Here is a 72,089-nt window from a genome sequence, read left to right as displayed (position 1 = left end):
ACCAGAACATGCGAACAGGCAAAAAATTTGTTCGAACACATGAACACCGTTAAAGTCTATGGGACACGAACATGAATAATCAAAAGTGCTCATTTTAAAGGCTTATAGGCAAGTTATTGTCATAAAAAGTATTTGGGGACCTGCGTCCTGCCCCAGGGGACATGGATCAATGCAAAAAAGTTTTAAAAACGGCCGTTTTTTCGGGAGCAGTGATTTTAATAATGCTTAAAGTGAAACAATAAAAGTGTAATATTCCCTTAAATTTTGTACCTGGGGGTGTCTATAGTATGCCTGTAAAGGGGCGCATGTTTCCCGTGTTTAGAACAGTCTGACTGCAAAATGACATTTCAAAGGAAAAAAAGTCGTTCAAAACTACTCACGGCTATTAACTAATTGCCGGTCCGACAATACACATAAAAGTCATTGCTAAAAACGGCATGGGAATTCCCCACAGGGGAACCCCAAACCAAAATGTTTAAAAAAATGGCGTGGGGGTCCCCCTAAATTCCATACCAGGCCCTTCAGGTCTGGTATGGATTTTAAGGGGAACCCTGTGCCAAAATTTTTTTTAAAAAATGGCGTGGGGTCCCCCCAAAAATCCATACCAGACCCTTATCTGAGCACGCAACCTGGCAGGCTGCAGGAAAAAGGGGGGCGAGAGAGCGGCCCCCCTCCTGAACCGTACCAGGCCACATGCCCTCAACATTGGGAGGGTGCTTTGGGGTAGCCCCCCCAAAGCACCTTGTCCCCATGTTGATGGGGACAAGGGCCTCATCCCCACAACCCTTGCCCGGTGGTTGTGGGGGTCTGCGGGCGGGGGGCTTATCGGAAGCTGGAAGACCCCTTTAACAAGGGGACCCCCAGATCCCGGCCCCCCCTGTGTGAAATGGTAAGGGGGTACAAAAGTACCCCTACCATTTCACAAAAAAGTGTCAAAAAATGTTAAAAATAACAAGAGATTTTGACAGTTTTGACAATTCCTTTATTTAAATGCTTATTCTTTCTTCTATCTTCTATCTTCCTTCGGTTTCTTCCTCCATCTTCTTCTTCTTCTGGTTCTTCTGGTTCTTCCTCCGGTGTTCTCTTCAGGCATCTTCCTCCGCTGCATCTTCTTCCCTTCTTCTTCTCCGGCCACTCCGCATCCATGATGGGAGGCTCCCGCTATGTGACGCTTCTCATCTTCTGACGGTTCTTAAATAATGGAGGGCGGGGCCACCCAGTGCCCCCGCCCCCTCTGATGCACGGGGACTTGACGGGGACTTCCCTGTGGCATTCCCCGTGACATCAGAGGAGGGCGGGGTCACCCATTACGTAAGGAGACGAGAAGCGTCACACAGCGGGAGCCTCCCATCATGGATGCGGAGCGGCCCGAGAAGAAGAAGGGAAGAAGAAGCCGCGGATCAAGATGCTGGACGAGAACACCGGAGGAAGAACCAGAAGAACGAGAAGAAGAAGAAGATGGAGGAAGAAACCGAAGAAAGATAGAAGATAGAAGAAAGACGATCCCCACAACCACCGGGCAAGGGTTGTGGGGATGAGGCCCTTGTCCCCATCAACATGCTACCCCAAAGCACCCTCCCAATGTTGAGGGCATGTGGCCTGGTACGGTTCAGGAGGGGGGCCGCTCTCTCGTCCCCCCCTTTTCCTGCGGCCTGCCAGGTTGCATGCTCAGATAAGGGTCTGGTATGGATTTTTGGGGGGACCCCACGCCATTTTTTTAAAAAATTTTGGCCGGGGATCTCCTTAATATCCATACCAGACCTGAAGGGCCTGGTATGGAATTTAGGGGGACCGCCCAAGCCATTTTTTTTTTAATTTTGGTTCGGGGTTCCCCTGTGGGGAATTCCCATGCCGTTTTTATCAATGACTTTTATGTGTATTGTCGGACCGGCAATTAGTTAATAGCCGTGAGTAGTCTTGAATGACTTTTTTCCTTTGAAATGTCATTTTGCTGTCAGACTGTTCTAAACAAGGGAAACATGCGCCCCTTTACAGGCATACTATAGACACCCCCCAGGTACGAAATTTAAAGGAATATTACACTTTTATTGTTTCACTTTAAGCATTATTAAAATCACTGCTCCCAAAAAACGTCCGTTTTTAAAACTTTTTCTTGCATTGATCCATGTCCCCTGGGGCAGGACGCAGGTCTCCAAACACTTTTTATGAAAATACCATGCATATAAGCCTTTAAAATTAGCACTTTTGATTTCTCCCATAGACTTTTAAAGGGTGTTCCGCGGCTTTCGAATTTGTCGCAAAAACCCCAAATTGTTCGCTGTTCGGCAAACTGGCAAACAGCCGATGTTCGAGTCGAACATGAGTTTGGCTCGAACTCGAAGCTCATCCCTAGTGAGAAGTACTGTGGGTCAGGATGTGGATCCGGGCACAAAGTTTAATTAAACACTCGACATGTTGAGGGTACAGGGACACTTCTTCAGGAGCATACAAATCTATTTATGTAGAAAAACAGCAAATGAATATACAGTATTGTTAACATAATAGAAAATCGCTTTAATAATGAAACCATAATACAAAGAAAATTCATTTTCTGCTCTGACGAGGTCAATTGACGAACGAGGAACCTCCGCAAAGTGGGTTGGCCACGTGGAGGCAAGTAGCAAAGCCACCCAGCTGGGACATATAGTTGTAGAATAAAGTAATAATTTATTTACAATGGGTAGGAATTTTATTATCACAAAAGAGGACCCGAAGTTTATAAGCTAAGCTAGTCTGGCACTAGTTGGATATATATACCAAATTAAGCAGGTTTGTTAGACCATAAAATAAATTAAGTATAAATCTTAAACGCAATCAGTTATGTTCCACAAATAAGATAATTAATTTAGGTATAAGTAACATTGAGTTGGTTTAAAAGAGAGAGAGACCATTGGGTCTCAAGAGGGAGATATACAGTGGGGACGGAGAGTATTCAGACCCCCTTTAATTTTTCACTCTTTGATATATTGCAGCCATTTGCTAAAACCATTTAAGATCATTTTTTTCCTCATGAAAGTACACACAACACCCCATATTGAAATAAAAACACAGAATTGTTGATATTTTTACAGATTTATTAAAAAAGAAAAACTGAAATATCACATGGTCCTAAGTATTCAGACCCTTCGCTCAGTATTAGTAGAAGCACCCTTTTGATCTAATACAGAAAGATGCAACAAGTTTTTCACAACTGGATTTGGGGATCCTCTGCCATTCCTCCTTGCAGATCCTCTCCAGTTCTGTCAGGTTGGATGGTAAACGTTGGTGGACAGCTATTTTTAGGTCTCTCCAGAGATGCTCAATTGGGTTTAAGTCAAGGCTCTGGCTGGGCCATTCAAGAACAGTCATGGAGTTGTTGTGAAGCCACTCCTTCGTTATTTTAGTTGTGTGCTTAGGGTCATTGTCTTGTTGGAAGGTAAACTTTCGGCCCAGTCTGAGGTCCTGAGCACTCTGGAGAAGGTTTTTATCCAGGATATCCCTGTACTTTTTTGCATTCATCTTTCCCTTGAATGCAACCAGTCGTCCTGTCCCTGCAGATTAAAAACACCCCCACAGCATGATGCTGCCACCACCATGCTTCACTGTTGGGACTGTATTGGACAGATGATAAGCAGTGCCTGGTTTTATCCACACATACAGCTTAGAATTAAGGCCAAAAAGTTCTAACTTGGTCTCATCAGACCATAGAATCTTATTTCTCACCATCTTGGAGTCCTTCGGGTATTTTTTAGCAAACTCCATACGGGCTTTCATGTGTCTTGCACTGAGGAGAGGCTTCCGTCGAGCCACTCTGCCCGAAGGTTCTTCTTTACCTATCTCACCAAGGCTCTTCTCCCCCGATAGCTCAGTTTGGCTGGACGGCCAGCTCTAGGAAGGGTTCTGGTCATCCCAAATGTCTTCCATTTAAGGATTATGGAGGCCACTGTGCTCTTAGGAACCTTATGTGCAGCAGAATTTTTTTTTATAACCTTGGCCAGATCTATGCCTTGCCACAATTCTGTCTCTGAGCTCTTCAGGCAGTTCCTTTGACCTCATGATTCTCATTTGCTCTGACATGCACTGTGAGCTGTAAGGTCTTATATAGACAGGTGTGTGGCTTTCCTAATCAAGTCCAATCAGTATAATCAAACACAGCTGGACTCAAATGAAGGTGTAGAACCATATCAAGGATGATCAGAAGAAATGGACAGCACCTGAGTTAAATATGAGTGTCACAGCAAAGGGTCTGAATACTTAGGACCATGTAATATTTCAGTTTTTCTTTTTTAATAAATCTGCAAAAATGTCAACAATTCTGTGTTTTTCTGTCAATATGGGGTGCTGTGTGTACATTAATGAGGAAAAAAATAAACTTAAATGATTTTAGCAAATGGCTGCAATATAACAAAGAGTGAACAATTTAAAGGGGTCTGAATACTTTCTGTCCCCACTGTAAATAGAAAGATGTAAACCGGTTCTTCAGTGGTGTTTGTTGGTATATAAGTGCTGACCAGACTGCACAAAGACAGGTGGTTATTTATATTTGAATTTAAAGATTGTTATAATGCTAAAGTAAGAGCAAGAATAAAAATAAAGGGCAACAGGGCTTACCGTGTAAACGTCAAACACAGGGAGAATATAATGTGGTGTATTGCTGGTAAGCAACATTCGCACAGATATATCCAAGGAGAAGTAAAACACTAACACAGACCTAAGGGAGCACACATGCTGCTAAAAACAGCCAGCATTAATGTGGTTAGTAAGTCTGTTTAAAACATTGTAGGGAAACAGTACTGGAGGTTTGTTTTTATACCTTCTAAGAGTTCAACTTTGATTTTATTTTTCTACAATTGTTAGTTATAGTTTGATGCAGAAAAAAGATCTTAGGGATTTTTGTATAATTTTCCAAAAATCTTTGCCTTATGGCTAAAATGAGCTCAAATAGTCAATTTAATCTATCTATAGTCACATTTGCTTTAGTTTTGGGTGAAGTGTGAAAGTATTGGAACTCCTGCGAAGTTTTTATTGCTGTTTGGGTCTTGTTACGGAGGGCCAACTTGTTTGTCCTGGTGACCATTGTCCATGAGAGGAAATCCAAAATGTTATGGTTCTTATTGGAAGAGAATGTGAGAGGAAATCTTCATGTGAAGAGTAGACTCCTATTCTGATGACGACTGTGTGAGAAAGAATTTCTCCTCGCTTTGGATATATATTTCCTCTCCTTATCCTGTTAGTGAAGGGACATTTTTAAAACTGATACAGAACAAGATGACAAGGGTTTTACCCATCCCCTGCTCTACCCAGAGCAATTTAACAAAAATGTTTCTTTGTCAATGCACTTTATTCAGGCCATTAGAGTACTCAACCACCTTTATTTTTAAACATAAAGCACATTCATTTGCAATGACTAAATACAATGCCTTGAAAAAATATACAAATTCTTTGAAATTTTTCATATTTTGTCATGTTCCAACCAAAATCGTAAATTAATTTTATTAGGATTTTATGTGGGGCAGATGTGCAGGTGAAAGAGATAAGAAGGGGGTTCAGCAGTGGGACAGAAGAGTAGGGGGGTACAGTGAGGGGCCAGATGAGCAGGGGGTTACAGAGATGGGGCAGGAGAGCAGGGGGTACAGAAGTGAGACAGATGTGCAGGAGCTACATTGGTGTGGCAGATAGATGAGAAATCAGGTTACAGAGGTGGGGCAGATGAGCAGATGGGTTCAGTGTTAGGACAGATGAGAAAGTGATTTAGTAGTGAGACAGAAGAGCATGGGAATATGGCGGTGGAGCAGATGTGTAGGGAGGTACAGTGGTGGGGCAGATGAGAAAAGGGATACATTGATGGGGCAGATGAGCAGGGGGTACAGTGGTGAGGCAGATGTGCAGGAGGTACAGTGGTGGGAGGGATGAGTAGGGGGTTCAGCGGTGGGACAGAAAAGCAGGGGGGTACAGTGGTGAGACAGATGAGCAGGATGGTTCAGTGTTGGGCCAGATGAGAGTGGGGGTTCAGTGTCGGGGCAGAGGAGAAAGAGGAGAAAGGAGGTACTTTGTTGGGACAGATGAGCAGGGGGTTACAGCGGTGGGACAGAAAAGCAGGGGTTTACAGTGGTGAGACAGATGAGCAGGATGGTTCAGTGTTGGGCCAGATGAGAGTGGGGGTTCAGTGTCGGGGCAGAGGAGAAAGAGGAGAAAGGAGGTACTTTGTTGGGACAGATGAGCAGGGGGTTACAGCGGTGGGGCAGAGGAGCAGGGGGTACAGAGATGGGGCAGATGTGCAGAGGGGTGCAGAGGAGAAAGGAGGTACATTGGTGAAACCCATGAGCAGGGGGGTTACAGTGGTGGGGCAGAAGAGCAGGGGGAACAGAGGTGAGACAGATCTGCAGGAGGTACAGTCGCGGGGTAGATGAGAAAGGGGGTTACAGTGGTGGGGCAGATGAGCAGATAAGTTCAGTGTTAGAACAGGTGAGAATATGGTTCAGTGGTGGATCAGATGTGCATGGAGGTACAGTGGTGGATCAGATGTGCATGGAGGTACAGTGGTGGGGCAGATAAGAAAGGGGAACATTGGTGGGGCAGATTAGCAGGGGGGTAGATGTGCAGGGTAGTACAGTGGTGGGACAGATGAGCAGGGGGGTACAGCGGTGGGGCAGTTGTGCAGGGAGTAGCAGTGGTGGGGCAGATGAGAAAGGGGGTACATTGGTGGGGCAGATGAGCAGGGTTGTACAGTGGTGGGGCAGATGTATAGAGGGTTACAGTGATGGGGCAGATGAGCAGGGGGGTACTGTGGTGGGGCAGATGAGCAGGGGGGTACACTGGTGGGGCAGATGAGCAGGGTAGTACAGTGGTTGGGCAGATGTGTAGGGGGGACAGTGATCTGAGGTGTGAAGGTGCATGAATTGGGGCTGATCTGAGATGTGAGAGTGCAGGATGGTAATTTCTTACTACTAAAGTACGGTAGTTTATAGCATTTACTTTATAAAAAAAACTTTTCGTGATTGAGAGTGTGAAGCTGACATTATTTTTGTTATAAAATCTGCATTATTATATTTGTAGCAATTGTCCATAACTGCCTTAAACTGGGTTTATATACCTTGTAGGAGTTGAACTTTTATTTTTTTTTTCTGAACTTGTTAGTTAGGACTTGATGCATAGAAATGAACCTAGGTATTTATTGTATCATTTTTGAAAAATCTTTTCCATGTGGCTAAGATGAGCTCAAATAGTCACCCTAATGTATCTATAGTCACATTTTCTTTAGTTTTGGGTGAATTGTGAAAGTATTAGAACTCCTATGAGGTTTTTATTGCTGTTTGGGTCTTGCTAGGGAGGGCCAAATTGTTTGTCCTGGTGACCATTGTCCCTGAGACAGAACATGAGGGGAAATCCAAAATGTTATGGAAGAGAAGGTGAGAGGAAATCTTCTGCTGAAGACACCTGCTTTGATGACTTTCACCTCACGTTGGATATATATTTCCTCTCACTTCCTGGCAGTGAAGGAAAATCTTCCAAGCTAATTCAGAACAAGATGACAAGGCTTTTGTTGTCAATGCACTTTACTCAGACCCTTAGAATACTCAACCACTGATATTTTTATACATAAAGCACATTCATTTCCAAAGACTTAATAACTACTGGAACCAGGGCTTTTTTTCTCAGAGAAAAGGTGCAGGAACTCAACCATGCCCACCACAAACACATACCTGCCAAATGGCATCAAATAGTAGCTCTTCCCTCTGCATACAACCCCCTCCCTCCACTACCCTCACCCCCCCCCCTCCTTAAAAGCTCCACCATCTGTCATACCTTTGTTGCAATATTAAGCTGAAACACTTATCCAGCTGTAGTACCTCCCAGCATACTATACTACAGTCACTTGCAAAGGAAATCATGCAGTAGGAGCATCAACAACTGGTCACCAGGGAAAAAATGGAGACCACAGAGGGTGCAGCCTACCAGGCACCCTCTCCTGCCCATGACTGCACTGAATCCTGGGTACCTGTTCTGTATCTCCCTTGTCCCTGTATGGCACTCAGTGGGATCTGCGCAGGATATCTGACCTGTGGGAGCTACTGGGAGATAAGCTATCACTTCTAAATTCAGAAGCTGGAGTTCAGTGTTACCAAGTGATAGTGATGAGCAGGGAGCAGAAGATCTGAGCCAGAGGTGGTGGAACTGAGTTCCCCCTAGTTCCTGCTGAAAAAAAGCCCTGCCTGGAACAACTCTATCACATTCGGCTTATTGCATGATCATGTAAAAATCTGTGTCTCTTTGGATCTGTCAAGTTGGTGTCCTCAATGAAAGTACTCTCAAATGAAGATTTAACTATTTAACCACTTAAGGACAGGAAGGATTTACCCTCTTAATGACCAGGCTATTTTTGCGATACGGCACTGCGTCGCTTTAACTGGCAATTGCGCGGTCATGCGACACTGTACCCAAACAAAATCAATGTCCTTTTTTTCACACAAATAGAGCTTTTTTTTGGTGGTATTTGATCACCTCTGCGGTTTTTATTTTTTGCGCAATAAACAAAATAAGAGTGACAATTTTGAAAAAAAAACAATATTTTTAACTTTTTGCTATAATAAATATCCCCAAAAAATATATAAAAAAACAAATTTCTTTCTCAGTTTTGGCCAGTATGTACTCTTCTACAAATTTTTGGTAAAAAAATTGCAATAAGCGTATATTGATTGGTTTGCGCAAAAGTTATAGTGTCTACAAAATTGGGCATAGATTTATGCCATTTGTATTATTTATTTATTTTGTACTAGTAATGGTGGCGATCTGTGATTTTTAGCGGGACTGCAACATGTTGGCAGACAGATCGGTCACTTTTGACACTTTTTTGGGACCAGTGACATTTATACAGCGATCAGTGCTATAAAAATGCACTGATTACTGTAAAAATGTCACTGGGAGAGAAGGGGTTAACACTAGGGGGCGATCAAGGGGTTAAATGTGTTCCCTGGGGGGGTGTTTCTAACTGTATGGGGGATGGGCTGACTGGAGGAGGAGAGAGATCGCTGTTCCTAATCACTAGGAACAGACGATCACTCTCAGCTCCCCTGTCAGAACAGGGAATTGGCGTGTCTATAAAGGCAAATCCCCGTTCTGCCTCTGTGTGGAGTGATCGCGGGTGGCCGGCGAACATCGCACCCACCAGCCACGCGCACAGGCTCCAGGCCCTCCGGCGGCGCACACGCGCCTGCTATATCTGTTACACGAAGCAACGTACAATGGCAGCGATTTGCATAATAGAGCCAACCCGCTGCAGTACAACTGCGGCGGCTGGTCTTTGAGTAGTTAAAGACTGCCCACTGCAGATGTACGGTGGCAGGTTGGCTCTATTGCGCAAAATGACGTACCTGTACGTCATTTTGTGCAATGGATAGCAGGGGAGACAGCCAATCAGCGTAAACAAGGCAGGTTGTCGTTCTGATAGGGAAGTACACTGTGATCTTGTGGTCCTGCTAAGCAGGAACACGGATCTCTGTGTTCTCCCAGACAGTCCATCCCCCACACAGTTAGAAATCACCCCCCCAGGGACACACTTAACCCTTTGATCACCACTGATGTTAACCCCTTCCCTGCCAGTGTCATTAGTACAGTAACAGAGCATATTTTTAGCACTGATCACTGTAATAATGTCACTGGTTCTCAAAAAAGTGTCAAAAATGTCCGTTAGGTATCCGATTTTGTCGCAGTCCCACTAAAAATCACTGATCGCTGCCATTACTACTAAAAAATAAATAAATAAAATGCCATAAAAATATCCCATAGTTTGTAGACGCGATAACTTTTGCGCAAACCAATCAATACACGCTTATGGAGATTTTTTTTTTTTACCAAAAACATGTAACAGAATACACATTGGCCTAAATTAATGATGAAATTTGATTTTTAAAACATTTATTATTGGATATGGATTTTATAGCAGAAAGTAAAAAACTGTTTTTTTTTTTCAAAATTGTCGGCCTTTTTTTGTTTAAAGCGCAAATAATAAAAACTGCAGAGATGATCAAATACCACCAAAAGAAAACTCTATTTGTGGGGAAAAAAGGACAGCAATTTTATTTGGGTACAACGTCGCACGACCGCACAATTGTCAGTCAAAATAACGCAGTGCTGTATCGCAAAAACTGGCCTGGTCATGAAGGGGGTAAAACCTTCTGGGGCTGAAGTGGTTAATGGCACTCCAGAAATTTTCCTTGAAGTCTTGGCCAATGAAGACTTAGAGAAGAGGGTCGATACAGCTGTTTCAATAAGCTAGCAAGGTTGATATACATTCACCTATAAAACTCACAAGCCTGAAATAATATTGTAATGTGTACATGATAGAAGGAAAATTGAAAGGAAACCAACAAATAAAGAAGAAAATGATGACAGCAGTATTAACTTTGAAAGCTTTGGTAGATGTTCCTCTGCAAATTCTTCCAATATGCAAAAAGATGTGTAACAGAAGATAAGGCCCCTATCGCATTGGGCGGACTATGCCAGCAGACCCTTTGCTCAGGGCGGGATCTGTCCACTGATACCTACTGAACAGGCAGATGGTTGGTCCGTGTCCACTCTGCTTATGCAGAGAAGACGCAGACACAGCCTGCTGTCCTCTATGGGTGATTGGATGTAAGCGGACCACCTGTCTGTTTACATCCCTCTACCATCCAATCTGTTATATGGAAGGAGAACGGATCCCCATCCATCTGTTTTTAGTGGATCGGATTGGATTTAGGCAAGTTCAAATGGACATGTGTCTCCATAGAGCAGAATGGAGGGTCTGCCTGAAAAACTGACGATATGTGTTGAAACAACTCTATCACATTTGGCTTATTGCATGATCAGTTAAAAAACGGTGTCTATTTGGATTTGGATTTCGATCAGTCAGGTTGGTATCCTCGATAAAAGTTCTCTCAAATGCTGATTTAATGGAGCTCCAGAATTTTTGCTTGAAGTCTTGGCCAATGAAGACGTAGAGAAGAGGGTTAACACAGCTGTTTGAATAAGCCAACAAAGATGTTACAAGTCTGCTTATTTCAGTTACAAACCAGTAATTATAATGCCATGTGTAGCTTCCGTATGAATCCATGATAGAAAATACATGGTGAGGAAACCAGCAAATAAAGAAGGAAATGATGACGGCAGCAATCACTTTGAAAGGTTTGGTAGATGTTGCTCTTCGGTTTCTTCGAATACGCAAAAACATCACAGTGTAACAGAAGATAATGATAGTGAAAGCAATAACAAACAGAACAATAAATCTTATTATAATTTGTACATCGTGCATTAACCAATCTTTGAAACAATACACAAATTTATCATCTGCATCATATATGTGTGTATTTGTAAAGTAAGATACATTGAGTAGAAGAGATACAATCCAAAGTGCAAGAACAACTTTCACAGCCAGTCTCACGGTGCGATGGTTCCGACACCAAACAGGGAAGACTACGGAGATGCAGCGATCAATGCTGATGACGGTGAGTTGTAGGACACTGGCAGACAGATTGAGATATAATGCAAAAAAGTGAAGCTTGCACATGAAGGTTCCAAATGGCCAGTGAAAGTCAAGGGCAATGTAAGTGACAGTTAAGGGTAGGAAAAGGCTGAAGGTAAAATCGGCAAAAGCTAAACTTAGGAACCAAACAGAGTTGACCGTCTCCTTCATCCTGAAGACAACAAACCAGATGACCAGACCATTTCCAGTTATTCCCAGCAAAATTATCCCAGATAAAACCACCATGGATGAAACATTAAGTATTGTCATAAAGTCTTCATTTGCATTTGTTTCCTCAGTAGTGTTGATCTCCATACTTCCAGACATGTCAGGAGTCAGATATCACGTTTTGAAGCTCTGCAAAATCAAAACCAATAGATGTAAATAGGATTTTGGCAAAATGTAGCAAAGGTACACTGAGACCTTTGAAGAAACATCCTGACCAAGCAAACTGGGAGGCATATTTATTTTTATAATTTTATGAACATTTTTCTTTGTTTCAATAAAGAACTTTGGGGTTCATTTGCTAAAACTGGAGAGAGCAAAATCTGGTGCAGCTGTGCATGGTAGCCAATCAGTTTCCAACTTCAGCTGGTTCAATTAACTACTTAAGGACCGCCCACCGCAGTTGTACATTGGCTTTTTGAAGTGGAATACCGTTGTTATGGCAGCAGCTAGCTATCCTCTTCAACAGCGGGCAGTCTGCTTTCAGATTAAAGTGGTCTCAGCAGCGGATTCGCCGCAAGATCACTTTTATCGAGGAGGGATAGGGCCCCCCTCCTGCTGCGCTCCGGTGGTCTTACCGGAGCCATTGGTGGCAACGGAGATGATCGGGTCCTCTCCCCTCACAGGCTGGATCCCGAGTGAGGGAAAGACAGCCCCGCTCGGCTCCACACTATTGGATGGCGGAAGCGACATCAAAAGTCACTTCTGCCCAGTGGTCTTAAAGGGGAAATTTAAAAAAAAAAAAAAAAAGGATAACATTTAATTTTTTAAATTTTTTTTATTGCATTTTAGTGTGCATGTTAGATCTGAGGTCTTTTTGACCCCAGATCTCACATTTAAGAGGTCCTGTCATGCTTTTTTTTCTATTACAAGGGATATTGACATTTCTTGTTATAGGAATAAAAGTGACCTAAAGCATTTTTTTTAAAAGGGCAGTGTCAAAATAAAAAATAAAAAGTAAAACAAATAAGAAAAAATAAAATGATAAAATTTAAAGCACCCCGTCTTGCCGAGCTCCAAAAAAAAAAGGAAATCACCCTGGAACTTTAAATGAGGTGAATGCGTTTAGCCAACTATTGGCAGAGTAAATGCAGTCTCAAGATTTATTAAAATTGTCATGCAAACATAAACATCATGAATCATAGCCAAGCCACTGACATGATGCATACAGTAAAAAATGTTTACGTATCATGGTATAAAATGTAGATTGCAAAGTACACAGGCATGAAAAGTTTCCCAATGCGTTTCACAAGACCATGCTCGCTTCATCAGGGGTAGATGCGTATGTAGTAAATCTGTAGGGGGTATAATGAACCAAATAAGTATCAACACAGAGATGGTATCGTGACAATAATGCCCTGTACACACGATAGGATTTTCCGACAACAAATGTTGGATGTGAACTTGTTGTCGGAAAGTCCGACCGTGTGTATGCTCCATAGAACATTTGTTGTCTGAATTTCCACCAACAAATGTTTGAGAGCAGGTTCTCAAATTTTCCGACAACAAAACTTGTTGTCAGAAATTCTGAGCGTGTGTACATAAGTCTGACGCACAGAAGTACACGCATGCTCGGAATCAAGCAGAAGAGCCGCACTGGCTATTGAACTTCATTTTTCTCGGCTCATCGTACGTGTTGTACGTCACCGCGTTGTTGACGTTTGGAATTTCCGACAACATTCGTGTAACCATGTGTATGCAAGAAAAGTTTGAGCCAACATCCTTCGGAAAAAAATCCACGGTTTACGGTTTCCCACCTATCGTGAGTACAGGGCATAGGGTCCAAAACACATGGCCCTATACTCACCAAAGGCTGGATCAGACTACCAAATAATGAATACCAAGAGGCGGCAGTAATGAGCGTCTGGCTCAGGAGCTGAGGAGGCAGAGGAAAAACCAACCTAACAGAGCACAAACGGGGGGCAGACATGGCCGGGATGGGGATTGTGTCACCAAAGATCTCCCAGTATCCATTAATAATGTCAATTGAAACATAAATGCATATGTATCAAGCTTGTGTGCAGAAGGGAATGCTTACGTAAGTTGCTCCCGCATTTGAAAACTGTGTTCAAACCACACATGTGAGGTATCGTCGCGATCGTTAATTGGGCTAACTTTACTGTTGTCGTATTTTTAAATTCAAAAAAGTGTGTTTTATTCAAAAACATTGCACGTGTAAGACAACTGCGCAAATACAGTGTGACATAAAGTATTGCAATGACTGCCATTTTAATCTCTAGGGTGTCTGAAAAAAAAATTATGTTGGGGGCTCTAAGTAATTTTCTAGCAAAAAAAATGATCTTAACTTGTAAACACCAAGTCTGAAAAATAGGAGGGGTCCTTAAGTGGTTAAGCTTTCACAAAAAAATCATAACACCATAAAAAGCCCCAACACATGAGTGCCAACAACTAAATAATAAAAAATACATTATTCCCAAAATAAAAATGTACCAATGTCATCTAAGTTTGTAAAAACACATAAAAGGCAAATAATAGGCAATGGTAATGAATTATGGCAAGTGATTGCATACTGTAGCTGATCCTGTAACAGCTCCACATATATAATAAAAATAAATGTTCATGGCATATACCACTCTTATATAAAGCATTTACCTTCCATACATATTAAACTCTTAAATAAGTAGATAGATACACCGTCTGATAGTCATAATGCCCATCTCATTATTGAAAACTGCACCGTTTTAATTATGAACCAATGGGAGAATAGATATAAGGTTGTTAATAAAGATACCAAATTTAAGATTTTTGGTGTGTAGAACCCAATGGGGTTTATTTACGAAAGGCAAATCCACTTTGCACTACAAGTGCCAACTACAAGTGCAAAGTGCACTTGAAATTGCACTGAAAGTTCACTTGGAAGTGCAGTCGCTATAAATCTAAGGGGTAGATCTGAAATGAGGGGAGGCTCTGCTGATTTTATTATCCAATCATGTGCAAGGTATAATGCTGTTTTTTAATTTTCCTTGCATGTCCCCCTCAGATTTACAGCGACTGCAATTTCAAGTGCACATTCAGTGCAATTTCAAGTGCACTTTGCACTTGTAGTTTAAACTTGTAGTGCAAAGTGGATTTGCCTTTAGTAAATAACCCCCAATGTCATAATTATCCAATGTAAACATTATATTATTCTTTTTTTTTTCCACAATAAATGTTTATTGAAAATTAGAATGAATACATATAAGGTGTAGTATGATGTAAAACAACAGAAAAAGGTAATATCATTCTAATCCATCCAATGCACTACAATGCAACAAGCATGCTAGGTGTTTGTCTCTATAGGAATCTTTCTACATAAAAATCTTTCTTGCATAAAATTGTTAGTATAGAAGCCACACTATGTCTACAGAATCCTGCAGAAACAGAAATTTTAATTATATTTCCCAAAGGATGTAATAAAAAGTCCAAGACAGTTGCCACCCCACCCCACCAAAGTCATTGTGGTGCAACCGGTAAAGTCATAATTCACTGATCACTATTTGGTATCAGTAACCCTCCTAATGGATTGCTATAGAAAATATTCCTTTTTGCTCAAAGATTTCCACAATATTTAAAGAACAAAAAAAAAACATTTTAATTCCTTCTATTTTCTTCTTATGATATTATTGTCCTTACCTGAAGTCTGATTGTTTCTGGTAGAAGTTTTCTGAGTCTTTAGCTCCAGCACAGATCAGTAATGTGTATGCACTCCGTATATCATGACTCTTTTTGGGTTTAAAACTTAAACTTGGCTATGACGTTATCTGATAATAACAAACTGATTGGGATGAGAGATCTAAGCTAACTATCTTAAATAAAACCGAACTTCTGTATGAGAAGATAAGGTTTAGATACAGTATGTCTTCTGTGTAATAAAAAATATTTCCAGTTACTCATATGACTTTTATTTTCAGTTCTAAAGAGCCCCCTACTGTGTAATAAAACAATATGATGGTAAAAGGAAATTAAAGTCATACTAAACAGAAAAGTGTTAATTGCCATAATTAAGTTCATTCATCCACATAAATCCTGTAGGAGGTATGTCTAGAAAGTTCAGTGTATGGTCCGATATCTCAATGGCAACATGGGCCAGGCGCATGCACATGGCTATCCGGAGACACGGCCAAAAGTGCCACCTAGGGTGGAATACACATGACCGTGTAGGGTCACCGTGCAATAAAGAAACTAGTGAACATCAAGTTCTGCTACAAATTGGGGAAAGGTGGTGATGGAGACACATGGAATGTTGGTGCAAGTGTACGGAACGGAACACAGAAAATGTGTTTATGACTGGTTCAAATGGGAAGGAAATGACCGAGGATGAGCTAAGAATGGGTTGGCCATCGACAAGCAGAACCCCAGACATGATCGAGCAAGTAAAACAAATTCTGGCTCGAGATTGGCAATTGACTCTACGATGGATGGCGGAAGAATTGGGCATTAGCAAGGACATTGTGGGCACCATCGTCCATGATGATTTTTACATGTAGGAGAGTCCTGGAATGCGTGCGGTATGGAAGAGGTTAAAAAGTATGTCATACATTTTTTTCAGCATCCATGTTACCAGCAATGCTTTGCATGTACAATAATAAGAGGGGAGAAAAAACTACCCTGTCCACTTATACTCATATACGTCTATAAAGATTATATATTTATAGCAAGTGTTAAAATTGTGTTTGTATACCCCCCTGGAATTCAGCTGTGATTTTATTTTTATGCAATTGATAGTTAGGGCTAGGGATGAGCTTTCTGTTCGGGTCGAACATGAGTTCGACTCGAACATTGTATGTTCGCCTGTTCGTCAAAAACCGAACACTATGGGCCATTCGTGCCAAATTAGAGCGGCACATAACGGCCCATAATGCACTGCGGGAGCGCAGTGCATTGCTGTATGATGATTGGCCAGAGCATGCACCATAACCTGCATGCTTTGGCCAATCACAGCGCCCTCAGCTAAGAGCCATAATTGGCCAAAGACAGGGTGCCTTTTGCAATCATGGCTCAGGGGGACTAAGTCCACGCCCCACACTATATAAGGCCGCCTGCACGTCGGCCTCGTGTAGTGTGTCGTTGCCGGCGTGGACAGAGAGAGTGTCATTTAGAATGAGCAGGCAGACAGATTAATCAGTTAGCTGCAGTGTATTTAATATATATACAGTCAGTCTTGTATATATATATATATATATATATATATATATATATATATATATATATATATACATTTATATCCACTGTATCCAGTTTAGCTAGATCTGACTGCAGTCCGTTCATGGTGTACTGTTTCTAATATACTTCAGGCAGGCAGGTGATTCAGTTAGCTGCAGTGTATTTAATACATATATACAATCAGTCTCGTATATATATATATATATATATATATATATATATATATATATATATATATATATATATATATCCACTGCATACAGTTTAGCTATATCTCACTGCAGGCCGTTCCTGGTGTACTCTTTCTAATATACTTCTGGCAGGCAGGTGATTCAGTTAGCTGCAGTGTATTTAATATATATATACAGATAGTCTTAAATGAGTAAATAAGTACTCACAGGTATCAACACACATGAAAACAATATGGTTAATTATTCATATCCTTAATCCAATTAATGTTTATATATACAAGTTATCTACCATGAACACAGAATATGGCTAATAGCGGCTGATAAATTCATCCTCTCATTTTATCTTCTACAGATATATCCAGAAATCTGAAAGATATATATATATATATATATATATATATATATATATATATATATATATATATATTTATGGTTGGAGCCCTATGTCCGATATGGACATAGATAACACTTATAGTAAAGATGAGACTTACCATTGGAAATAGACCTAAAAGTGTGGACTTACCATATGAAATGGACCTGAAAGTGTGCCTTGGTCTAATGGCCGGTATGCCAAAATAAGGGGGCATACCCTGGTTTAAGAAATGATTATTCTGTAAAGAGGCTGATTTCCATCTGCCTAGTCTTTTGATGATGTGGTCTGGCACCCCGTGGCGGGATGCTGCGGAGGCTGCTCCGATGCGAAAGGAGTGTCCGGAATACTGACTAGGGTTAAGGTGAAGATTGCGGAGAAGTATCCTTATGTGTTTCACAAACTGAGAGGCGCTTAAGGGTTTAACTGGGAATGGTAGAAGGGGACTGGTGTCTGGTTGCTCAGGCAGGAGTGACCGGAGTCGGTTGAGTACCGCGACTGGACACCAGCTGTTGTTGGTTTTGTAGAGGTGAATGTTCACTCCTGAGCCCGTTTGCTGGGTTTTAGAGACCTCGAGGTGCAGGATGAAATGGTCTTGGTATGGAAGCAAGTGCCGCCTGCATAGTACCTGGTCTGTGGGTTTGTTAGAGGTGAATTCGCCAGGTCGCAAGAACCCATAGTAAGCTAAATATATGGCTGCTTGTAAGACCGTGCTGGGGAGCAGACCGAATGGCGAAGTAGCCAGAATAGTTGACATGTCCCTAAAGATGGGCCCCGTAATGGGTAAGCGCTTGGTGCTGATGACTGGTTGTTGTTTCTGAATGCCCCTTAGGATGGCTCGTATAGCGTGTGATGAGAACAGTGAAGATTTCGTGGGGTCTTCAAGCGTCAAGAAATGTTGGATGCCGGCTAGATATAGCCGAATGGTATTGTAGGATAAGGCCAGCTGCGTGTGACAGTGCGCAGTGAAGGCCAGAACCTGTTTGACATCTGTTGGTTCTTTACGGCAGGATGTGAGGAACTTATTGAACGCCTTCCAAGCTGTCTGGTAGGCTTTGAGTGTGTTGTGCGAGAGTGAATGATTGATGAGTTGCGTTGCTCCGTGTAAATGTTGAACTAGTCCAGGGTCAGTTGTGATCAGACAGGGATAGGGGCCGACATTGGTTCGGCTTCGGGAACCTGTTCAAAAAAGGAGGTATAATTAAAACATGACAGTGCGTCAGCAGCTAAATTGTATCTGCCGGGAATAAATGCACAGTGTATGTTAAACTGATGCTGTAAAGACAGTTGTACCAATCTGCGCAGGAAGGACATGACTGTTAGGGACTTGGACCTGCCTTTGTTGATGATGTCTGCTGTGGCCTGGTTGTCGGTGGTGAAGACTACGGTTTGTCCTGTCCAGTGGTGGCCCCAGAGCTGTGCAGCTGCCACTATGGGATAAAGTTCAAAGAGGGAAGATGTTTGAGTAAAGCCGGGTATCAACAGAATCTGTTGAGGCCAGGGTCCTGAAAACCAATGGTGGCCAAAAATTGCCGCGAAACCTGTGGAGGCTGCAGCGTCCGTCACCACCTGGGGTGACCGGGGCGAAACCATGGGTATAAATAGGGATATGCCATTCCAGGCGGACAAGAATTCCTCCCACATAGATAGGTCCGCTATAGCCGCGGAATCTAGATTCAAGATCTGATCGGGGTCCTGAGTTTCTGGCAGGAATCTAAGCAGGCGTGATACAAAGGTGCGGCCTTGTGGAATAATTCGCATGGCGAAATTAAGCATTCCCAGGAGAGACTGCAACTGCTTTTTGGTACAGCCCTTGGTGTGTGTAAACTCGTGAAGGACCGCCCTAATGCGGGTTAGTTTGTCGAGGGGGAGACTGGCTTGCATAGCGCAGGTATCCAAGCTGACCCTGAGAAAGGTGATGATGTGTGCTGGGCTGTCGACTTTGTGCTCGGCGATGGGAACATTGAGGTTTCCAAATATCACTCTGAGTTTGTCGAGGTCTCCTGGGGGCTTGCTGGGAGGTTCTATTAGTAGAAAGTCATCCAGGTAATGGATGACTTCTTGGCATTGACCCTTGTGTAAGAGTATCCAAACAAGGGACTGAGCGAACGTGTCGAAGAGCCAAGGACTACTCTTCGAACCGAAGGTTAATTTAGTGGCAAATTAATATGCCTCCTTCCACTTGATGCCATGCCAGCACCAAAGGGATGGGTGGATGGGCAGGAGCTTGAAGGCATCCGAGATGTCGGCTTTGGAAAGCCAGGCACCTGTACCTGCTTTGACAATTGCTTGTATTGCCATGTCGACGGAGGAATATTTTAGGGAAAATTCTTCGGAGGGTATCAGGGAATTGAGACTGGGGATGTGGGAAGAATGAGGCGCAGACAGGTCGTACACCAAACGCAATTTATTCGTGAATTTGCCCTTGACAAGCCCAATAGGGCTGACTCTCCATGTGCTGAAAGGGGGGCGAGTGAAAGGGCCTATAACGAACTCTCGATCTACCTCTGTTTGTAAGAGCTGATCTATGGCTTGTTCGTCAATGGCTGCTGAACGAAGATTGGCACATTCGTGAGTACTGTGGGGTAGTGAAATGAGGCCGGTGTGAAAGCCTGCTGTGAAGCCCTGGATAAGGTAGGTGGCCAGGGAAGGGGTGGGATGTGAGGTGAGGTACAGTCCTAACCATAAGAAGTTGATCCGGCTTAGTCATGCCCTCTTGTGTTGTTTGAATTCGCACAAGTTTCTTGGGTGTGCTCTTTGGCATAAGGTGCAGATGTGGAGTAGGCGGCACTGGCTGAAGTTGCAGGACCTGTAGTTGTAGTTATTACAGATGGCTGCCCCTCCCATGGTTCGGACTGGGTGTCCGAATTTGTCCACCTGAGGCGTTTGTTCAGGGGGCGACTGACCCTGAATTGTACCCGAGGTAGAGGGAAACTCGAAGGGCCGTCTGATCGCCGCATTGGCGCACCAGGTGGCAGTGTGGGTGGAGGACTGACAAATCGCACACAGAGGTGAGCGTAAGCCGGCAAAGTGGCGACAGAAGAGCTCTGTGTCCATGAGACTCCAATTTGTCGTAGTCTGGAACTGTGTGAGTCTGGCGGCGGCCTTAGCGGAAAAAGAACGGTGGTAGTCATAAAATGCAAATCCTCCATACTTGTAGCCCAAGTCTACTACCGTATGGAGATATAAGTCCAACTCTTCCCGTCTGCTGGGGGTGGCTGAGCATAGGACGTCTCTGAGCATGCCAAAGGCCAGGGTAAATTCTGGGACCGATAACCTGCGGTTCAATCTGGGGTCTTTGGCTTTAAGGACCACCGATATGTCACCCCAGGAGTAGGCCTTATTTTCTGCCAGATCGTGCACGGAAATAAGGAGAGAGGCCAGGTTGATGTCCCTGCCGTCCAAAATGTCCTTCCTGATACTGGTTGGGACCAGATGGGAGGGGTAGACAATGGGGCTCCAGCCTGAGGTACCTGCAGGAAGGGGTGTCAAGGTTTGAGTTGCGATTGGGTCGGGGACAGCCGTGGCCGGTCGAGCCTCCAGGAGTGCCACCCTGGTTTGGACGTCTGTAACCGAGGTAGACAAGGATGACACCATCGTGTGTAATTGTGAGATAGCTGATGATATTGACTGGAGGGATGCCTGTTGGGTACTGGGTCCTGCTGCTGGTGGGGGGAAGAGGAGTTTGAAGAGCTCGCCTTTCCTCGCTGTGGCGGGGAAGGGGACACCTCTGCGTCTGAGCTCTGCCGTCAGTTTGGGGATAGTCCATCCCCTGAGGGACAGCACGCTGCCGCTCTCTGAGACCGGGGAAGGTGACAGGGGGGCCGTGAAGTCTTCGCTGCCAGCCTGAGACATAGTTGATCTGGTGAGAATCTCCTGTCTTGAGCTCTTATTTTCCAGTTGACTGTAACCTATTGGGGGTGACATGAATTTCAAGTTTTTCTTTGATCCCCTGAGTCATACTTACCCGACTTATTCTCCCATTTTTTTTTTTTTTTTACCTGGGGGGATATCGTCCAACCTGGTGCAGGGTGGACCTACTGAACTTTGACTGACCTAGAGGAAAATGAAAGGTGATAATTCGTGAAGGGATTGCTAACTAACTTGAAGCAACGATTTGCATGGTGCTTGCAATCTTTGTGACAATGAAATGATTTGAAATGTTTGCCTTGATTATGAAATGAGTGAACTCCATGACAGAGGCCCGGCCCGGTCGTGTCGTGACTGATCCGACCGTGAACCGGGCTCTGGAGCATGTACTGAAATGAGGCAACTGAAAAACATTGGTGCACACCGGGACGAATCGGTGCCTGTTTGATGCATCTGGATTCGAATCGGAGCGCAGTATGAAATGAAATGAGAGAAATGTTTACCTTGACCGAGGCTCGAATTGGTTGTGCCGTATTTTGCGACTGGCAACGAACCGAGCTCTGGTATAGGTATGGATACGGCCGAAACAAGTGAGGCATTCCGTGACGAATCGGTGCATCTCAGATGCGACTGGTTTCGAAACGGTGATGCGCTGTGGGAGTGAAATGGTAGTAATGGCATGACAGAGATGCGGATCAGTCGCCCGATATCTGCGACTAGCTATGATCCGGACTCTGGAGCATGTTTCAGAAATGAGGCCGAGCCCTGGGGCACGCCGTAACGAATCGGTGCATGGAGGATGCGACTGGATTCGAAGCGGAGCGCGGTAAGTGCAGGTGTAACATATCGTTTGCCATGACGGAGGCGCGAATCGGTCGTGCTGTTGTAGCGACTGACTACGAATCGGACTCCGGAGCATGTACTGAAATGTGGCCAACCCTAGGGCACGCCGAGATGAATCGGTGCATTTCCATGCGACTGATTTCATGTCGGAACGTGATACGTGGTAATGAAGTGATAACCATGACAGAGGTACGAATGACTGATAATAACGTGACTCTGGAGCATGTACTGAAATGAGGCCGTGACTACTGGGGCACACCGGAGCGAATCGGTGCATCTTTTAGGTCCGACTGGATTCGAATCGGAGCGCGGTAGGTGACTGAAATGAGAAATGATTGAAATGATTTGAAATGTTAGAAATGAGTTTAGAAATGTTTCAGAAATGAGAAATGATTGGTATCGAACTGACTTGATTCGATAGATTTGCGAATTGCGACTCGCTATGGCTGTCTACAGACGCATATTTCATAATTCCGACATGCTAGAAATGAAGCGACGTCTGCGTCGCGGTGGTTTCTCGGGTAACGCGAACGGTAACATAACGATAGTACGAGTGATATACATTGCGGTTAAGTTGTGAAATGCGAGTGATTCGTAAGTTGAAATCACGGTTTAGTGACATGATATCGAAAACGTAAAAACAAAAGTCCGACGGGACCCTACCTGCGACAGCCAAGCCAGACGCGTGGTACGAAGCTACGAAAACGGTAACACGGACTTCGAAAGTCTTGAGCACGGAAACAACGAATACGGGAACTTGCGAGGCAAGAACTTGCGGACGCTGGCATTCGAATAGTCGGCCTAGTGACGTATATCGCGCACAGGAAACCGACAAGCACCACAGGTGAGCGGGCTGCTTAAATACCCCCCGGGCTCCTCCCATAAATTCAGGCCACCATACTGGCCTTCCTACATATATATATATATATATATATATATATATATATATATATATATATATATGTATATAATAAGCACACATATACATGTTGTTCTCCAGAAAGTAGATATAATGATTTGTCTGAACAGATGAACATGTATACATATATCCACATGTTCAAACAAATAAGTAAAGATCCAAATCTACATTTAAACAATACGGAACAATGGTATTTAAAAAATGTATCCAATATACCTCTCTTTTTTTTTTGTCTGGAATGATTATGTCTGCTTTGTTATCTTCCTTCAGGACATGATGAAATAAAGCAACAAATATTTTTTAAGTGCAGCAACCTCTTGGATTTCTTCTTTATATATAAGGTCAGTGGGAAGACCTGTTTGCTAGCACTGAACTTAATGCCGGGTGCGGTTCTCCACTAAAAATCAACATATATATATATATATATATATTAGAAGGCCAGTATGCTGGCCTGAATTTATGGGAGGGGCCAGAGGGTATTTAAGCTGACCACTTCCCCTTCCTCTTTGTCAGTTCCAGTGCACGATAGTACATGTCACTGGGCTGACTCTTCCCAGCTTACCTTGTGTTTGTAAGTCTGTGCGTTCGATTACAAGTGGGTTGCGGCGTCTTAGTCGGCGGTTCTCGCTTGCTGTTGCAGGTTGGGTTCAGACCTTTTTGTTCATATGCAATGTTACCATTCGATATGTTTCCTATACCTGCAAACTTAGATTTGCAGGGTCCCTCTGCCTTGCTTGTCATCCCATCCACAAACATACGATTCGTTCGTAGGTCCAAGCCTCTGAGCCATTGCCGGTTGTTCTCCGTTATCACTCGATACAGGCTTCATTTTCTCATAGGATTCACTGTCTATGGGGTTGCCGTCTCATCCATTTGGAGATCAGCATGCATTGTTTGCATGGGTTCTGTGTCTGATTCAGGTGGTAATTAGACCCACCTGGGGCCTTGTCTGTACTTTGATTAGCCTGAGGGGCTGGGTGGTTGGTATGTGTTCGGTTTTAGAAGTAAGGGGTGGTATACACGCTGCAACCGATTCATATTGGATCCACCTCATACATCTTACAACCGATTTGTATCGGAGTCATCTCTTTACAACTGATTCATATTGCATACCTGCTACAATCCGATTTGAACCTAGTCACATCGGCGGAACAACGGTTCGCATCGGATGCATCCCGCTCATTGATTCTTATTAGTCCCTGTTGTACCCCACAAATGGTTTGTTTATTAATTTTCTACTGACTGTTTCGTATTGCTTTCATGTCATACGAATCACAATCCGATTCAAGCCTAGTTTTATCTGCGGCACAACGGTTCGCATCGGCCTTATCCTGCACACCAATTTGTAGTGGTTCTTACCATACCCTATGATTCATTATTTATTTTATTTATTTATTTTCTGTCCGATTCACATGAACTCAGCAGCTACATGCATCACAGTCCACCGCGAACCTAGTCGCACATACGGCACAACGGTTCACGTCACGAATATCCCACACACCAATACGTAACAGTCCCTATCACAAACCTACGATTTGTTACGTATGCCACAATTTCTGCTATCTTTTTTCTTTTTGCCTATCAATAGGTGACCTTTCTTGCAATCTCTGCAAGCTATGCATCCCATCATAACTCCTTGCCATCGCTGCAAAACACGCATCTCAGCATATACCCATTTGCAATCGCTGCAACATGCATTTCAGTATAAACTCCTTGCAATCGTTGCAAGATCACGCATCTCAACATTTACCCATTTGCAAACATGTATCTCATCATAACTCCTTGCAATCGCTGCAAATACACGCATATCAGCATATACCCATTTTGTAATCTCTGCAAAACATGCATCTCAGTACAAACTCTTTGCAATCGCTGCAAATACACGCATCTCAGCATATACCCATTTTTGCAATTGCTGCAACATGCATCTCAGTATAAACTCCTTGCAATCCCTGCAAGAACACGCATCTCATCATAACTCCTTGCAATCGCTGCAAGACACGCATCTCATCATAACACCTTGCAATCGCTGCAAGACACGCATCTCATCATAACTCCTTGCAATTGCTGCATGATATGCATCTCATCATAACTCCTTGCAATCACTGCAAAAAACACGCATCTCAGCATATACCGATTTTGCAATCTCTGCAAAACATGCATCTCAGTACAAACTCCTTGCAATTGCTACAAATACACGCGTCTTAGTGTTTACCCACTTGCAATCGCTGCAAAACATGCATCTCAGCATTTACCCATTTTTGTAATCGCTGCAAAACACGCATCTCAGCATTTACTCATTTTTGCAATCACTGCAAAACTTGAATCTCAGTATATACTCTTTGCAAACACACGCATCTCAGCATATACCCATTTGCAATCGCTGCAAACATGCATCTCAACATATACTCCTTGCAATCACTGCAAGCACATTCAGTGGTGCTCATACAGCCCACTTCATTTTTTAGTGGCACTTAATCGGTAACTCGTCTCCAGTGGCATTCATACGAGTCACTCATAATTTCGGTCTGTCTTTTCTCCCTCAGGTCAGTCGAGTTCAGGTTCCATCCTGTACCAGGTTGGACGTTATTTCCCAGGTTGAAAAAAAAAAAAAAAAAACGCTATGTTTGCATATTCACCAGGTCCAAGTCACATACAAGGGGGACACATAAAAAAAAAAAAAAAAGTAAAGAAATCTTGTTGCACTCATGTCACCCCTACTGCAGGTGTTCCCGGTCGACCGAGTTTCAATCCTAACCAGGACCTCGCTACTAGAGCATCAGTCAGGGCCTAGTTCATGGGCTTTTCTATCAAATCATTCTGCAGCATCCTTTCACTATACCGTTACTTCACATACATCATTGGACGTGATCTCTAGGCGTTAGTTCTGTCACATACTGTATGTCTATACATGACACTCTGTTTTCGAAGGGCGACCCTTCACCTCTCATACAAGGTCGCTTAACAGTAGACTTGCTGTCAGTGCAAGTGTTAGCAGGCCGAGCACACGTCACCCACTACAGACCGCCACATTCCTACGTAGACCGTACCAGACTTCTACTTCTCGCCCCAGTACGCCCTGGGGTTCTGGTCTTCAAGTTTGTGCTCGCCACAGACAGGCATCCAAGCTATCGGTTATCTGGCCAATCACTTCCTGACCCACCTTGGTCGCCACGCACTCTTCTGAGTTTTCTAAATTTCCACTCTACATAAGTTCTGCACTACAGAACTCTGTCAGCTCCTGTCTATGGCTTTCATTCTTTTTTTCTGTACTTCTCCCTTTTTCCTCCTCTCTGAGTTTTCTCTTTACCACTCCGCTCTCTATCCTATAGCTATGACTCCTCTTGAATATGAGCAACCCACCCCCTTTTGTCTTCTGGCCAGAATCATGTTGCAGGCTGGCAGCAAGGACTTCACACCCGCCCCTCTGTTACCCCCCCAAGTGGGCTCAGAGCGCAGCTGCCTGCAGTCCCTCAGGGGACAGAACATCCCCAAACTCATAGCTGAGTCGCAGGGATATTCCCTTTCCCGCTATGGCTAGGAAGGCAGAGCTTTTCAGGCTCCTCTTCCCGCCTCCAGCTGGGCCCAACAGAAATTCCTACAATCCATCCACGGGGCCCAGCTGCACTCTTTGGTCTCCCCCTAAGCCGCAACAGTTTGAACGTCGAGACCAGAGTCACACCTTTGAAAGTTCGCCCTCGCTGACCTGGTCATGGTCCCGATGGCAGCTTCTCCTTCTGCAGGTATACCAGGCCCTGCACCTATCGTCCTCCCCACTCATCGTGTCCCAACCAGTGTCGGGGAGGATATATTGGAGGGCAAAGACATCAATTGGCATCCCTGCTCATCTCAGTCCATGACTTAACTGACAACAAATCATACGCCTGGGGGGATGTCTGAGTGGTTGTCAAGTCGAGAGACCCCAGCCTCAGTCGTAAGCTGTCAGCCGCTGAGTTCGCCCTGGCCTTTGGGATGTTCAGAGACATACTTTGTTCAGCCACCCTCAGAAGGAGGGAGGAGCTGGACTTATACCTTCATGCAGTGACAGATCTTGCTTACAAATATGGAGGTTTTGCCTTCTATGACTACCATTGCTCGTTTTCAGCCAAAGCAGCAGCGAGACTTGCCCAGCTCTGACTGGAGCCTCACAGACACGGAACACTTTTGTCGCCACTTCACCCACAAAGCTGATGTTTTCGCCCAGTCCCTCACTTGAACCTGTCACACCAGGCCCAGTGTCACAGGGTTATCCATTATCCGGACGATTTTCTGCTCATCGAACACCTGGACATACCCCCCGGTAGATCTAGACAAGCTGAGAGAGGTCTTCAACAATCTCAATGAACACCTAGTGGAAGGCCCAACACATTTCATAAGTTTCTCAGGCATCGTCCTGGATACGCACACCATGCAGCCTAGCCTGCCTTCTGACAAATTAGCTCATGTTAGGTCGGTCATTCAGGAGTTTACCCGGTCACAGGAGTGTACTAAGACAACTGCAGTCCTTGATAGGATGCTCAATTTTGCTGTGAGAACTATTCTTCAGGGGCGGTCGTTCATCTCAGGGCTCTTAGTCTTTCTCGCCCGAGTGCAAGACCCGACCAAGTCCTCAGACTAGACCCAGCAGCAATAGCAGACTTGGCTATGTGGGACGAGTTCCTCTTCAACTGGAATGGCATATCAATGTTTTTCCCTCAGTATCAGCTCAGTCACCCCAGGTAGTCACAGATGCTACAGTCTCCACCAGCTTTTCTGCTATTTTTGGCCATCACTGGTTCGCCAGACCTTGGCCCCCAGAAATCTGCCTGATTCCTGGTTTCCCTTCCCAGACCTGAAGGGCCTGGTAATGGAATTTGGGGGGACCCCCGCACATTTTCCCCATTCATCTTTCAGGACAGCACCATAGAGAGACACCGGCTCCTCCCCTCTTAGGAAACACCGCCTTCCAATTCAATATTTAAATTTCATCCTCCCAACGGCCCCTCAGTTCAGGTGTTTCCTCCAGTGGGGAGACACTGCTTGGGAACCGTGGCGAATCAGTCAGGGAGGCTGAAGCCAAAGATTCTGTCGGAGGAAGAGGGGGAGTCGGGTCTCTCTAGCTCTTTTCCTCTACTATTTTTTATTCAGTTAGGTAAAGGCTGGGGAAGCCATACTTACCTGTTTTTAAAAACTGAATTGGCGCGCCTCAGCCTCTCTTGGGGAAAGAGACAGCTGAGGAGGTCCGTATTTCTTCTGCCCAGGAGGGCGCTGTGGGAAGTGCCTGAGTCTCTCCTGCTTGTTCAAGCAGCCAGCGTTGAAACTCTATGGCCGGGTCGGATGACGGGTGACGTCTGTTCCGGCGAGGGCGGGCATTTCCGACGATTCCGCGTCTTCCGGTTCCGGACGCGGGGAAAGAAAACGGACCGAGCGTTCGACTGGTGCGACCCTCTTGTTTGCTGTAGAGTCAGCTGTCGGGGGAAGCGATCGACCACCATCCTCAGCGGACATGTCGGAGACAGAGGTCTCTAGAACTGCTCCAGGAGACAGTAGCACCAGCCATGCTAAGGTAAGTGGAACCCTGGGGTAGTGTTCCCTTACCTAAATCCCGATAGCTTCATGGGTGTTCTCCCCTCACTGGTGGTCGGGGGGGAAGGGGAGTGTGTCTGGGACCCTGGTGGTGGTTGGTCCTGGGGGGGGCACTCCTGGTGGTCCTCTGTAAAGCACTGGTGGGATTGGGCATTGATGGCGACTCTCTCTCTCTTTCTTTTTCAGAAAGCCACAGAGCAAAGCAAGTCGCCTCATGGTTCAAAGAAAATATGCCCCTCTTGTAGAGTTAGTATGGGGGAATCCTGGACCAAGGCACTTTGCAAGGAGTGCATTGATGGTTTAGTCAGGGAACAGGCAGCAGAACAGGGTACAGATCTTGCTGCATCCGTCAAGGAGCTTTCGAGCACCTTTCAGTCCTTTAAAGCACTCTTTTCTAGCTTCCAGTTGCCGCAAGCCCAAAGCAGTCCTTTACCAGTGCAGCAGAGTGTTACACCTAGCCCAGTGGATACTCCCTCTGGTAGTGGAGAGAGACCAGGGGGCTCCAGAGTGGAAATTGAGGAGGAGCCAGATAGCACCGCTTCAGATTCTCAAAGGGAATCAGATGTGGAGGAGGTGGATGGGGAATCCACAAAAACCTCTCGCTATAAGCTTTCCCTGGACGAAGTGGAGGAGCACTTGGGAGCTATTCACACCACTTTGGGGATTCAGGAAGAAAAGAAGGTGTTATCGCTCCATGACCAAATGTACAAAGGTCTTGGGGAACAAAAAAGGAAGGATTTCCCAGTCCATGATGTATTGGTTGAGGCCATAAAGAATGAATGGAAAGATCCTGAGAGAAAACCTTTCTTTTCAAGGGCTTTGAAGCGAAGGTTTCCTTTTTCAGAAGGGGAGTCTCTAGTCTGGAATAAGACCCCTAGGCTGGATGCTGCTCTTTCTCAGGTTTCCAGGCAAACAGATCTGGCCTTCGAGGACATGGGGGTTCTTGCAGACCCCATGGACAGAAGGATGGACTCTCTCTTAAAGAAGTCCTGGGATTCATCACAGGGAAACCTTAAGCCTGCCATGGCGGTCACAGTAGTGGCCCGCAACATGGAATATTGGCTTACTCAGATAAAGGCGCACATTGAGGCAGGAACGCCAAAAGAGACTATTTTGGCTTCCTTCCCCATGCTACTTAAGGGTGTAGCGTATATTGCGGACGCTTCCGCTGAATCAGTGCGCATGTCCGCAAGGTCTTCAGCCCTCACTAATTCAGCTCGAAGGGCCCTATGGCTTAAGACGTGGCAAGGAGACAGCGCGTCTAAAGTTAAACTCTGTGGAATTCCTCTCACAGGGGATCTTTTGTTTGGCCCAGGGTTAGAGACCGTTTTGGACCGGACGGCCGATAAGAAAAAGGCCTTTCCCATTAAAAAGAAATTTGGGGAGCAGGCTAAAAGAAAGTTTCGCCCTCAGAGAAAGTTCGAAGCCCCAAAAGGAGAGCGGCAGAAAAAAGCTTGGGGGCAGAAGGGCAAGGGGCGGGGAGGGGCGATTTTTCGCCCTCCTGAACAGCCCAAGAAGACCCAATGACGGGGTAACCACGGTGGGAGGAAGATTGGGGGCCTTCCTCCCACAATGGGAGATGATCACCTCCAACCAGTTTGTGTTAGGGATCATAAGAAGAGGTTACCAGCTAGAGTTCTCGGAACCTCCTCAGCACAGACTTCTGGTCATCGAGCTGCCAAAGTGTGCAGAGAAATCGTCAGCTCTTCTATCCTCCCTACAGGAGTTAGAGGAACAAGAGGTGATAGTGAGGGTTCCTGTAGAGGAGACAGGAAGAGGCTTTTACTCCCACATTTTTGTGGTCCGCAAGCCTTCGGGAAAATTCAGGCTTATCATGAATCTGAAGCCTCTGAATGTCTCAGTTACCTACAGGAAATTCCGGATGGATTCTATCTATTCGGTGAAAGCGCTTCTTCCCCCAAATTGCTTTATGGCGTCAATAGACTTAAAGGACGCTTATCTGCACATTCCAGTCGCAGAAAGTTACCAGGGGTTTTTCAGACTGGCGGTGAAAACTGGGGAAGGAACGTTTCATCTACAGTTCAAAGCACTCCCCTTTGGACTATCCTCTTCCCCCCGCATCTTCACCAAAGTGATGGTGGAGGTCCTAGCTTTCTTGCGGCTCAGAGGCATCTCTGTAGTCGCATACCTAGACGACCTACTCCTGTTTGCTCCTTCCCCGGAGCAGTTGTCCCAGGATCTTCAGGTAGCAAGAGACAGCTTAGAAAGCTTGGGGTGGCTCTTGAACCTGGAAAAATCCAGTTTGGTTCCGGCCCAAAAGGTCACCTTCCTGGGCTATGTATTGGATTCGACAAAACAAAAAGTGTTCCTTCCAGTAGAAAAAATCCAGAAGGTGGACAGAGCAATATTACTGCTCCAGGGCAGCAGTCAGATCTCAGTAAGAAAAGCAATGTCAGCATTAGGCTTACTGACGTCCACGCTTCCAGCAGTTCAGTGGGCAGGGCTGCACTTTCGCCCCCTACAGCTGTTTATTCTGAGTGTCTGGGACCACAGTCCAGCATCTCTGGACTCCCTTATATCTGTGCCAAGTCAGATCAAGAGGTCCCTCTGGTGGTGGAGGAAAGGGTCCAATCTCTCACAGGGCCTGGAGTGGGTCCTTCCAGTGTCCAGAACGGTTACGACCGATGCGAGCAGCACAGGGTGGGGAGCACACCTAGATTCCAAGATGATGCAAGGCACCTGGGAAAAAGAAGATGCAAAGAAGTCCTCGAACTGGAGGGAACTGAGAGCAATAGAGTTGACTCTCAGAGCTTTTCAGAGAGAACTCCTGGGGCAGCATGTGAGGGTCCATTCGGACAACTCATCAGCAGTGGCCTACATCAACAGGCAAGGGGGAACCAGGAGCAGATCCTTGTGGGGTCTGGCAGAATCCATCCTCAGGTGGGCCGAAGGGAGCATTCTCTCTCTTTCTGCAATACATCTGAAGGGGGAGCAGAACCAAGTGGCAGATTTTCTGAGCAGAAAAATGCTGAAGGAAGGCGACTGGGTCTTGAACCAGGACATCTTCGAGATGATTACTCGGAAGTGGGGGGTCCCCTCTGTGGATCTCTTCGCCTCAAAGGCGAATACAAAAGCTTGTCTGTTCTTTTCCCTAAACAGATGGGACGGAGCAGCCGGGGTGGATGCACTAGCTCAGAGCTGGCGTTTCTCAAAGTGTTATGCCTTCCCCCCTCCCGTAATGATTCCAGCAGTTCTGAGAAAATTTCGGTCAGAAGACACAACCCTCATTCTGATAGCACCACACTGGCCAAGGAGGCCATGGTTCTCTCTCTTGAAGAGTCTGACAGTGGAACCTCCCTGGATTCTACCTATCGGGGAGGATCTTCTCTCTCAGGGTCCAATCTGTAGCCCTCAGGTGGAACGATGGAACCTCGCAGCGTGGCTACTGAGGAAGAATTGCTGAAGGGCAAAGGTTTCTCGGATCGGCTAGTGACAACTCTCCTAAATTGCAGAAAAAGAGACACGCAAGCCATTTACCTAAAGGTGTGGAAACGCTTTAATAGTTGGTGCACAGAAAGCTCCTTCAATGTACGAAGTTCTGTAGCAGTATTAGAGTTTCTGCAGGCAGGAGCGGACAAAGGATTAGCCCTTAGCACCTTGAAGGGGCAGGTATCGGCACTAAGTGTATTCCTGGAAAAGCCGCTAACTATAGATCCTTGGGTAGCTAGGTTTTTTAGAGCTTTAGGCAGACAGAGGCCAGTTAAAATTTCCCCATTTCCAGTGTGGGATCTTTCCTTAGTTTTACAGGCTCTTACAGGGGATCCTTTTGAGCCATTGGAATCCTGTACCTTGAAGTTGATCACCCTCAAAACGGTGTTTTTGGTGGCGATCACCACAGCAAGGAGAGTAAGTGAACTCGAAGCCCTTTCTATTAGGGCGCCTTTTTTTCAGGTTTTTCCGGACCGTTTGATTTTTAAAACGGATCCGGCCTTTTTGCCTAAAGTGGCCTCTAGTTTTCATAGGGGGCAAGAAATTATTTTACCTACCTTCTGTTTGAATCCTGTGAGGGAACAGGAGCATGTTTTTCATAAACTGGACGTTAGAAGGTGCGTCCTTCAGTACTTAGTACAAAACAGTTTAGAAAATCCGATTCTTTTTTTTGTATTATTTTCAGGGGCTAGGAAAGGGTTCAAAGCCTCTTAAAGATCAATAGCCAGATGGTTAAGGTTGGCCATTAGCCAGGCCTATGTAATCGGGGGTTTGGAGCCCCCGGAGGGTATTAAAGCACATTCCACCAGGGCAGTGGCAACTTCTCAAGCAGAGTGGGCTGGTGCTTCTCCGGAGCAGATCTGTAGAGCAGCAACGTGGTCCAGTTTTTCCACGTTTGTAAAGCATTACAGATTGGACCTGCTGTCAGCCAAAGACCAAGCCTTTGGGCGTAAGGTGCTACAGGCAGTAGTCCCTCCCTAAGGTAAGGTGCTCGCTTATCCTCTCTATGGTGCTGTCCTGAAAGATGAATGAGGAAAAACGGAGTTACTTACCAGTAACATCCTTTTCCAGGAATCTTTCAGGACAGCACTAGTACCCACCCAGGTTATTGATTATCTATGAGAACTCATCGCATGAGAACGACAGGTAAGATAATGATTTGTATGACGTATTCTTGTGTCTCCCCAGCTGGCCGGAGGAACTCGTGAAGAACTGAGGGGCCGTTGGGAGGATGAGATTTAAATATTGAACTGGAAGGCGGTGTTTCCTAAGAGGGGAGGAGCCGGTGTCTCTCTATGGTGCTGTCCTGAAAGATTCCTGGAAAAGGATGTTACCGGCAAGTAACTCCGTTTTTTTTTTCAATGACTTTTAATGACTTTTATGTGTATTGTCGAGACCAACAATTCATTAATAGCCGACACTAGCGCTAGTACTTTTAAGTGACTTTTTATTCCTAGAAATGTCATTTTGCTCTCGGACTGTTATAAACACGGGAAACATGCGCTACTTTACAGGCATACTATAGACACCACCCAGGTATGAAATTTAAAGGAATATTTCACTTTTATTGTTTCACTTTAAGCATGATTAAAATCACTGCCGAACTCCCGAAAAAACAGCCGTTTTTAAAAGTTATTTGCATTGATACATGTCCCCTGGGGCAGGACCCACGTCCCCAAACAATTTTTATGACAATAACTTGCATATTAACCTTTAAAATTAGCACTTTTGATTTTTCATGTTCGTGTCCCATAGACTTTAACAGTGTTCGCGTGTTCGAACAAATTTTTTGCCTGTTCACATGTTCTGGATGAGAACCGAACAGAGGGCTGTTCGGCCTGTGACAGACCTACCCGGGAGAGAGACTTTTGGAGGGGACTGAATGCTAGCTTCTTGCCGATCGATCGTAGGCCCTGGCATTTGGGGAAAGGTGCTCTTTGTGAGCTGTATGCCTGGGGACCCTTGTGGTGGTATTACTGTGGATTCGGGTCCTGGTCCCCCAGGACACACAGACTCTGGGGAACCTGGATTTGCCATATTAGAAATAGTGGCTGATTCATAATGCTGGGACAAATACTGTTAGGAGATGCTGATGTCAATTCCAGCCACCTGTCTGTCTGTTGCCTGCTAGAATATGTATTGTAAATAAGTCTAGAGTCATTAGATCCCCATTGTTTTGTGTTAATTAACTCTGCTATTGTGTGAAGAAGAGTTCGGTGTGGATTTGTGATAACGTTGATTGGGTTTTCTGAGCTACAAGACGGCCAGTCTGGCCTAAAGGTCATGTCTGAGTCATCTAGGCTGTCTAAAGTGATTAGGTAATTAGCCCATGTTAATTAGGTTTCTGGTCACAGGTGTATGTTCAGAGTAATATGAGCAGGAGATATGCACCTCCTCTTTTACTGTATAAAAGAGTCTGTATTCCTCAATAAAAGAGATTCCTGGTTGAACTTACATAAAGCCTACCTGGTGTTTGTTCTGAGCTACACAACTGGATTAGAATGGCACATACTTGTAGTTCTAATCCCGGAGCATCGGATGACTGAACCATCAGATGTTGCGATCTGCAATCTGATTCTATAGCAGCAGAGGAGTGTCGGTAGAGTGGAACCGAGCGAGCAGGGGCTCGTTACATGGCCCATCCCTATTCTTCTTCAATGATCAGACTTGTCCTGACACGCCTCCCCTGCAAGCCTTTCACTTTGAAGATTAGTGTGCTGCTGCTTCTCCTCCCCCAGCTCGTATGCAGCTGAGAACAGAGGGAATGTGATCACTTATTAAATAAGGGGAAAAAAGGTATTTAGAATGTTTTTTTTTTTTTTTTTAATTTCTATGCACAAATGTTATGCCTTTCATTTATAATTTAAACTGAATACATTGCTTTGCAAAGTGATCATTTACAATCACCTTAAAAGACTCAGATCATCGAACAAATGTTAGTATTACACTTTACACATTATTACACATTATTCATGCCCCTAGAGTACTTAACCACATTTATTTTTATATATAAAGCACATTAATGTGTATTTGTTGGCAAATAATCCTGTAATAAGTCTTGAAACAATTCTATCAAATACTTTTTCACAGTACTGTATTTTCTCTCACTTCTTGTTAATGAAATAACATTTTCCAAAGTGGCAAATAGCAAATTTAAAAAAAAAAAATTAAGAGGATTTTAACTATTCCCCACTCTAGTCAAAACAACTAAAAAAAATAAATAAAAAAAATGAAAAAGTTTTTGCTATCCATACACTTTTTTTCATGTCCTTAGAGTACTCAACCACATTTATTTTTGTAGCTAAAGCACATTAATGTATTGTATAAATGTTGGCAAATCATCCCCTAATAAGTCTCAAAACAGTTCTATCACATTTGGCTTATGGCATGATCAGGTAAAACTCTATTTGGATCTGTCAGGTTGGGGTCCTCGGTGAAAGTTCTTTCAAACGCAGATTTAATGGAGCTCCAGAATTTTTCACGGATAACAAATGTTGTAAACTTAAAGGAAGGCTGCACAGTAATCTTTGAAATTATTGCACATTGCACTTTGCACATGGACTTTTGGACACAATATAATTTTTTGTGATAATTTTTTGTGATATTTTTCAATATTTTTATGTTGTTTGTTTTTGCGAAACTCACATGTTGAAATTCATAGACACATGAATGTGGGGATTTTTCCGTATGCTGGAACATTTTGAATTTTGTGTTACGCTGTTCTATATACTGATGCTTATGGAAATATTATTCAATTAAGGTATATGTTATGCGTTTAGAATGCTTGTGTGTACACAATGCTAAACGGTAGTGTATTGCAAATAGAGTAGCGCACTCAACACACATATCGATAATGTTGCATTGACCAACCTACAGAACAAGCCACTTTGTTATCATCTACATCATCAATGTGTGTATTTGTAAAGTAATGTACATTGAGTAGAAGAGATACAATCCAAAGTGCAAGAACAACTTTCACAGCCAAACAGGGAAGACTATGGAGATGAAGCGATCAATGCTGATGACGGTGAGTTGTAGGACACTGGCAGACTGATTGAGATATAATACAAAAATGTTAAGCTTGCACATGAAGGTTCCAAATGGCCAGGTATAGTTAAGGGCGATAGAAATGACAGTTAATGGTAGGAATAGGCTAAATGTTAAATCAGAAAAAGCTAAACTAGAGAACCAAACAGAGTTGACTGTCTTCTTCATCCTGAAGGCAACAAACCAGATGACCACTGACCAGACCATTTCCAGTGATTCCCAGCAAATATATCCCAGATAAAACCACCATGTTTGAAACACTGAGCATATTATACATAGTGGTATAGTCCCCATTTATGTAAGTTTCCTCAGTGGTGTTGGTCTCCAGATTTCCAGACATGTCAGGGGTCAGATAAATTTTTGATGCTCTGCAAAATCAAAACGAAAACATATAACAAAAGTACACTATGACCACTGAAGAAACACTCTGACTAAGCAAACTGGGATAAGCTTTTCTGAACAATTTTTATTGTTAGGTTTATATCAGATGGAAAAAAAGAAGCACAGCACTAAATCAATAAAATAATAAAGGCATACATGCATCTTTATTGATTTATTATCAAGGGGGATTTTAAGGAGAAATAATTGGATTGTAACTCCTCCTAATGCATTCTAAAATCCCCAAAACAAGAATGCCAGCAGGAAATGCAGCATACCCAACATAAAACTGTATCAATGGTGCAATAGTAAGTACTGTAATATGGGGGATGTCTAGTTCAGTAGTAGATGCATTTTTCAGTGAGTTTACAGCAAACGGGAACTTTAGGTTTTAGGGCCCACATTTAATAAAAGTAATAAAATGAAAGTTCATACATGCATGGGTTGCCCACACAGGGGTTCTTCTCCAGAAAAAATACAACAAATGAAAACAAATGAAAATGCCAAGCCACCTGGCTCTCAAGGCTCACTTAGCCTTGGTCACAGAACCATGCTATGCAGGCCCACTCCTGGCCTTTAGGGAGGGGCTCTCCTGACACTCCAGGCTCTCACACTCATCCGAGACTCACGGTACCCTCTGGTCCCCAGGACTCTCTCTTCCAGTTGTCTCATCTATGGTCCCCCAGACTCTCTCAGCTGGACCAACTCTCTCAGTCCACTGACCTGGAACCTCTCCAACATGAAGTGCCATCTCAAGGATATTTCCTGGATTCCTAAACAGGAACACACCTCCCTCATGGCTGCAGCAACTGCTCCAACACCAACTCCTACTCCACCAATCTGAGCTATGCTCAGATCTGCCTTATAACAAATGTTTACACCTGGACACACACACACAGCCTGCAGAATTTCTGGAAAACCTAGACACAAGACTGAAGACTTCATCCCACCCAATGCTCTTTGGAGTCTTCAGGTCTCCAGCCCCGATCCAGACTTACCAAATCCAAAGAAATTGTAAAACATAATTTTCTCTGCTCACAAAGCTTCTGCTGGAGCTTCTCAAACTGACTCTTTGAGAGTCCTGTGTCCATCTTAAACTCATTTTCCCTGAGACAGGGGCTCTCACTCTCACAGTATGTTTGTAAAAAATACAGATGTAATAAGCAAATAAGAGGCAATGGTAATGAGTTGTGGGAAGTGATTGCATAGCTGATCATGTAACAGCTCCCCGTATACTCTTAAATAATTGGATACATACTGCATCTGATATTAATAAAGCATATCCCATTATTGTAAATTGCACTGTTCAAATTATGAACCTAGAAAAAAGGGGGGGGGGGGATGGTGGGACTTTATATGAAGCACAACACCAAAACCAAATGAATCAATGGTAGATACTATTTAATATTTAATGGTGCACATGAATGCATGTGGCACCGTAAATAACAAGTAGAAAATAACATAATTATAGTAATATAATACATACATAGAAATGTACACACACACATATAAGTGTTGGAAATGCATACATATACATAAATATTCCTACATAGTAAATAGTGGAATTTTGTCCGAAGGGCCTAGGCCCAAACTTGTCTTGCATAGACATGGCCACACAATTGTTGGCCTACAATTACGAATGTAGTGACGTACTAGACGTACTACGTGGTTTTTCAGCTCTTTAGCACCACCCTTTGGGCTCCTTCTGCTAATCTCGTGTTAGTAGAAGTTTGGTGAGTGTTGATTCGCGCTTTTCATTTCGCGCTTTTCATTTCGCACTTTTCATTTATCGCTTTTTATTTCGTGCTTTACAGTTCACGCTTTTCATTTTGTGCTTTTCAGTTCGTTCCTGAACGGCCGTTCGTCAACCAGACATGTTGCGGATTCGGAGGAGATAACGTGTTATTTACTATTGGCTTCGAAGTTATTGCTTTGACATTATTTTTAGGTTGAATAATAATGATTTGATTTAGTATATTTTCTATATTTTTGGATGCATAGAATGCAGTTTTTGGTTAAGTTCTATTGGCAGATATCATGTCTAATTTTATTTGTTTACTTTTTTATTAACAATAAAAAATTGTGAAGAATAATACTTGGCTATGTGTTTCACTTCAAATGACAGTTTGGGAGTGGCAGTTACATTTTTAAAAAAATACAATGTAAAATTAACAAGGGACATCAACATAGTTGTATCTTTGATCTTAAAAACTACAAGATAATGATGTTGTGGTAACTTGCCCAAACTTAAAAAAAAAAAAAAAAAAGCATAATAATATTATACTTGATATCAATAGAAAAAAAAAGCCTTTGAAAATTCCTTTGCAATAACTCCATCAGTATCACCAGCAAAGCAGCTTCATTATTATCCCATTAAAGAAGAAGAGAATTGTGCGCTGCATTTGTAGATTTCATAATTTGCCACATCACAAATGTTAATTCTCCATTACAAGCGCTAGTTTACAAGACCGACCGCTTCTGCTTCCGAGCATGCGTGTTTGTACTTTGGACTTTTGTCCGACGGACTTGTGTACACACGCTTGGAAAATCCGACACACACATTTGTCCAGGGAAAATTTGAAATCTGGATAGCCAACATTTGTTGGTGGAAAGTCTGACAACAATTGTCCGATGGAGCATACACATGGTCGGATTTACCGCCAACAGCCTGTCATCGAACATTTCCTGTCAGAAAGTCTGATTGTGTGTACGGGGAGTATTCAACTATATTCATTTTTATAAATAAATGCACTTTCATTTTCAATTGTTGACAAACCATCACTAAATAATTATTGAAATAGCTCTGTCATTCTCCTTTAGCTTTTTAAATTGTAAGAAATCCTGCGCTATGGTGTGATATGGTTTCTGCATAATATAGAATAGGACGCAATCTTGAGAACTTTTTGCTGTTTATTGATTGTGTCCTAGTGTATTGCTTTTAGGTGTTCTTATCTGTGTACTAAGCTTATGATTATGTGTATTTAAATACATTTTGTACTTTTTTACCTTATTATACCTTTTTCAAGATCTGGTCTATTTCCTATGCCCGTATAATCCCTGGGGCACTTCCCTTTGCAAACTTGCATACCCTACATCATCTCCAAAGGCTTAAAGTGATTGTAAAGGATCGTTTTTTTTTTCTATTAACTCACATGTCATACTTACCTCCACTGTGCAGCTCGTATTGCACAGAGTGGCCCTGAACCTCGTCTTCTGGGGTCCCCCGGCGGCTCTTGCGGCTCCTCCCCACATCAGATAACCCCCTAGGAGAAGCGCTCTCCCAAGGGGGTTACCTTCCGGGCACGCTCCTGAGTCCAGCATTTGCGTCCACAGATACGAATGCTGGACTCGGCCCCACCCCCAGCGCTCTTGCACTCTTGATTGGATTTGATTGACAGCAGCGTGAGCCAATGGGCTGCTATCAATCTATCCAATCAAGAGCCGGGACCCCGTGGAGAGAGGGACAGCGCGTCCCCGCTGAAGAAATGATGGGGCTCAAGTAAGTGAAACGGGGGGGCTGGGGGGCCGGTGACTGCCCGGTGTTTTCTCACCTTAATGCATAGGATGTATTAAGGTGAAAAAACACGAGGGTTTACTTCCACTTTAAGTGAAGCATAGCAATGGGGCCTGGTCAAGGACTCAACCTGTGATTGGAGAATCACACAGATGAGCTTACTTCAATGCTTCTGCAGGCAGGATTATAGTGTTAAGGCGATACGAAAATCGGAAGTAAAATTTCGTCCGACGAACAATCTGCTGATTTTCGGATTGTTAGTATGGTGCTTTTGCAACAGCCAATTCCGATTTTTCGGACGATTTTTCGTACGACAAAATCTGGATGTGCAGACTATAAAATTTTTGGCGGATGTGAACACAACGTCTGAATTTCGTTTGATAAATACGGTTTTCGTCCTGAAAAAAAATCGTAAGAGCAAGACTACACATGCTCAGAAACGGAAGAATACTATTCAACACATTACGTCACTACCGAAGTTGAATTCTGTCATTTGAGAATTTTCATATGATGAGTAACATCTTCACTTTCTACAAGAGATTGGCATGCCACAAAAAAAATGGACGTTTGTCTAAAAATCTGAACGTGTGTGCAAGGCTTTAGACTTACTGCCCTGTAAAATTATCTGATGTAATTCTTACTTGCTTACTTACTTGAACGTTTCTGAAACATTTTGAAACACGAACAGCTTTTTTTTTTAAATGCTGACTCGGTTTGTGAGTGTTGTCTTGCAAAACGAGCAGAATTCAACCTAATGGGGTGTGCAGTACCGCATTTGGCCAGAGGTGTGGGGGCGCCGGTGACACTCGGAATGGTTCAGAGCCATTGGGAAATACTCTGAACCACTCGGAAATATTCGGGAACACTCGGAAATACTCCGTTCCCGGGTGTTCCTGAATCTTTCCGAGGGTTTCCGAGTTCAGCTGAGTTGTCCCCGAGTATTTCCAAGGCTCTCCGGCGCCCCCCCACCTCTGGCCACATGTGGTATTGCATGCAATAGAAGTCAATGTGGATCGAATTATTTTCATTTCCATCAACTTCTATGCGGAAACTCACTTTGATATGCGAGTGCTTTGGATTACAAGCATTCTCCTGGTACAGATTATGCTCGTAATCCAAGGTTCCATTATACAAGAGAAAAAACCTGGTGCTCAAGGCACAGTGTGACCCCTCTGGGTTTTAAAAGGCGGACCAGATGTTGATATAACATGTATTTATTTATTGAAATCACACAGTAAAATTGCATTAGTCAGAAGTATACTAGTCAAAGGTAATTCTTACTTGCTGACCATCAAAGTTATATAAAACTATTATTATTATTATTATACAGGATTTATATAGCGGTAACAGTGTGCGCAGTGCTTTACATCTCAAGGGCAGACAGTACAGTTACAATACAATTCAATACAGAAGGAAAAAACACAGTCACTTCCACCACGAAAAGGTCTTTTGAAGTAGAGGGCAACAGGTATAGATAGTAGTAAAATGGTATCCCAAGACTGGGTGGATGCTGCTTTCCTCAGATAATTCGAAGGAAACTACAAGAAAAACAAAATGGAAGGCGTGCTCGCCTATTGCATTACCAATGATAATTTAATAGTCATTTATTCATTTTTATAAAAGCTAAGCTCTGAGGAAGGGGGTGCGCCCCCTGAAACGCTGCAGCTGTACCCCATGTTGTGTTCCTGTGCATGTCCTGTGCGATTCAGCCCAGAAGAGCCGCTCTGCAGCTGTACTCTATGTGAGGCGATCGGTAAGAGGTTATACACATACAAATTAGACATGTGTAATTTTGTTGCAAATTCGTTTTCGACAAATTCAGGAAATATCAGAATTTCCGAAAACCCCAAATTTTTCTGAATATTCGTAAATTTGAATATTCGAAAATTCGCTAATTTGTAAATTCAAAAATTCGGAAATTTGTTAATTCGTAAATTTGTAAATTCGAAAATTCAAAATTCGAAAATCTGTAAAACCGAAAATTAGAAGATCTGAAATAATAACTAACTAATAATAACTTAACTATTACTAACTATTAAATTATAGGTATTGGAATTTTCTTTCAAATTTGTCTGTTAGTGAATGTAACGAATACGAATTTATCCGAAGTTGAGAATCCGAAATAACGAATGCTGTATCTAAAGGGTTTGAAAGTAACAAATTAATAATAATAAATAACAATAATAATACAAACTTTTTATTATTAATATTATTTATTATTATTTTGTTCCGTTCCATTTGTTTAGATGTGGCGTTCGTTATTTAAGATAATTCGCAACTTCGGATAAATTCGTATTAGTTACGTTCACTAACAGACAAATTTGAAAGGAAATTCCTATACCTATAATTTAATAGTTAGTTATTAGTTAGTTAGTTAGTTAGTTAGTTATTCTTTCAAATTTTCAGATTTTCTTTCCTATTCTCAGATTTTCAAATTTACAAATTCACGAATTTTCGAATTTTCAAATTTTCGATTTTATGAATTCAAAAATTTTCAAATTTACGATTTTACGAATTCAAGAATTTATGAATTGCAATCATAACAAATGACCCGAAAAACGAAAATAAACCGCAAAAAAACAAATTATACGAAAACAAACAAATTTTTCGTCAGTGCACATGTCTAATATAAATTGTTACAATGAAATCTGTTTTATTACACAAAACTAATTAAAAAATGTATATCTAAATTTAAAACAGTGATAATGGACACTGAACTAATAATACACTTATCCATAAAAAGACTCCAAGTGCCATAAGAAAGCTCCATGCATCCATTATAAGCAAATAACGAGTTTCAATGTTTAATAGAAACACTGCACAAAAAAAAAATCATTAAAAAACATAAAATACATTTTTTCAGCATCCATATTACCACCAATGCTTTGTATGTACATTAATAAGAGGGGAGAAAGACCTACCCTGTCCACTTATACTCATATACACCTATAAAGATGATATATTTATAGTTAATGTTAAAATGGTGTTTGTATACCCTCCTGGAATTCTTTGATTTGATTTTTCTGCAATTGATAGTTGAGGATTGATATATAAATATAAATCTAAGGATTTTAACTTCATTCTCCAAAAATATTTGCTTAGTGACCAAGATGAACCCAAATAGTCAGCCTAGTGTCACATAGTCTAATCTATGACATATCTTCTTAATTTTGAATAAAATAATTTAAAATAGTTTTCGAATTCGAATAGTTTTCAAGTTTGAATAGTTTTCCAATTTCCAAAGAGAATAAAATAGAATAGAAATAAATGTAATAGCATAGAAAAAAATTTAATTGAGGAAAAAAATATAACAGAAAATAAAATAATAGAAATTAATAGAGTAAAACAGAAAAAAAAATAATAGAAAATAAAAGAACAGAATAGAATGGAATAGGATAGAAACAAATAGAATAGAATTAAAAAAAGAATAGAATAAAACAGAATACAATCATCTTCTGAAATTCAAATAGAATAGAATAGAAAAGATTGTAATTAAAAAAACAATAGAATAGAATATAACTTTGAGTTTGAATAGAATAGAAAATAAGAGAATAGTATAGAAAAAGCAACAGAATTGATTAGAATAGAAAGAAAATGCCTATCATCCTATTTAAATCTATTATTTTCTATTCTATTAAAAAATTCTATTTAATTCTATTTGGGAAATGGTTATATTCTTTCTATTTTATTCTATTTTATTGTTTTTTTTTATTCTATTCTTTTCTATTCTATTATAGTCTATTCTATGGAATTCTTTTTTTCTATTCTTTTCTTTTCTATTTTGTTCTGTTTTACTCTATTCTGTTATATCCTTTTCTATTCTATTAAATTTTTTCCTTTATATTTTATTCTCTTTGGAAATTGGAAAACTATTCGAATTCGAGAACTTTTCGAATTGGAATTTGAAAACTATTTAAATTCTAAAATGTTTTGAATTTGAAAACTATTCGAAATTGATTTAAAAACTATTTGAATCAATTCGAATTCCATCCAATTTTTTTTTTCGTTATTTCCGATTCGTTTAAATTCGGTACTATTCAAATTCAGAACGAAACAAACTGCACATGTCTATCAGGCTCCTGCAGTATTCAACCACAATTATTTTTATAAATAAAGCATATACATTTGCAAACATTGCCACATCATCCCTTAATATGTGTTGAAATATCTCTATCACATTTGGCTTATGGCATGATCAGGTGAAAATCTGTGCCTATTTGGATCTGTCAGGTTGGTGTCCTCGGTGAAAGCTCTCTCAAAACCAGATTTAATGGAGCTCCAGAATTTTTGTTTGAAGTTTTGGCCAATGAAGACATAGAGAAAAGGGTTCACACAGCTGTTTGAGAATGCCAATAAGTCTGATATAACAGAGCCTATCAAAACCACAAACCTGAGATCACGATACATTCTATATGTAATCATGATAGAAAATACATGCAAGGGAAACCAGCAAATAAAGAAGGAAATGATGACGGCTGCAATCACTTTGTAAGGTTTGGTAGATGTTACTCTGCGATTTCTTTGAATACGCAAAAAGATGACAGTGTAACAGAAGATAATGATGGTAAAAGGAATAACAAACAGAATGATAAATCTTATTATAACTTGTGTATTGAGCATTAGCCGATCTAAATAACAAAACACAATGGTATTTCTGACATCATGTGTATCTGTATATATGAAGTAAGATATACTGAGTAGAAGAGATATAATCCAAAGTGCAAGAACGACTTTCACAGCCAGTGTCACGGTGCGATGGTTTCGACACCAAACAGGGAAGACTACGGAGATGCAGCGATCAATACTGATGACGGTGAGTTGTAGGACACTGGCAGACAGATTGATAGCTAATGCAAAAAATCCAAGCTTGCACATGAAGGTTCCAAATGGCCAGTGAAAGTCAAGTGCAATGGAAGTGATGTTTAAGGGTAGGAAAAGGCAGAAGGTAAAATCAGCAAAAGCTAAACTTAAGAACCAAACAGAGTTGACCGTCTTTTTCATTTTGAAGGCCACAAACCAGATGACCAGACCATTTCCAGTTATTCCCAGCAAACATATTCCTGATAAACCCGCCATGTATGAAACATAGAGTATTTTACTCAAAGTCGTATAAAATTTTTGATCTTCCTCTGTGGTGTTGGTCTCCATACTTCCAGACATATCAGGGCTCAGATATCAAGTTTGATGCGCTGCAAAATTAAAACGATTTAAGAAATATATAACAAAGGTAATCTGAGATTTGTGAAGAAACATTCTAACCAACTGGGGGGGGGGGGGAATTTCCCTGGAAATGTGTTTTTATGAACAATTTTTATGTCAGATAAGAAAGAAAGCACAGCACAAAGTCAACAAAATCATAAAGGCATATACTGTATACATCTTTACTTATTTTATCAAGAGGGATTTTAAAGGTAACTAATCTCACCATAAACCCTAAATACACTCTAGAATCCCCAATACAAGAGTGCCAACTCAATCTATAGAAAATACAGTAAACCCAACATAAAAAGATATCAATGGTGTAATGTCAAATAATTTTGGAAAATCACACAATAAGCAAATAAAAGGCAATGGTAATGAATTATGGCAATTTATTTCATAGCTGATCAAGTAAGAACTAAATGTATAAAAAGAATCAATGTTCATAATAGTTACATAGTTACATATTTGGTGAGGTTGAAAAAAGACACAAGTCCATCAAGTCCAACCTGTGTGTGTGTATGTCAGTATTACATTGTATATCCCTGTATTATGTGGTCCTTCAGGTGCTTATCTAATAGTTTTTTTTAAACTATCGATGCTCCCCACTGAGACCACCACCTGTGGAAGGGAATTCCACATCCTTGCCGCTCTTACAGTGAAGAACCCTTTACATAGTTTAAGGTTAAAACTCTTTTCTTCTAATTTTAATGAGCGGCCATGTGTCTTGTTAAACTCCCTTCCGCAAAAAATTTATCCCTATTGTGGGGTCACCAGTACGGTATTTATAAATTGAAATCATATCCCCTCTCAAGCGTCTCAATGCATACCACTTCTAAAGAAAGCATTTACTTTCAATATATGTTAAAATCTTAAACATGCTATCTGATATTCATAATGCTTATCTAATTTTTGTAGAGAGCAATCTCTTAATTTTCATATGTAAGTGTTATATCATTCTAATCCAGCCAATGTACTACAATGTAAAAAGAATCCTAGGTGTTTGTCTCCATAGGACTCTTTTTACATCTGTAGACCTATAGTAATCTACAGCTGAATATGTTAGTATCTATGACACACTCTGTCTACAGATTCCTATAGAAACAAGAAACTTTAAATATATTTCCCAATGGATGTAACTTAAAAGTCCAAGAGACTTGCAGCCTCACCATACAATATTCATTGTCGTGCAGCAAATGAAGTCTATCTGATCACTACTTACTAGGTATAGAAAACATTCCCTTTGCTCAACAGATGTCCACAATCTTTTAAAGAACCATTACAATCCCTTCTGTATTCTTCTTATGATATTATTGTCCTTACCTGAAGTTGTGTTGTTTCTGGTAGAAGTTTTCTGGGTGTTTCTCTCCAGCACAGCTCAGTAATGTGTATGCACTCCGTATATTGGGACTCTTTTTAGATCTAAGACTTGGCTATCACGTTATCTGATAATAAAGTGATTGGGAGGAGAGGTTTAAGTTGCTTGTCTGAAAGAAAACGGAACTTCTGTATGATAAGATAAGATTTAGATATGGATTCTGCATAATATAGAATATTGTCAGTTACTCATATGGCTTTAATTTTAGTGCTATAGAGCCCCGTGCTGTTTAAAGTAACAAAATGTTGGGAAAGTGGAATTAACCACTTGCCGACCGCCTAACGTAGATATACGTCGGCAGAGTGGCACGGGCAGGCAGAATCACGTATATATACGTGATCTGCCTCCCGCGGGCGGGGGGTCCGATCGGACCCCCCCCCGGTGCCAGCGGCGGTCGGCATCTGACTGGGAGCGTCGGGAGGCGAGGGGGAGACCATCCGATCGTGGCCCCCCCCTCGCGATCGCTCCCAGCCAATGGGAATCCTCCTCTGCCTGTGTGTAGTTTCACACAGGCAGAGGATGTGATGTCATCTCTCCTCGGCTTTGGCAGTTTCCGTCCAGCGCCGAGGAGAGAAGACATGTAAGTGCACACAACACAAACACACACAGTAGAACATGCCAGGCATACCTTACACCCCCGATCCCCCCCCGATCGCCCCCCGATCCCCCCCCAATCACCCCCCCCTGTCACAAACTGACATTAGCAGTATTTTTTTTTTTTTTTCCTGATTACTGCATAGTGTCAGTTTGTGACAGTTACAGTGTCAGGGCAGTGAGTGTTAGGCCCCCTTTAGGTCTAGGATACCCCCCTAACCCCCCCTAATAAAGTTTTAACCCCTTGATCACCCCCTGTCACCAGTGTCACTAAGCGATCATTTTTCTGATCGCTGTATTAGTGTCGCTGGTGACGCTAGTTAGTGAGGTAAATATTTAGGTTTGCCGTCAGCGTTTTATAGCGACAGGGACCCCCATATACTATCTAATAAATGTTTTAACCCCTTGATTGCCCCCTAGTTAACCCTTTCACCACTGATCACCGTATAACTGTTACGGGTGACGCTGGTTAGTTCGTTTATTTTTTATAGTGTCAGGGCACCCGCCGTTTATTACCGAATAAAAGTTTAGCCCCCTGATCGCCCGGCGGTGATATGCGTCGCCCCAGGCAGCGTCAGATTAGCGCCAGTACCGCTAACACCCACGCACGCAGCATACGCCTCCCTTAGTGGTATAGTATCTGTACGGATCAATATCTGATCCGATCAGATCTATACTAGGGTCCCCAGCAGTTTAGGGTTCCCAAAAACGCAGTGTTAGCGGGATCAGCCCAGATACCCGCTAGCACCTGCGTTTTGCCCCTCTGCCCGGCCCACCCAAGTGCAGTATCGATCGATCACTGTCACTTACAAAACACTAAACGCATAACTGCAGCGTTCGCAGAGTCAGGCCTGATCCCTGCGATCGCTAACAGTTTTTTTGGTAGCGTTTTGGTGAACTGGCAAGCACCAGCCCCAAGCAGTGTCAGGTTAGCGCCAGTACCGCTAACACCCACGCACGCAGCATACGCCTCCCTTAGTGGTATAGTATCTGATCGGATCAATATCTGATCCGATCAGATCTATACTAGCGTCCCCAGCAGTTTAGGGTTCCCACAAACGCAGTGTTAGCGGGATCAGCCCAGATACCTGCTAGCACCTGCGTTTTGCCCCTCCGCCCGGCCCAGCCCAGCCCACCCAAGTGCAGTATCGATCGATCACTGACACTTACAAAACACTAAACGCATAACTGCAGCGTTCGCAGAGTCAGGCCTGATCCTTGCGATCGCTAACAGTTTTTTTGGTAGCGTTTTGGTGAACTGGCAAGCACCAGCGGCCTAGTACACCCCGGTCGTAGTCAAACCAGCACTGCAGTAACACTTGGTGACGTGGCGAGTCCCATAAGTGCAGTTCAAGCTGGTGAGGTGGCAAGCACAAGTAGTGTCCCGCTGCCACCAAGAAGACAAACACAGGCCCGTCGTGCCCATAGTGCCCTTCCTGCTGCATTCGCCAATCCTAATTGGGAACCCACCGCTTCTGCAGCGCCCGTACTTCCCCCATTCACATCCCCAACTAAATGCAGTCGGCTGCATGAGAGGCATTTTCTTTATGTCCTCCCGAGTACCCCTACCCAACGAACCCCCAAAAAAGATGTCGTGTCTGCAGCAAGCGCGAATATAGGCGTGACACCCGCTATTATTGTCCCTCCTGTCCTGACAATCCTGGTCTTTGCATTGGTGAATGTTTTGAACGCTACCATTCACTAGTTGAGTATTAGCGTAGGGTACAGCATTGCATAGACTAGGACACACTTTCACAGGGTCTCCCAAGATGCCATCGCATTTTGAGAGACCCGAACCTGGAACCGGTTACAGTTATAAAAGTTAGTTACAAAAAAAAGTGTAAAAAAAAAAAAAAAAAAAAAAACACATACAAAAATATAAAATAAAAAAAAATAGTTGTCGTTTTATTGTTCTCTCTCTCTCTATTCTCTCTCTATTGTTCTGCTCTTTTTTACTGTATTCTATTCTGCAATGTTTTATTGTTATTATGTTTTATCATGTTTGCTTTTCAGGTATGCAATTTTTTATACCTTACCGTTTACTGTGCTTTATTGTTAACCATTTTTTTGTCTTCAGGTACGCCATTCACGACTTTGAGTGGTTATACCAGAATGATGCCTGCAGGTTTAGGTATCATCTTGGTATCATTCTTTTCAGCCAGCGGTCGGCTTTCATGTAAAAGCAATCCTAGCGGCTAATTAGCCTCTAGACTGCTTTTACAAGCAGTGGGAGGGAATGCCCCTCCCCCCCAACGTCTTCCGTGTTTTTCTCTGGCTCTCCTGTCTCAACAGGGAACCTGAAAATGCAGCCGGTGATTCAGCCAGCTGACCATAGAGCTGATCAGAGACCAGAGTGGCTCCAAACATCTCTATGGCCTAAGAAACCGGAAGCTACGAGCATTTTATGACTTAGATTTCGCCGGATGTAAACAGCGCCATTGGGAAATTGGGAAAGCATTTTATCACACCGATCTTGGTGTGGTCAGATGCTTTGAGGGCAGAGGAGAAATCTAGGGTCTAATAGACCCCAATTTTTGCAAAAAAGAGTACCTGTCACTACCTATTGCTATGATAGGGGATATTTACATTCCCTGAGATAACAATAAAAATGATTAAAAAAAAAAAAAATGAAAGGAACAGTTTAAAAATAAGATAAAAAAATAATAATAATAAAGAAAAAAAAAAAAGCACCCCTGTCCCCCCTGCTCTCGCGCTAAGGCGAACGCAAGCGTCGGTCTGGCGTCAAATGTAAACAGAAATTGCACCATGCATGTGAGGTATCGCCGCGAAGGTCAGATCGAGGGCAGTAAGTTTAGCAGTAGACCTCCTCTGTAAATCTAAAGTGGTAACCTGTAAAGGCTTTTAAAGGCTTTTAAAAATGTATTTAGTTTGTCGCCACTGCACGTTTGTGCGCAATTTTAAAGCATGTCATGTTTGGTATCCATGTACTCGGCCTAAGATCATCTTTTTTATTTCATCAAACATTTGGGCAATATAGTGTGTTTTAGTGCATTAAAATGTAAAAAAGTGTGTTTTTTCCCCAAAAAATGCGTTTGAAAAATCGCTGCGCAAATACTGTGTGAAAAAAAAAAATGAAACACCCACCATTTTAATCTGTAGGGCATTTGCTTTAAAAAAAATATATAATGTTTGGGGGTTCAAAGTAATTTTCTTGCAAAAAAAAATTATTTTTTTATGTAAACAATAAGTGTCAGAAAGGGCTTTGTCTTCAAGTGGTTAGAAGTGTGGGTGATGTGTGACATAAGCTTCTAGATGTTGTGCATAAAATGCCAGGACAGTTCAAAACCCCCCCAAATGACCCCATTTTGGAAAGTAGACACCCCAAGCTATTTGCTGAGAGTCATGTTGAGTCCATGGAATAATTTATATTGTGACACAAGTTGCGGGAAAGAGACAATTTTTTATTTTTTTTATTTTTTTTTGCGCAAAGTTGTCACTAAATGATATATTGCTCAAACATGCCATGGGAATATGTGAAATTACACCCCAAAATACATTCTGCTGCTTCTCCTGAGTACGGGGATACCACATGTGTGAGACTTTTTGGGAGCCTAGCCGCGTACGGGACCCCGAAAACCAAGCACCGCCTTCAGGCTTTCTAAGGCCGTAAATTTTTGATTTCACTCTTCACTGCCTATCACAGTTTCGGAGGCCATGCAATGCCCAGGTGGCAAAAAAAAACCCCAAATGACCCCATTTTGGAAAGTAGACACCCCAAGCTATTTGATGAGAGGTATAGTGAGTATTTTGCAGACCTCACTTTTTGTCACAAAGTTTTGAAAATTGAAAAAAGAAAAAAAAAAAATTTTTTTTCTCGTCTTTCTTTATTTTCAAAAACAAATGAGAGCTGCAAAATACTCACCATGCCTCTCAGCAAATAGCTTGGGGTGTCTACTTTCCAAAATGGGGTCATTTGGGGGGGGTTTGTGCCACCTGGGCATTCCATGGCCTCCGAAACTGTGATAGGCAGTGAGGAGTAAAATCAAAAATGTACGCCCTTAGAAATCCTGAAGGCAGTGCTTGGTTTTCGGGGCCCCGTACGCGGCTAGGCTCCCAAAAAGTCCCACACATGTGGTATCCCCATACTCAGGAGAAGCAGCTAAATGTATTTTGGGGTGCAATTCCACATATGCCCATGGCCTGTGTGAGCAATATATCATTTAGTGACAACTTTGTGCAAAAAAAAAAAAAAAAAAATTTGTCACTTTCCCGCAACTTGTGTCAAAATATAAAACATTCCATGGACTCAACATGCCTCAAAGCAAATAGCTTGGGGTGTCTACTTTCCAAAATGGGGTCATTTGGGGGGGTTTTATGTAATCTGGGCATTTTATGGCCTTCAAAACTGTGATAGGTAGTGAGGAGTAAAATCAAAAATGTACGCCCTTAGAAATCCTGAAGGCAGTGATTGGTTTTCGGGGCCCCGTACGCGGCTAGGCTCCCAAAAAGTCCCACACATGTGGTATCCCCATACTCAGGAGAAGCAACTAAATGTATTTTGGGGTGCAATTCCACATATGCCCATGGCCTGTGTGAGCAATATATCATTTAGTGACAACTTTTTGTAATTTTTTTTTTTTTTTTTTTTTTTGTCATTGTTCAATCACTTGGGACAAAAAAAATGAATATTCAATGGGCTCAACATGCCTCTCAGCAAATTCCTTGGGGTGTCTACTTTCCAAAATGGGGTCATTTGTGGGGGTTTTGTACTGCCCTGCCATTTTAGCACCTTAAGAAACGACATAGGCAGTCATAAATTAAAGGCTGTGTAAATTCCAGAAAATGTACCCTAGTTTGTAGACGCTATAACTTTTGCGCAAACCAATAAATATACACTTATTGACATTTTTTTTACCAAAGACATGTGGCCGAATACATTTTGGCCTAAATGTATGACTAAAATTGAGTTTATTGGATTTTTTTTAGAACAAAAAGTAGAAAATATCATTTTTTTTTTAAATTTTCGGTCTTTTTCCGTGTATAGCGCAAAAAATAAAAACGGCAGAGGTGATCAAATACTATCAAAAGAAAGCTCTATTTGTGGGAAGAAAAGGACGCAAATTTCGTTTGGGTACAGCATTGCATGACCGCGCAATTAGCAGTTAAAGCGACGCAGTGCCGAATTGTAAAAAGTGCTCTGGTCAGGAAGGGGGTAAAACCTTCCGGGGCTGAAGTGGTTAAAGCGTTTGTTAACCCAAAAAAAACTGATCCTGTTCCCTTAAAGCATGTTATACAGCACAGTGCTTGTGCTGTGTCATTTAGCCCCCTGTATCACCTGTAATACCTGGCTGATCCTTCCAGTTTCTACCCTCCTCCTGTACGTTGACTCCTATATATCAGGGCTGCTGAGCCCTGACAACGGATTCAGTACATACCTTTGTCATACGCAGCCCTGCTCTTTGTCTCCTTTGTTCTCTCCCTCCTACTCTTCCCCCTCCTCTCTCTGAGTGTCAGCTATTGTCAGCGCCCCCCCCCCCCCGCTGCTCTCATAGCTAACATTAAAAGCCCCCATCCCCTCTGTATTAGAACAAGAAGTTCCCCTGTGTCTGTGTTATATCATAAATATGCGTATCTGTACTGATAACACAGCGTCTTCCTGCGATCATGATCATAGGAAATATGTGGCGCTCACTAAAGTGCATAAACATATAATAAGGATGATGAAAGCAAACAGAAAATAGTGATCCTACAATTCTTCAAATACTAGCTAAAGTGCATGACAGTGCAGACCTCTCTAACTGCTTCAGCTCACTTTGATTTTACGCATTAGTTTTACTTTTTTGTTCCTGCGATCATGTGACTCCTCAGCTCTCTCTCCTTTCTCCTCTCCTCCCCGGCTGACGTCAGCTGCAGTGCTTGGTCCCGCCCACTTGAACTGTCAGCTAGGCAGAGGAGCGGCAAGAGGAGTCACATGATCACAGGAAGACGCTGTGTTATTGGTACAGATAAGCATATTTATGATATGAAACAAGTGAACGCATTATTATAATACAGAGGGGATAGGAGCATTTTATAGAAGTGGCTTAACAACCACTTTAACCTCCCTGGCGGTATTCCCGAGTGGGCTAGGGGTTCAATTTCAGTACCATTATGTTAACCCCGAGCCACACTCAGGATTGCATTGCAGATTCCTGGTATAGCGTACTTACCTTGTCACCAGGATCCTTTGATGTCCCCCCTGCTGTGTCCTCCGCCGGATCCTCCACCCTATGCTTTGTGTGCCAGGCTCCATTCCCTGTGAGCGTCGCCATGCATGGGGGGCAGAGCCCAGCGACAAATTCAAAAAGTACAAAAAACATAACTCATACAATACACTGTAATCTGTAAGATTACATTACTGTATCAAATAATTTAATCTCCCCTTTGTCCCCAGTGCTTTGTCCAGTGTCCTGCCTGCACTTTAATATTATATATACTGTTCTTTCTGAGAGTGTCCATGGCAACCAAAAAGAGTCCCTTTACTTCAAAAGTGGTTTTAGCGATAGTGAATAAGAATCACTTGCAGAATTTAGCGATAGTGATTCGTGGGGAAATTCATTTTATTATTATTATTATTATATTATTTTTTATAATTATTTACAGCTATTTATTCGTTTGGACAGATTTAAAGGGATTGTAAAGCTTTGTTTTTAAAAAAAACAAAAAACAAACATGTCATACTTACCTCCACTGTGCAGTTTGTTGTGCACAGAGTGGCCCCGAACATCCTCTTCTGGGGTCCCTCATCGGCACTCCTGGCTCCTCCCCGCATCGAGTGTCTACGTCGGAGAAGCGCTCTCCTTGGTGGACACCCACACGGGCGCGGCCCCGAGTCCTGCATCTGTGTCCATTCACAGAATGCAGGACTCGGCCCCGCCCCCCCGGAGCCGCGTCATTGGAATTGATTGACAGCAGTGGGAGGCAACGGCTCCGCTGCTATCAATCTATCCAATCAGGTAGAGCTGTTGTGCTCCTTCCCTCCCGAAGAATGAAAGTGGTCAGGTAAGTAAAACAGGGGGGGCTGCAGCATGAGAGAAGGTTTTTCACCTTAATGCATAGAAGGACCATGAGGGTTTACAATCCCTTTAACCCCTTTAAGTGAGTTATTCCTAAGAATTACAGGCCTACAATATAAAACTCCAAATTTTTGTGCAAAACAATGTACCGCTTTGAGATTAGGCATGTGCATTTAGTTTCGATCCGAATTCGAAGACAAATTCGAATCGAATTCTAAAACATATTCGAATCGAATTCGAAGACAAATTCAAATCGAATTCGAAAAAAATAGAAAACGTTTTTCTAAAAAAAACAATAAGTTAGAATATAAAATAATAAAGCAATAGAATATATATATATATATATATATATATATATATATATATATATATATATATATATATATATATATTTTTTTTTTTTTATTATTCTCTTCTATTTTTTTTTATGCTTTTCTTTTCTATTATTTTATATTCTATAATAGTCTTTTCAATTCAGATTCAAATTCATTCTATACGAAATTCGAATTTCGGAACATGGCTTCTGAAGTTTGAATTTCGTATAGCATGAATTCGAATTTGAATAGAAAAGATTAGAACAGAAAATAATAGAAAAGAATGGACTAGAAAAACAATAGAACAGAATAGAAGAAAATATAATATATATATTATATTTTCTTCTATTCTGTTCTATTGTTTTTCTAGTCTATTCTTTTCTATTATTTTCTATTCTATTCTAATCTTTTCTATTCGAATTTGAATTCATTCTATACGAAATTCGAATTTCGGAAGATGGCTTCTGAAAGTGGAATTTCGTATAGAATGAATTCAAATTTGAATAGAAAAGATTAGAATAGAAAATAATAGACTAGACAAACAATAGAACAGAACAGAATAAAATATAATATATATATTTTATTTTATTCTGTTCTATTGTTTTTCTAGTCTTTTCTCTTCTACTCTATTCTAATCTTTTCTATTCAAATTCAAATTCATTTTATAAGAAATTCAAATTTCGGAAGACGGTTTTATATATATATATATATATCTATATATATCTATATATAGATATATATAGATAGATATAGATATATATCTATCTATATATATCTATATATATATATTTTTTTTTTTTTTCTATGCTGGTCTATTGTTTTTCTTTTCTATTATTTTCTATTTTATTCCAATCTTTTCTATTTGAATGCAAATTCTTTCTATATGAAATTTGAATTTCTGAAAATGGTCATACAGAAACAGAATGAAATAGAATGAGATCGAATTCTAATAGAAAAGACTAGAACAGAAAAACAATAGAACAGAATAGAAAAAAATTATATATAACCATCTTCCGAAATTGGAATTTGGTACAGAATTAATTCAAATAGAAAAGATTAGAATAGAACAGAAAATAATATAAAAGAATAGCATAGAAAAACAATAGAACAGAATAGAAAAAATATAAAATATTCTATTGTAATCTTTTCTATTCGAATTCATTCTGTACCAAATTCCAATTTTGGAAGATGGTTTTATTTATATATATATATATATATATATACATTATATATATATATATATATATATATATATATATATATATATATATATATATATATATATATATATATACATTATATATATATATATATATATATATATATATATATATATATATATATATATATATATATATATATATATAATATTTCTTTCTATTCTGTACTACTGTTCTATTGTTTTTCTATTTTGTATAGAATGAATTTGAATTTGAATAGAAAAGATTAGAATAGAGTAGAAAGAATAGACTAGAAAAACAATAGAACAGAATAGAATAAGATATAATATATATATATATATATATATATATTATATTTTATTCTGTTCTGTTCTATTGTTTTGCTAGTCTATTCTTTTCTATTATTTTCTTTTCAAATTCGATTTCATTCTATACAAAATTTGAATTTCAGAAGCCATCTTCCGAAATTCGAATTTCGTATAGAATGAATTCAAATTTGAATAGAAAAGTTTAGAATAGAATGAAAAAGAATAGCACAGAAAAACAATGAAACAGAATAGAAAAAAATATAATATATATATATATTATATTTTATTCTCTTCTGTTCTATTGTTTTTCTAGTCTATTCTATTTCTATTATTTTCTATTCTAATCTTTTCTATTGAAATTCAAATTCATTCTATACGAAATTCTAATTTTAGAAGTTATCTTCCGAAATTCGAATTTTGCATAGAATTAATTCAAATTCGAATAGAAAAGTTTAGAATAGAATAGAAAAGAATAGCATAGAAAAACAATGGAACAGAATAGAAAAAAATATAATATATATATAAAACCATCTTCCGAAATTGGAATTTGCTACAGAATGAATTGGAATTCGAATAGAAAAGATTAGAATACAATATATTATTATATTATATTTTTTTCTATTCTGTTCTATTGTTTTTCTATGCTATTCTTTTATATTTTCTATTCTATCCTAATCTTTTCTATTGGAATTCGATTTCATTCTTTACGAATTTCAAATTTCGCAAAATGGTTATATATAGTTTACTTTTTCAAATTCAGTTAATGTTTTTTTCGAATGCGGTAGAATTTTTTACGAATTTTATAGATTTTTTCGAATGTGGTAGAATTTTTTCGAATTTAACCGTTTTTTTCTAATGTGGTAGAATTTTTTGGAATTTGATAGTTTTTTTAGAATACGGTCGAATTTTTTCGAATGCGGTCAAATTTTTTCGAATTCGAATACGAAATGAAACGAATTCCGAAAACGAATGTAACGAATGCAACGAATTTAGTTAAATAATGAATCAAAAAGAAATGAAACTAAACAAATTTTTTCATCCTGCACATGTCTATTTGAGATTAAAAAAATCTGACATAATCATACCGCCAGGGAGGCTACGGGCTCTTGCAAAGTACAGCTTGAAAGTGCGCAGCACAGCATTTTTTTTTTTTCACTGAGCTAAATTAATTGTAATGTGCCTATGCACACAGGCATGTAAACAAGCGCCGTGTATTCTTCAGTAAAAAAAAAAAAAAAAGGAAATCTGCATTTTTGGTCAGTAATTTACGACTCACGCTCAAAAATGCGCGCATTTGTGTACATTTGCGCCCAAATTCGCACAAAGTGTTCATTGACATTTAGGTAGCAAGCTTTCTGTGCATGCGTGGAAATGTGTGCAAATTTGCTCAAAAATACATTAAAAAAGTCTGGAAAAAGTAGATGCTCAAACAGGAGTATTGTGTGCAAGAGACCCAAGCGATGTTTAGCATTGATTATTACATGGATTATCTCTTTCCTCAGTCATCAAAGAGGATAAGTTGTGAAGAAATGGGCTGGACTTGATGGACTTGAGTCTTTTTTCAACCTCACCTACTATGTAACTATGTAAGAAAAATTGTTGCTGACAGTGCGACAGCTAGAACACTAAATGACAGCTGAGCTTCTCATATTTATTCCTTTCACAAAGTAGTCTAGCTGTACTGTTTTTGTAGCAGAAGAAAACTGAAGAGGCACAAAGAGTTGAGAAAGTCTCAACCCGAATCAACAGCTAAACACATTATTTTGAATTTGTATAATGGAATAATTTTGATAAGCAAAAGATTTTGAATTCTGATCACTTAAGCCTCTTACACACAGTCGGATTGTTGGCCAACAAAATCGTGGATGTTTGTCCGAAGGGAGTTGGCCCAAACTTGTCTTGCATACAAAACGGCAAAGAATTGTCGGCCAATAGTTACGAACGTAGTGACGTACTACATGGTTTTTCAGCTTTTTAGCGGCACCCTTTGGGCTCCTTCTGCTAATTTCATGTTAGTAGAAGTTTGATGAGTGTTGATTTATGCTTTTCATTTCGCACTTTTTAGTTGGTTTCTGAATGGCCATTCATCAATCAGACATGTTGCGGAATCGGTGGAGATAACGTGTTATTTATTATTGGCCTTGGAGTTATTGCTTTGACATTATTTTTTTGGTTGAATAATGATTGGATTTGGTATATTTTCTATATTTTTGGATGTATAGAATGCACTTTTTGGTTAAATTCTATTGGCAGATAGCATGTCTAATTTTATTTGTTAGGGTTAGGGATTAGGGTTACGGTTAGGGTTAGAGTTAGGGTTAGTGTTCGGGTTAGGGTTTATGGTTAGGGTTTTCCGATGAAGAACAAGGTTAGGACTCAGGGTCAAAGGTCAGTAGGCGTGTCCCCAAAGGTCAAAGGTCAAGAAGCATGGCTGACCCACCCCCACCAAAGTGTTCTACCTACCCCAACTAAGTCAGGGAATGAACAAGTCAAGGAAAGGCAGTTATATTTAAAAAAAATACAATGTAAAATTAACAAGGGACACCAACATAGCTGTATCTTTGATCTTAAAAACTACGGCATAATGGTGTTGTGGTAACTTGCCCAAATAAAATAAATGCATAAATAATATTATTCTTGATATCACTAGAAAAAAAAGCCTTTGAAAATTTGTTTGCCATAACTCCATCAGTATCACCAGTAAAGCAGCTTCATTATTATCCCATTATAAAGAAGAAGAGAATTGTGCGCTGCATTTGGAGATTTCATAATTTGCCACGTCACGAATGTTAATTCTCCATTACGAATACTAGTTTACAAGACCGACTGCTTCTGGCTCGTCCTTGCTTCCGAGCATGCGTGTTTGTACTTTGGACTTTTATCTGACAGACTTATGTACACACGCTCGGAAAATTCAACAACACACATTTGTCCGCAGAAAATTTTAAAACCTGCCATCCAACATTTGTCTACAGAAAATCCAACAATAATTGTCTGATGGAGCGTACAAACGGCTGGATTTTCCACTTCTCCTAGGGGGGTTACCTTTCGGGTAGAGTCCAGCATTTGCGTCCACAGACATGAATGCAAGACTCAGCCCCGCCCCCTGGCGCCCGCGTCATTGGATTCGATTGACAGCAGCGGGAGCCAATGGCTGCGCTGCTATCAATCTATCCAATCAAGAGTCAGGATCCCGTGGAGAGAAGGAGAGCGCGTCCCCGCCGAGGAGATGAAGGGGCTCAGGTAAGTAAAACGAGGGGGGCTGGGGGGCCAGTGACTGCCAGGTGTTTTTTCACCTTAATCCATAAGGTGAAAAAACACGAGGGTTTACAAACCCTTTAAGTGAAGCATAGCAATGGGGCCTGGTCTAGGACTCAACCTGTGATTGGAGAATCACACAGATGAGCCTACTTCAATGCTCCTGCAGGCAGGATTATAGTGTTAAGGTGATATGAAAATCGGAAGTAAAACTTTGTCCGACGAACGATCTGCCAACTTTCATTAGTAAGGTGCTTTTGTGACAGCCAATTCCAATTTTTCGGATGATTTTTTCTCTACGACAAAATCTGGATGTGCAGACTATAACATTTTTGGCGGATGTGAACACAACGTCTGAATTTAGTTTGATAAATACGGTTTTCGTCCCCAAAAAAAATCGTAAGAGCAAGACTACACATGCTCAGAAACGGAAGAATACTATTCAACATATTACGTCACTACTGAAGTTGAATTCTGTCATTCGAGAATTTTCGTATGATGAGTAACATCTTCACTTTCGACATGAGATTGGCATGCAATAAAAAAACGGATGAACGTTTGTCCAAAACTCTGATCGTGTGTATGAGGCTTTAGACTTGCTGCCCTGTGAAATTATCTGATGTAATTCTTACTTGCCAATAATGGAACAGGGATTAGCAGTGTGTGTACCACAAACGGTCCGTCTCATCCAATGTAGCATACAGTATAACCTTGGTTAACAAGTAATGCGGTTAACTAGCATTTTGAAAGACGAACAATTTTTTTTTTAAAACCTGATTCGGTTTGCGAGTGTTGTCTCGCAAAACGAGCAGAATTCAACCTAATGGGGTGTGCAGTACTGCATTTGGCCAGAGGTGCGGGGGTGCCAGTGATACTCGGAACAGATCAGAGCCGTTCAGAAATACTCGGAATCACTCAGAAATACTCAGAAACACTCAGAAATACTGCGTTCCCGAGTGTTTCCGAGCCTTTCCGAGGGTTTCTGAGTTCAGCCAAGCTGCCCACGAGTATTTCCGAGGCTCTCCGGCGTCCCCACCTCTGGCCACATGCGGTATTGCATGCAATAGAAGTCAATGCGGAACAAATTATCTTCATTTCCATCAACTTCTATGGGGAAACTCACTTTGATATGCGAGTGCTTTGGATTACAAGCATTCTCCTAGAACAGATTATGCTCGTAATCCAAGGTTCCACTATACAAGAGAAAAAACCTGGTGCTCAAGGCACTGTGTGACCCCTCTGGATTTTAAAAGACGGACCAGTTGTTGATATAAAATGTATTTATTTATTTATTGAAATCACACAGTAAAATTGCATTAGCAAGAAATATACTAGTCAAAGGTAACTCTTACTTGCTGACCATCAAAGTGATATTAAACTAATATTATTATTATTATTATTATTATTTTTATACAGGATTTATATAGCGGTAACAGTGTGCGCAGCGCTTTACATCTCAAGGGCAGACAGTACAGTTACAATACAATTCAATACAGAAGGAAAAAACACAGTCACTTCCAGCACGAAAAGGTCTTCTGAAGTAGAGGGCAACAGGTATAGTAGTAGTAAAATGGTATCCCAAGACTGGGTGGAAGCTGCCTTCCTCAGATGGGGTAATCCGAAGGAAACTACAGGAAAAATAAAATGGAAGGCGCGCTCACCTATTGCATTACCAATGATAATTTGATAGTCATTTATTTATTTTTATAAAAGCTAGGCTCTGAGGAAGGGGGTGTGCCCCCCGAAACGCTGCAGCGGTACCCCGTGTTGTGTTCCTGTGCATGTCCATACACTTTGTATTTTTATGGCTCATTGACTTTGTGAGTACCCACTTTTATTAAGTGGTAATGCACTAGGTGGGCGCGCCTTCCGTTTTGTTTTTTCAATGCAGAAGGAATCTGAGGGCCCAAATAGAGTGAACTGACTAAAAATATGCACTGTCACTATATTAATAACACTGGTGATAAGTGATAAATGTGAGTCGTATGCCCCGTACACACGGTCGGACTTTGTTCGGACATTCCGACAACAAAATCCTAGGATTTTTTCCGACGGATGTTGGCTCAAACTTGTTTTGCCTACACACGGTCGCACAAAGTTGTCGGAATTTCCAATCGCCAACAACGCGGTGACGTACACCACGTACGACGAGACTAGAAAAGGCCGGTTCAGAACCAAGCGCGGCACCCTTTGGGCTCCTTTTGCTAATCTCGTGTTAGTAAAAGTTTGGTGAGAGACGATTCGCGCTTTTTCAGACTCGTGGCTTTCAGATCGTTTTCTGCGGTTCAGTTTGTGCTTGTGGGTTTGTATCTGCTCTTCAGTGCGTGCAGTCAGTTTGTATCAGAGTTTTCTGTGTGATCTTGCCCGCTCGTTGCTGTTTTTCAGGTCGCTCTTCACAAGCCTTGCTGTTCTTCAGTGCGTTCTGTTACTTCGTTCTGAGCAGCCGACCGTTTTCTAGCCATGTTTCGTATGCGTACTTCTCGTACAGTTCGTGCTGTGCGGGGGCTTGGTGTTGGGGTCCTGACCTTGACACAAGTCCAGTCCATGAACAGGGTGGGGAGGAGTTCATGGACCAAGAATTGGTTGGTTCAGCGTGACCAGTTCTCTCATATGCCTTTTCTCCGTGAGATCCGTGAGAATAATCCTGATGATTTCAGGAACTTTCTCAGGATGACGGACCCCGTGTTTCACCGTTTGTTGGCTTCGCTGACCCCCTATATCAGCAGGCAGGATACCTGCATGAGGCAAGCCATCACTCCGGAGCAGAGGTTGGTCGCTACCCTGCGGTATTTGGCCACAGGGAGAAGTCTGCAGGACCTCAAGTTCTCGACAGGCATCTCCCCCCAGGCTCTTCTTTGTGGACATTTACTGTTTGTGTTTGTTTTAGCTGACCCTGACAGAAATGTGTGGAGTCCAGAAAATGGCGTGATCGTGTAACCTTATACAAAGCACTGTTGGCTGTTATTTACTAAATGCAAAGACACTTTTCACTACAAGTGCACTTGCAACTGCACTGAAACTGCACTTGTAGTGCAAAGTGGATTTGCCCTTAGGAAATAAGCCCCATTTTCTCATAAAACAACAATTACATCACCCCAAAAGTGTTGTAGCGTTGAGACAATAATCCACACATTCTTGATGAGCAATCTTTTTAATACCTGCACAATCACATGTGCATTTACCAAAGGTTTTTCTGACAAACCAACATGTTTGTTGTATAACAATTTTTGTGGTGTCATTATCCAAAATCAAAATGTCCATTTTATAGAAAACAGGCCTGTGTTAAACCCACAAGAAAGACACAAATCTTGATCTTACAAAGTTCACATTTGGTAGAACCTGAAGGCAATATCAGACATGAGTATTTAGGAACTGTGTTTGATATTGCGTTTAGATGGGGGGAAATCACCCCTGGAAAAGCCAAATTTGGAAGATGCACACAAATTTCACAATGTCAACATGTGCGACCTGCCATCACGGGGGATCAAGGGATGTGTTTTGGGGGAGAAAGCCCTTCCTCACTGCTACTTTATTATTGAGGAAGGGGTTGCACCCCCAAAATGCGTCCATTGATCTCCAGTGATGGCAGATAGCACATGTTGACACACTGTGTGCATCCTCCAAATTTGGCTTGGGGAAAAATCACAAAAACATTTCGCACATTGTAGCAGACAAAAGAAGAAAGTGATTTGGAGGGGCTTTAAACTCGCCCCAAAACATCAATGATGTTTTTATATTTTGGAATAACATCATTGATGTTTTGCTTGATGTTTTCCAATTGTAAATTACACCCCATGATCTCCCCGATCACGATCTGGGCACTTTCTGATGTGAAAGGATCTTCATCCACAACCTCACGATCACCTAAAAAGAGAGGAAACCCAAAATAAATTAGGTCGAAAAAAAATGCCGCCATCCATCTTTTACGTGAGCCTGTGGTTGCAGACACTCACCTGTTGTGGTGACTAGTTCCACCACGTCTTCTTCCTCCTGCTCATCTTGTGTTGGGTGGATTTCCCCTTCTTCCGGGGGGGGGGCTCTGGTCTCCTGGGATGAGGGGTGTCCTCCGAGTCTTTTCTCCCCTATGTAAAACAAAAATGGTATAATTAGCACACAGATATTTGATGGCAGAACTATAAAGATGAAACATTGCTTGGAAGTGGGGTACAATGATCTATTTTAGACGAGTTCCAAGATGTAGCTTTTTTATTGGCCTTTGTCAAGCTTCAATACTTTACCTGTTTAGTACAAGCTTCACAGATGTAGCCCCCCCTATAGTATACACTGGAGCACCTGTGTGGCCCCCCTACTAAAAATGGTGTTCTGGGGTCCCACACTAGTGCTCCAGTGTCCAGATGTGAAAACAACTGCTGAGTGTCCTCTCCTTACACACAATCTAGTTTGCATTTCATTCTAGTAACAAAGCCATCTACACAACCCAATTCTTTGAAGACAAGTATAGGGCCTCAAAATGGTGGCCAAATGCATATGGCCTAAACAATGGTATTTTATAGTCCGAAATAAAAATGTGTGATCCGAACGAATAATGTGCCCATGAACATGAAAGTTGCCATTTTAAACTGTACAACAGTTCCTAAAAGCACATGGAGCAGCACGAACGTAATAAACACAAGAACAATAGGAACACAGCACAACTACTTACTTTTTTGCAGCACTCTCCGGATCTTTCTGTACTGCTCATGTTCTCGTAATTTCAGGTCCGACCACCGCTTCCTGAGCTGATCTTTCAATCGTCGTACCCCGGATTTCCGGTGCAGACTCCTGACCACTTTCGCCATGATCTTGGCCTTTCGGACATTGGGGTTGGGGTAAGGCCCATTCTTTCCATCATAGTCGGCCCTCTTCAGGATGTCCACCATCTCCAACATCTCCCCAAAGGACATATTTGAGTCCTTTAATCTCCTTCTGGATTGGGACGTTTCAGGCTCCGGCCTTTCCTCCTCCTCCTCCTCCTCGTTGCTGTACTTAGCACGATCCTGCTGTCTATCCGCCATGTGCTTTTCCTCCACTGCGCCGAACGAAAAGGGGCGGGGAATAGAATAGAAAGAACGTCAGGGGCGGGCGGAGTTATACGCATGCGCAGTGTGTATAAATCGTAACGCGCGTGTGTTACGTAGATCTGTGAGCGGAGGAAGGAGCATCGGAGACGCCGATCGTGCTAATGAAGGTAGGATCTAAACTTGGGCCTATACTGCTTCGAAACTGAAGCCTATATTGTAACAAGATTAGGGGAGTTTGGCCTGACATTAGGGTTTGTCTTGTGTTGTGTCTTGCAGAGAAAATGGATGGGTTCAATGACCACAATTTCCTGCCCCTGTTCAGTGACAAGTACAGGGAGCTGCCCTGTCTGTGGCAAGTGAGACACCCCCACTATAACCATAAACAAAAGAGGCAGGCAGCGCTGGAGAAACTGCTGGAGTTGGTGAAGCCGGTGAAGCCGGTGGTCCCCACACAACCATCCCTTATTTAAAAGCTAAAATTGGTGGCCTGAGGAGCACATATCTTAGGGAGCGCAAGAAGGTCACAGATTCCCAGAGGTCCGGAGCTGCAGCAGATGACGTTTATGTCCCCAGGCTGTGGTACTATGAGAGACTGCGATTTCTGTCAGACCACACTGAAGTCAGGGAATCCCTCTCTACTCTTCCTTCCACACTTCCTTCCACCCCAGCTGAGGCTTCTGATGTCCAACCTGGGCCTTCCAGCCAGGAAGAAGTGGAGGAGCCCAGCTGGAGTCAGGTATAGCATTCCTCTACAGATTTCTGGGCAATAAAGAAATTATGTTTACTATAGATGTTATTATTGATCATTAATTGCTGATTAAAAAAAGTGTTTTACATATCAATAGACAGTAGTGGGCACCCAAAATTGGGACAAAAATGCAAAATGCTGGGCTCAGAAGGATAGTCTGTTATATTTGTTAACATTGAATTTGCAGCAGTCAGGAGGTGAAAATTGTGTGTGATTGATGTAAAAAAAACTAAAACTATGTCCCTTTTTCATACACAGGAAGACCTCAGCCAGGAGGAGGCTGTGGAATGTGGCAGTCAGGAGGAGGCGGGGATTATTAGTGTCAGCCAGGAGGAGGTGAGGATTAGTGGCAGCCAGGAGGAGGCGGGGCTAAGTGTCAGCCAAGAGAAGCCTGGGACAAGTCGCAGCCTGACTGAGTCTCAGGTTCCTCCCCTCCGCCTTCCATACAAAAGGGCCAGGAAGGCCACTCCCAGTCCTGTGCAGGATTCAGCATACAGGCTGATCCAGGAGGCTTCTGCGTCCCTCAGAGCCTTCCCCAGTCCTGAAGAGGCCTTTGCCTGCATGGCTGCCACCAAATTGCAGGGCATGCAGGAGGGCCAACGCAAGATCTCTGAGGACCTGATTTATAAAGTCCTACGTAAGGGGTTGAGTGGGGAACTGACACACAAGACGGATGTCATTGAGATCGACGATCCTCCTCCTCCTCCTGCTGCCACAACTCCACCACCACAGCCAAAGGCTGGAAGGAAGCGTGGAAGGAAGACCTGAGAGTGATGGCCCTGGGTTCAGTCTGGTCTGACAGAAGATGCAGTCTCTCGTATGACCACAGCCTGGGGACACAGATGTCATCTGCTGCTTTCCGGATCTCTGGGACTTCTGGACCAGACTGCCCTCCTTTAGATATGGACTCCTCAGGCCACCAATTTTGCTTTTAAATAATTGATGTCTGCCCTGGGGTTCCAAGGCTTCGCCCACTTCTGCAGTTTCTCCAGCGTTGCCTCCCTCTTTGTTTATAGTTGTGACCCCTTAATAAAATATTTTTAGGTAAATTATACTCTCCTGTGTGTTTTCATGCAAAAAGGACAGTTTGTTGGTGACGATTCAGGTACATTTCTAAAGTACAATGTGAAATTAACAAGGGACAACAACACCAAACAATCTCCTACAGATTGAATAGAACAACATATCAATGGTGTTGTCGGAACTTGTCACCAAAAACACACAAACATTTTCGGGAGTACAAATCAAAATCACCAAAAAAAAGAGAAACACAAAAAAAGATTCTACATTAAAGTCAAAAAAAAAAAATATGTTGTCAGATGTGAGAAATCAAAATATATTGAGGGAATCCCGAAAAATAGTAAAGAAAGAAGTTTGTGAGAAGTGTGTGTGAATATGAGCATCAAAACGACTTAATTCTTGTCACATTATAAAGAAGAAGAGAGTGCGCTGTATTAAACCATTTTTAACATTGCAGCGTGACGAAAGTGCTGTATCCATTACGACCGCTAAGTTTACCAGAACGAGCTGTCCCGTGTCGGAATTTCTTCTGAGCATGCATGGCACTTTGTGCGTCGGAACAGGCCACACACGGTCGGAATTGACGCGATCGGATTTTGTTGTCGGAAAATTTTATCTCCTGCTGTCCAACTTTGTATGTCGGAAAATCCGATGGAAAATGTCCGATGGAGCCCACACACGGTCGGAATTTCCGACAACACGCTCCGATCGGACAATGTCCATCGGAAAATCCGACCGTGTGTACGGGGCAGTAGACTTTCACACTGGGGCGGTTATTATTATTTTGTTCCGTTCCATTTGTTTAGATGTGGCGTTCGTTATTTAAGATAATTCGCAACTTCGGATAAATTCGTATTAGTTACGTTCACTAACAGACAAATTTGAAAGGAAATTCCTATACCTATAATTTAATAGTTAGTTATTAGTTAGTTAGTTAGTTAGTTAGTTATTCTTTCGAATTTTCAGACTTTCTTTCCTATTCTCAGATTTTCGAATTTACAAATTCACGAATTTACGATTTTACGAATTCACAAATTTATGAATTGCGATCATAACGAATGACCCGAATAACTAAACCCCCCCCCCCAAAAAAAAATTATACGAAGTGCACATGTCTAATATAAATTGTTACAATGAAATCTGTTTTATTACACAAAACTAATTCAAAAATGTATATCCAAATTTAAAGTGATAATGGACACTGAACTAATAATACACTTATCCATAAAAAGACTCCAAGTGGAAACTCCACTTATCCATTATAAGCAAATAAGTTTCAATGTTTAATAGAAACACTGCACAAAAAAAACATAATTAAAAACCATTGAATACATTTTTTTAGCATCCATATTACCACCAATGCTTTGTATGTACGTTAATAAGAGAGGAGAAAGACCTACCCTGCCCACTTATACTCATATACACCTATAAAGATTATATTTTTATAGTTAATGTTAAAATGGTGTTTGTATACCCTCCTGGAATTCTTTGATTTGATTTTTCTGCAATTGATAGTTGAGGATTGATAAATAAATATAAATGTAAGGATTTTAACTTCATTCTCGAAAATGTTTGCTTAGTGACCAAGGTGAACCCAAATAGTCAGCCTATTGTCACATAGTCTAATCTATGACATATCTTCTTAATTTTGAATAAAATAATTTAAAATAATTTTTGAATTCGAAAAGTTTTCGAAATTCTAATAGTTTTCAAGTTCGAATAGTTTTCCAATTTCCAAAGAGAATAAAATAGAAAGAAAATAATGTAATAGCATAGAAAAAAATATAATTGAGGAAAAAAATATAGCAGAAAATAAAGTAATAGAAATTAATAGAGTAAAACAGAAAAAAATAGAATAGAAAATAAAAGAACAGAATAGAATGGAATTGAATAGAAAAAAATAGAGTACAATTAAAAAAATAATAGATTAAAACAGAACGAATATAACCATCTTCTGAAAATTCAAATAGAATAGAATAGAAAAGCTTATAATTAAAAAAACAATAAAACAGAATATAACTTTGAGTTTTAATAAAATAGAAAATAAGATAATAGTATAGAAAAAGCAACAGAATAGATTAGAATAGAAAGAAAATACCTATCATCCTATTTTAATCTATTATTTTCTGTTCTATTCACAATTCTAATTAATTCTATTTGGGAAATAGTTATATTCTTTCTATTTTATTCTATTTTATTGTTTTTTTTAATTCTATTCTTTTCTACTCTATTATAGTCTATTCTATCGAATTCTTTTTTTCTATTTGTTTCTTTTCTATTTTGTTCTGTTTTACTCTTTTATAGTCTATTATTTTAATTTCTGGTATATCCTTTTCTATTCTATTAAATTTTCAATTATATTTTATTCTCTTTGGAAATTGGAAAACTATTCGAATTCGAGAACTTTTCGAATTGGAATTTGAAAACTATTTGAATTCGAAAACTATTAGAAATTGATTAGAAAACTATTTGAATTGATTCGAATTCGAATTCCATCCAAAAATGTTTTCCATTATTTCTGATTCGTTGAAATTCGGTACTATTCAAATTCAGAATGAAACAAACTACACATGTCTATCAGGCTCCTAGAGTATTCAACCACAATTATTTTTATAAATAAAGCATACACATTTGCAAACATTGCCACATCATCCCTTAATAAGTGTTGAAATATCTGGCTTATGGCATGATCAGGTGAAAATCTGTGTCTATTTGGATCTGTCAGGTTGGTGTCCTCGGTGAAAGCTCTCTCAAAACCAGATTTAATGGCGCTCCAGAATTTTTGTTTGAAGTTTTTGCCAATGAAGACATAGAGAAGAGGGTTCACACAGCTGTTTGAGTATGCCAATAAAGGTGATATAACAGAGGCTATCGAATCCACAAGCCTAAGATCAATAAGCATTCCGTATGAATCCATGATGGAAAATACATGGTAAGGAAACCAGCAAATAAAGAAGGAAATGATGACGGCTGCAATTACTTTGTAAGGTTTGGTAGATGTTACTCTGGGATTTCTTTGAATACTCAAAAAGATGACAGTGTAACAGAAGAAAATGATGGTAAAAGGAATAACAAATAGAATGATACATCTCATTATAACTTGTGTATTGTGCATTAACCGATCTACATAACACATCACAATGGTATCACTGACATTATATGTATCTGTATATTTGAAGTAAGATATGCAGAGTAGTAAAGATATGATCCAAAGTGCAAGAACGACTTTCACAGCCAGTCTCACGGTGCGATGGTTCCGATACCAAACAGGGAAGACTACGGAGATGCAGCGATCAATGCTGATGACGGTGAGTTGTAGGACACTGGCAGACAGATTAAGAAATAATGCAAAATCATTAAGCTTGCACATGAAGGTTCCAAATGGCCAGTGAAAGTCAAGTGCAATGGAAGTGATGTTTAAGGGTAGGAAAAGGCAGAAGGTAAAATCCGCAAAAGCTAAACTTAAGAACCAAACAGAGTTGACCGTCTTTTTCATTTTGAAGGCCACAAACCGGATGACCAGACCATTTCCAGTTATTCCCAGCAAACATATTCCTGATAAACCCACCATGTATGAAACATTAAGTATTTTATTTAAAGTCATATCAAATTTTTGATCTGTGTAAGTTTCCTCTGGGGTGTTGGTCTCCATACTTCCAGACATATCAGGGCTCAGATATCAAGTTTGATGCTCTGCAAAATTAAAACAATTTAAGAAATATGTAACAAAGGTACACTGAGACTTGTGAAGAAACACTCTAACCAACTGGGGGGGAAATTTCCCTGGAAATGTGTTTTTATGAGCAATTTTTGTGTCAGATAAGAAAGAAAGCACAGCACAAAGTCAACAAAATAATAAAGGCATATACTGTATACATTTTTACTTATTTTATCAAGAGGGATTTTAAAGATAACTAATCTCACCATAAACCCTAAATACACTCTAGAATCCCCAATACAAGAGTGCCAACTCAATTTATGGAAAATACAGTAAACCCAACATAAAAAGGTATCAATGTTGGAATGTCAAATTATTTAGAAAAATCACACAATAAGCAAATAAAAGGCAATGGTAATGAATTATGGCAATTGATTTCATAGCTGATCAAGTAAGAACTAAACTTATAAAAATAATCAATGTTCATAATAGTTACATAGTAGGTGAGGTTGAAAAAAGTCCATCAAGTCCAACCTATGTGTATGATTATATGTCAGTATTACATTGTATATCCCTGTATGTTGTGGTTGTTCAGGTGCTTATCTAATAGTTTTTTGAAACTATCAATGCCCCCCGCTGAGACCACCACCTGTGGAAGGGAATTCCACATCCTTGCCGCTCTTACAGTAAAGTACCCTCTACGTAGTTTAAGGTTAAACCTCTTTTCTTCTAATTTTAATGAGTGGCCACTAGGGATGAGCCGAACACCCCCCGGTTCGGTTCGCACCAGAACCCGCGAACGGACCGAAAGTTCGCACGAACGTTAGAACCCCATTGACGTCTATGGGACTCGAACGTTCGAAATCAAAAGTGCTCATTTTAAAGGCTAATTTGCATGGTATTGTCCTAAAAAGGGTTTGGGGACCCGGGTCCTACCCCAGGGGACATGTATCAATGCAAAAAAAACTTTTAAAAACGGCCGTTTTTTCGGGAGCAGTGATTTTAATGATGCTTAAAGTAAAAAAAAAAAAGTGAAATATTCCTTTAAATATCGTACCTGGGGGGTGTCTATAGTATGCCTGTAAAGTGACGCGTGTTTCCCATGTTTAGAACAGTCCCTGCACCAAATGTCATTTTTAAAGGAAAAAATCTCATTTAAAACTGCTTGCGGGTTTAATGTCATGTCGGGTCATGGCAATATGGATGAAAATCAGTGAGACAAACGGCATGGGTACCCCCCAGTCCATTACCAGTCCCTTTGGGTCTTGTATGGATATTAAGGGGAACCCCGCACCCAAATTAAAATAAGGAAAGGTGTGGGGCCACCAGGCCCTATATACTCTGAACAGCAGTATACAGGCGGTGCAAACAAGACAGGGACTGTAGGTTTGTTGTTAAGTAGAATCTGTTTGTAATTTTGAACATTTTTAACGTGTTTAGCTCCAGCCAAAAAATCTTTTCTAAGCTTTTTGGAAAACATAGGGAAGGGTTATCACCCCTGTGACATTTGTTTTGCTGTCTTTCCTCCTCTTCAGAAGATTTCACCTCACTTTTTTGTCCCAATGAAAAATGTTTTTTGAAAATTTGGGTTTTTTTGTGGAACAAGGATTGGAAAGCATCAGTGGAAAGGAGAACTTGTTTTCCCATATTAACTCTTACAGGAGAGAATTTCCCTTCCTAGGGGTAGATTTCATCTCACTTCCTGTTGTCTCCTTCCGTTTGCAAGTAGGAGTCGTTTGTAAGTTAGATGTTTGAAAGTAGGGTCCTGCCCTATATACTCAGCAGAAATTTGGGCCTTAGGTGTTGCTGTGGCCACAACATTGTAAGCCCTCACAGGGCCCTGCTGTGAAATATTAGATCAAGAATTGTAATTACATGCCCCTGTTGAACAGGAGCTGAAAAATTAGGCCTTAGGCACTGGTGCTGGTGCCACAACACTGCAACCCCTCACAGACACTCTAGTTGGAACGCAGGAACGAGCCCTGCTGCAAATTATTGCTTCAAAAATTGTAATTACACGCCCCTGTTAGACAGGGGCAGAAAAATTGGGCCTTAGGCACTGGTGCTGGTGCCACAACACTGCAACCCCTCACAGACACTCTAGTTGGAACGCAGGAACGAGCCCTGCTGCAAAGTATTGCATCAAAAATTGTAATTACACGCCCCTGTTAGACAGGGGCAGAAAAATTGGGCCTTAGGCACTGGTGCTGGTGCCACAACACTGCAACCCCTCACAGACACTCTAGTTGGAACGCAGGAACGAGCCCTGCTGCAAAGTATTGCATCAAAAATTGTAATTACACGCCCCTGTTAGACAGGGGCAGAAAAATTGGGCCCTAGGCACTGGTGCTGGTGCCACAACACTGCAACCCCTCACAGA

At 41.4% G+C, this 72,089-nt stretch overlaps 3 protein-coding genes across 3 annotated transcripts; all 3 read right to left on the bottom strand.

The window, feature by feature from the left end:
* Nucleotides 1-10,108: 10,108 nt before the first annotated feature.
* LOC141109978 (formyl peptide receptor 2-like) lies at nt 10,109-15,432 on the bottom strand. Its single transcript, XM_073601226.1, has 2 exons — nt 15,338-15,432; nt 10,109-11,836 (listed from the first exon to the last, which is right to left on the bottom strand). The coding sequence occupies exon 2, from the start codon at nt 11,804-11,806 to the stop codon at nt 10,802-10,804; it is 1,005 nt and encodes a 334-aa protein (XP_073457327.1). The 5' UTR covers nt 11,807-11,836; nt 15,338-15,432; the 3' UTR covers nt 10,109-10,801.
* Nucleotides 15,433-43,630: 28,198 nt separating this feature from the next.
* Nucleotides 43,631-46,633, bottom strand: LOC141109977 (formyl peptide receptor 2-like). The gene is made up of 2 exons (XM_073601225.1): nt 46,537-46,633; nt 43,631-45,203 (listed from the first exon to the last, which is right to left on the bottom strand). The coding sequence occupies exon 2, from the start codon at nt 45,172-45,174 to the stop codon at nt 44,188-44,190; it is 987 nt and encodes a 328-aa protein (XP_073457326.1). The 5' UTR covers nt 45,175-45,203; nt 46,537-46,633; the 3' UTR covers nt 43,631-44,187.
* Nucleotides 46,634-68,590: 21,957 nt separating this feature from the next.
* LOC141109823 (chemerin-like receptor 1) lies at nt 68,591-69,715 on the bottom strand. Its single transcript, XM_073601086.1, has one exon. It carries the CDS (start codon nt 69,713-69,715, stop codon nt 68,591-68,593), a length of 1,125 nt encoding a protein of 374 aa, XP_073457187.1.
* Between the last annotated feature and the right edge of the window lie 2,374 nt (nt 69,716-72,089).

Source organism: Aquarana catesbeiana, linkage group LG10 (assembly GCF_042186555.1).
Source record: "Aquarana catesbeiana isolate 2022-GZ linkage group LG10, ASM4218655v1, whole genome shotgun sequence".
NCBI lineage: Eukaryota > Metazoa > Chordata > Amphibia > Anura > Ranidae > Aquarana > Aquarana catesbeiana.
The sequence above is the reverse complement of the archived record's forward strand: the minus strand, read 5'-3'. Positions and strand labels throughout refer to the sequence as shown.

What these genes read in the sequence shown, in the direction of transcription:
- LOC141109978 (XM_073601226.1), bottom strand. Translation starts at nt 11,806, where the DNA reads ATGTCTGGAAGTATGGAGATCAACACTACTGAGGAAACAAATGCAAAT.
- LOC141109977 (XM_073601225.1), bottom strand. Translation starts at nt 45,174, where the DNA reads ATGTCTGGAAGTATGGAGACCAACACCACAGAGGAAGATCAAAAATTT.
- LOC141109823 (XM_073601086.1), bottom strand. Translation starts at nt 69,715, where the DNA reads ATGTCTGGAAGTATGGAGACCAACACCCCAGAGGAAACTTACACAGAT.